General features: G+C 43.9%; 1 pseudogene; it reads left to right on the top strand.

The window, feature by feature from the left end:
• Positions 1-43,150: 43,150 nt before the first annotated feature.
• LOC137635817 (uncharacterized) lies at positions 43,151-55,108 on the top strand (annotated as a pseudogene).
• Positions 55,109-60,948: the final 5,840 nt, after the last annotated feature.

The raw sequence follows: 60,948 nt of genomic DNA on the forward strand, positions 1-60,948 counted from the left end.
CGGGGGCAGGCGCGGGCGCGAGGGCGTGATAGTGCGCAGGTGAGGATACAGGATCGAGGGAGCGATGGCGCGCAGGCGAGGATACAGGAGCGAGGGAGCGAGGGTGCAATGGCGCGCTGGCGATAGAGCGGGCACGTGGGCGCGTGGGCGCACAGCAGCTGGAGCAGGCGCGTGGGCGCGTGAGCGCACAGCAGCTGGAGCAGGCGCGTGGGCGCGTGGTCACGAGAGCGCACAGGCGATGGCGAGGAAGCGTGGCGCGCAGGAGCCGGCACGGGAGGCGACCGAACGCGCGGGCGCGCAGCGACCTGATGCAGCCTCGGAGTGCGCGATATAACATGGGCGCATGAGCGCGTGTCCGGAAGAATCGGGCGAGGGCGTGTGATCACTGGAGCAGGGTCGCGCGCGTTGCCGTGTGATCGCTGGAGCTGGAACGCGCGCGTTGGCGCGAAGGTTCGCGCTGGTTCGATAGGACCAGCATGCTCGCGTATCAGGATGTGGTCGCACCAGGGTGCGTTGCTGCGGCGGCTGCGCAGGGCGCGCGGTTGGATGAGGGCGCTCAGGTGTGCGCTGGATGGTTACCTTGGGCGCCTTGAAGACAGGAACGAGGCGCGTGGCAGGAACAAGGCGTGTAACCGGGGCGTCGTGGGCGGTTGTAGCATATGCAAGCTCGTGCAGTCTCAAGGGAGAGCCCAGAGTCGGCAGTGAGAGCCCGTGCGCTAACTTGGGAGCCTCCTGGGATGTCGTAGCGCGTTGGTGAGCGCGTTGGCGAGCGTGTGAGCACTGGAGCTGGAACCGGGCGTGGGAGCGTATAGCGCGTCTCCCCAGACGGGCGCGACGAGTCCGGAGGAGCCTGTGGGTGGCCGCTGGGGAACCGGAGGGCGCATATGCGCAGGTGAGCGCTGGAGCGCCGTATCAGGAAATGCTGGTGGGCGCGTGAGCGCAGGTGGCCACTGGGGCACCGGTGGGTGCGTATGCACAGGTGAGTGTTGGCGCGCTATATCAGGAACTGCCGGAGGGCGCCGGGGCGCCAAAGGGCGTGGGCGCGCAGGGGGACCCTGGCGCGTAACAGGAACGGTGGTGTGAACGAGTGAGGATGAGCGCCGTGGCGCTAAGTCAGGAACAGCGGCAGGCACAGCAGCGTCAGCCACAGGAGAACGCGCAGGAGGAACCTTGCACTTGAGGGCAAGAGGCGGGGTTTTGCGCTCAAGACCCTTCAGCCCCGAAGGGCCCGGAGACTGCACAGCGGCAGTATCGGGTGGCGCGTCATGGGCATCAGGAAGGTTAGATGTGGATGGTCTGGGAGACTGGTCACTATGTCCCGAAGGACGACTATCATCCGAAGGTGATTGCGAACGATCCCCGGAGAGGTCTAGGTTGGTAGCTGGCAGGACTGGTGAACGGCGAGTCGTGTCCTCCACAGAGGACTGTGGTGACGACTAGCCGAAGAGGCGCCTCTTAACCCCCTTGTAAGGGGAAAGAAGGCCTTTACGGCGAAGGGGAGGACGAGCCTTCCACCTTATACGCCCACGAGGGGCCGTTGGATCAGCAAGCAGACCATTGATGTGCCTCCGAAGAGGAGTCTCTGTAAGTGAACTCCACCGAGGGGGAGAATCACCGGCAGGAGAGACCGTGGGACTTAGATCCTCCCTCGAAGGATGTTCAGAGGGAGAATCTAAGCCTTCAGCTACCTCAGCCACAGGAACGGGGGTTTGGCTAGACCCACGGGATGTCTCTGTCACAACAACATCAACCACAGAGAGAGGATCTATCTCCGCTGTAGTTGGTGATTGTTTGACAGCTGCTCCCAGTTTGATCATGTCAAACAGGGCTTCCTTGGAGGGCGAACCCTGCAGCCCCGAGGAAGCCCAAAGCTGAAACAAATCATTGTTAGACATAAAACCCTCCTCTGGGGGAAGAGGGGCAGCTGCCTCGTTATGGGAGGCAACTACTTCTCCCGCACCCCGGGATCGGTCAACAGCACAGTGGTCTACGCTACCACTCGCCGGCCTCTCTGAAGAGACCGCTCAAGGGGGAACTTCGGAGGAGGAAAGGGCAACGTAAGAAGAACTCCTGGAATTTTCTCTCTTCAGAGAAGCCTCTGAAGGAGAAAGATCCCTTTTGGCCTTCTTCTTACGGCGCCGGGCAAACCTCTCCCACTGGGAGGTAGACCACTCCCTACATTCAATACATATATTGTCGCTATCACACCGCTTGCCCCTACAGTGAGGACACAAGGTGTGGGGATCAGTGTCGACCGCCGACATAAGGGTCCCACAAGGGCGGCCGGGAAGTCCAGGGCAAGTACGCACTATCAATAGAGGCCAACTTCAAACACACTGCGAAAGAGAAAAAGCTAAAAACAGATTGATTATGGCAGTCAAAGCGAGGGAGAGCGCAGCCAGGTCTGTTCTCTTCCCAAGCCAAAAGTAAAGAGGAGCATTCACCGATGTGTGAGGGGGGGGGGGGTTAGCTAGCTACCCCTCCCTACTCCCCGCTAACTAGCGGCGGGGTAGTAAACTCTCATTGAAACTTTTATGGCTCGTCATTCAGATACGCCGAAGTAATTACCCCATTTAAATAACGTGGTTCGTATTTCAGTTACGGAACAAATAGACCTTTAGGCATTCTACTGGACATAGAGATGCTTCTTCCTTCAGAGGGCAGATTCTCCAGGGACCCCACCTCTCGGTGGGCAGCTCATTCTTGGCGAGAAATGCTGGGTCAGGAAATTGGTTCAGTTCTCCGCAGTCTGTGAACGGAATGTGGCTTGCCCGGCTGACGTTCTGGTGAGCATCTATTCTGATGGAACCAGAACTAAAACCAGTCACCGTTAACCTTTAACCTTTAAGTCTCGCTCCTGAGGCTACTGCAAATAAGAATATCACCTTTTGAGTCAAATCTTTTAGAGAGCAATTTTCGTTGTTCAAGGTAGATGCTAGCTGAAGAACCTTACCCAAGGACCAGGAAATGGGCCTCGGAGGGGCTGCGGGCCGATGTTTAGCAAAGGCTTTTGGAATCTTGTTGAAGATTTCATTGGAGAAATCCACCTGGAAGGCATATAGTAAATGTCTAGTCAGGGCAGATTTACACGTAGAGATCGTGTTGGCTGCTAAACCTTGTTCATGGAGATGAATAAAGATGGATAAACAAAAATGTGTTGATATCTCTTTTGGTTCCTTTGCCATGAAAAAGTCAACACACTTCTTCCAGGAAGACTCGTATTGTCTTCTCATTAATTTCGACTTGTATTCTTCTCAAAAGTTAATACTGTCCTTTGAAATCCCGAACCTTTTCTTGACTGCTAACGTGAGAAAATCATGAGATGAAGGTTCTGGGTTTTCTGTGATGAAGCCGAGACAGTCGACTTCTGCACTTGCTGATCCAGAACTGGATCTGGCAACGCAATCAATTTCAGTAGTAGTTCCGTTATCAGGGGGAACCAGATGCTGTTGGGCCACTTGTGAGCCACTATTGCTGGTGTTCCTTGAAAGCATCTCTGTTTGTTGAAGACCTTCAGCAGAAGGTTGGTTGGAGGGAACAGGTAAATACTGGACATTCTGTTCCAGTCTATGAACATCGCATCCATTGCTTCTGCTAGAGGATCCTCGTATGGGGCTACATACCGGGGTAGCTTCTTGTTGTCGTTCGTTGCGAAGAGGTCTATCTGCAGTCCTGGGACTTTGCGTAAGATGAAGGAGAATGATCTTGCGTCTAGGGACCATTCTGACTCTATCGGGGTGAGCCTGGATAGAGCGGCCGTCATCACATTGCGGAACCCATGAAGGTGAACTGCTGATAAGTGCCATCTCTTCTCCGCCAGGCGGAAGATGGCCAAAATCACTTAGTTGATTTGAGGCTATCTCGAGCCTTTTCGATTCAGGCATCTCATTACTACCCCTGTGTCTAGTACCAGTCGGATGTGGGTTGAGCAGCGAAGTTTCAGTTTTTTCAGTGAGAGGAAAACTGCCATGGCTTCCTGAATGTTGATGTGGAAGGTCTTGAAGAGGTAGGACCAGGTTCCTTGTACTTTCCGATGGTGAGAGGGGCCTCCCCACCCTTCCTTTGAAGCATCCGTGTGAACGGTGACTGAAGGTGGAGGCAGTTGTAGGGGTACCTTCTTTTTTAGGTACTTGGCTTCTGACCATGGCTTGAGGAGTGATCACAGACGAGTTGGTATCGGTCTTTTCAGATCTCTTCGAGCGTTTGATGCGTATTTTCTCCAAGCTCCTGATGCATCCTTTAATTTTGCTCTCAACACTCTGTCTGTCATTGAAGCAAACTGGAGAGACCCCAACACTCTCTCTTGTTGCCTTCTTTTTATCCTAACGGATTGAAGGAGTCTCTTGACAGATCCCGCTATCTCTTTCCTCTTCTTTAATGAAATGGAGAGGCATTGTGACTGTAAGTTCCAGTGGACACGCAGCCATTGGAACTTTTGAGCTGGAGATAGTCAAGACTTTACCAAGTTGATCTTGAATCCCAGATGTTCCAGGAACTGGATCACTTCCTTGGAGGCTTACGTGCATTCTTCTTCAGATGCTGCCCATACCAGTCAGTCGTCGAGACAGGCAATCATCTGAACTCCCTTTAGGCATAGTTGACGAATGACTGGATTCACAAGCTTTGTGAATACCCTTGGGGCTATGTTTAGTCCGAAGGGCATGGCTCTGAAGACGTATTGTCTCTCTTGTAGCTTGAATCCTAGATAGGAGGAAACTTGTCGATTGATCGGAACATGCCAATATGCGTCCACCATGTCTATGGAGACTGTGTATGCCTGTTTGTGCAGTAGGGTCCTTATGTGTTGAACAGTCAGCATTCTGAACTTTTGGCTCACTATGAACTTGTTGAGTGGTGACAAGTCCAGAGTGACTCTGAGCTTTTCCGTATCCTTCTTCGGAACACAAAACAGCATTCCTTGGAATTTGATGGACTTTGCCCTCCTTACAACTCTATTGTCTAAGAGTTCTTGGACATATTCTTCCAGAATGGGTGTTGAGTGTTGGAAGAACTGAGGGAAAATTGGTGGAGTTGCATCCCAACTCCACCCCAGTCCGTTCATGATTAGGCTGTGGGCCCAGGGATCGAAGGTCCAGCGATCCCGGAAGAGGACAAGTCTCCCTCCTAACGGAAGAATCTCACTTGGAGTGCTGGTTGGAGGACTTGCCTCCTTGGCCACATCCGCATTTGTTGCCCCTGCCTCTGGAGGGCGTCTAGAGGAACCTCAAAAGGAACCTTGAGACTTTGGCCGAAAGGTTATAGATTGCCTTTCAAAGGCTGGGGTAAAGACAAGTGACTGAGTCGCCACTTGTTGGGGCACCAGCTGGTATGTGGTAGGTGGTTGTGCCACCGTGGCCATGGGAAGCTGTTGTTGTTGTCATGGAAGGCGAGAGGGCACTCTAGGTCATTTGGTCTTCCGTTTGGGTTGGGGACCCTCCTCACTTGAAGACTTCCTCTGGGATGACAAGCCCCACTTGTGGAGGAGATTCCTATTCTCCGTAGCGACTTTGTCGACGACATCTTTGACCACTTCACTTGGGAAGAGGTCTTTTCCCCAGATGTTGGAAGCTATCAGCTTCCTTGGTTCGTGCCTCACCGCAGCAGAGGCGAACACAAACTCTCTGCAAGCCCGTTCTGGCTTTAATGAAGTTGTACAGGTCCTTGGTGACCGTTGCCAAATGAGCTTTGGCAAAGACCATGTACATGTCTAGGGTGTCTGGGACGCTTGCCATCGTCTCTAATCCAGTCTGCAAGGACATAGAGGCGGCAAGTCTCTCCTTCGTCTCCTGCTCCCTGCGCAGGTGGAAGTCTGACAACTTCGGGAGGTCTTCTCCGAACTGACGTCCGGCAATGGCAGCCTCCAGCTTCCCGACTGAGAAGGTGTTATAAACGTCCTTCCAGTCTGCATCGTCAGAAGGTAGGGCAAAGGAAAAGGGTCTACACTCTTTGAGTGTAGGGCAAGGTTTCCCTGCCGTAACTGCTTTTAAGGCTGCCTTGAACCCTTTCTCCATAAAGGGGAAGGCACGGGAAGAAGCAGCAATGAAGGATGGGTGCTTCTTGCTGAGAACCGGTACCTTGGAACTAGAGAAGGCCCTCTCCTTCAAGGTCTTAATGAACAAGGCCTGGGCCTTGGGGAGGTCCAGTATGATGACCTCTTATGGCTCCGTTTCCTCTTTTGAGGGAGGTTCTGTCCTTAAGCGAACATAACAATCTGGATAGGCCCATTTGCTGGGCCAAAACTCGACATCCTCTACTGGGACTGTGTCCAGTTTGTCGGAGAGGAAGATCTTCCCTCCTGACATAGGATGAGTTCAGCATACCTCCAAGGATTGACGTCTGAAAAAGAGGGAAGTTCCTTCACGTTTAGCTTCTTGGGGGCTAAACGGGTAGACACAAGTTGATGCATCTCTGAACGAAGCGAAGCTTCCTTCTCGGATGACTGCTTCTTCATGTCCTGAAACATGGACAGAAGAGAAGTTAGCGTATGGCTAATCGTATCCAATCAGGGTGCGGGAGAGGTCGAGGGGACAGGCACAGCAATCACAGCCGATGAAACCCTAAATAGTTACCGCACAGACCGCACAGTGGTATATCTATTACGGGATAATCAATATCGCAATGATTACTGACCACTCCACGGCCAATACTGTAGTGGCTGCCGGCATACGCCGGCATTTCCTTGTGCTTTTTTTAACCCTGGATAGGTACGGTGGGTCGTTTGCGACCCCGAGCGTCAAAAAAAAACAGGTTTTTCTCACGTGACTCACCCCTGTGACTGAATTTGTGGGTGATCGACCTGCAGGAGGTGTCTCCCCTACACGCTCTAGTAGTGTCCAGATGTGCATTGCTGTAGCTGTACTCCTTCCCCGATTTCTGAGACGTGTCGGGGTCGTTCGCGTCCGAGTTTACCCTTCTGAGGTAGTTTGCATAATTATCAAAGTTATTACGTATTATGAAATTGTCGTAGAATGGTGCAACTTGTATAGGTTATCAGTTGTGGAAAGTCTTGGTGGATTGTTTGGCTACCATGTGCATGTTTTTTTTTTTAGTTAAAATGTCGTTCATCACCACGAGGACCATTTTACCGCGAGTGCCCCTTTTTCATTTTTTTTCATTTTTTTGCCAAGTCATTTTTCCGTAAGATATTGCCAAATAGTGTCGTAAAACTTTTGCTTGTTTAGTGTTGGAAAGTGTGTCTAGATGATCTGGCTACCCATGCATGACTTTGTTTTTGTCTGATACGACGTAGTTATTGGTATATTGGGTATTTAACTGCGGTTACCAATTTCTGTTTTTTTTTCAATATTTGTAAAAATTACTACGTAGTAAGGAATTGCCGTATATTATTCATTTTTTTTTCATGTTTATGTGTTAGAAAGTGTGCCTTGATGGTTGTGCTAACACGTGCATGTCTTTTTTTTTATCTGAGATGTCGTATATTAGAATGTCGGGCCTTTTACCGCGAGTGTCCCTTTTTAATTTTTTTTAATTTTTTTGCCAAGTCATTTTTCCGTAAGATATTGCGAAATAGTGTCGTAAAACTTTTGCTTTTTTAATGTTGGAAAGTGTGTCTATATGATCTGGCTACCCATGCGTGATTTTGTTTTTGTCAGATACGACGTAGTTATTGGTATATTGGGTATTTAACTGCGGTTGCCAATTTCTGTTTTTTTTTCAATATTTGTAAAAATTTACTACGTAGTAAGGAATTGCCGTATATTATTGATTTTTTTTCATGTTTATGTGTTAGAAAGTGTGCCTTGATGGTTGGGCTAACACGTGCATGTCTTTTTTTTTATCTGAGATGCCGTATATTAGAATGTTGGGCATTTTTCCGCGAGTGCCCCTCTTTATTTGTTTTGCATTTTTTTGCTTAGTCATGTTACCGTAAGGAATTGGCAAGAAGTGTCGCAAAACTTATATTTTTATAGTGTTGGAAAGTGTTTCTAGATGATCTGGCTACCCATGCCTATTTTTTTTTTTTAGCCAGATATGGCGTATATATAAGTATGTGTTCGATTTTCCTGTGATTGCCATTTTTTCGTTTTTTCCCATTTCTTTCAAAATTACTACGTACTAAGGAACTATCACAGAGTAATATTTCATTTATATGTTTATTTGTCGGAAAATATGCCTTGATGGTTTGCCTAGCACGTGGCTGAAATTTTTTTTTTCTGAAATGCCGTATATTAGAATGGCCATTTTTCCACGAGTGCCCCTTTTTATTTGTTTTGCATTTTTTTGCTTAGTCATGTTACCGTAAGGAATTGGCAAGTAGTGTCGCAAAACTTATATTTTTATAGTGTTGGAAAGTGTTTCTAGATGATCTGGCTACCCATGCCTATCTTTTTTTTAGCCAGATATGGCGTATATATAGGTATGTGTTCGATTTTCCGGTGATTGCCATTTTTTCGTTTTTTCCCAATTCTTTCAAAATTACTACGTACTAAGGAACTATCACAGAGTAATGATTCCTCTAGATGTTTATTTGTCGGAAAATTTTGTTTACTTTTTTTTTTTGATTGAATATCATCAAATTTTTTTAGCTAAAATATTGTTTTACATTTTTTTTTCGATTTTACTTCCCTTCAAAAAAATTTTTTTGGGTCAGAATTTTAATTTTATAGTCGTAAAATAATCGACAATTATCCAGCAACCCACCATACAATTTTTATGCATATCCAATAATAATTAGATTAGTAAATAACACCTTGGAATTGACATACCCTTCCTACATTTCAAGTGGCAGATTAGGGAGTCTGAGTCAGTGTGGTTGGCGGCCATTTTGTGGACATATCCGAAGCGTAAGCTGCCCTATCTATATATATTCTTGTTCCCTATAGAATTTGTGATATTTTGGTATATTTTTACCTGCATAAATATCATATTATATATTAAATATATGTATTTTTTTACGAAATTTCCAAGTACTCAAAAAATTACCTTTAGATATGGCCCCTGATATAAATGTAATTTACAAAATAATGAAGATTTTTTTACATATTTCTATTTTAGGATAACATATGTTTATTCCCTAAAAAAATTAGCCACTTCCTATTTCATTTGGGTACCCAAAAAAATTCATGAAATTTGGACAATTTTTTTTGGCCAAAAAAAGTTACCCTTTTTTTCTCATTTCAGATCTTCACCTCCATGGGTCTGACTTCATCCAAAATACATCAGGATGTGTCCTAAACATTCAAGAATCAATTCCTAAAAGGATTTGTGTATATATGTATAAACTTTTTTTTTATGAATTTTTATGTCAGGTCTTTTTTTTTTTCTACTTAATTTTTTAAAATATTTATAATAAATAGTTTTTCTGCAGATGAGTAGTATTTATCTTTACAGTTGTTTTAAGCATTCATTGAAGTTTTTTTTGGCAAAAGAAAAAAGGAGGTTACTGCAAAAACTGATTTTTCAAGAATTTTTTTTGGCGTCGGGGTCGTTCGCGTCCGAGTATACCCTTAAAGGGGTGTCCGAGGACCGTACCTATCCAGGGTTAAGGTAAACTGCCTTCAGTAGGGAGTGGGCGGCAGACCGGCGGCTCTAGGTCACCGGCAGCTGGGCCCAAGGTAGATGGTAAAAGAGAGAGAAAGCATGGATGGGAGGGGGAAGCAAAGGCTCAGCCTTGCAGACCGACATCCAGAATGAGGGTACATATGGAAGGGGGAATTATATTCGGGCTTCCATCCAACCATAGCCCCACCAGTACCAGCTGGTGGTGCTATGGAAGGCAGTCCAAGGGAGGACTGAAGAACACTTGATAGGTTAGGGGAATCTCTGCCGGCAGCCAACTCAGTCGACGACCGACAGAGAACCCGAGCCAATCCCACAATCTACCTGTAGGGTTGATTTTAGAATGATGGCCAAGGTGTGTAAAGGCTAGGCTAACACCAAAGGACAGCAGGGGAGGGTAAGGGTCCTGTAGGTGAGGTAGCACCCGGTAGGTCCTACCTAACCTAAAAGTTTCTGATCCAGAGTAAAGACAACCTTTATTGGCCAGGGAATTCAATTCCATAGACTGGGGTAGACTGATAGGATGAGATGGCGGCACCCAGGTCGCTGTCTCAGGTGGATAAGAACAGAATGTAGTGTCGGAGACCTTAAGCAAGGGAAGAATTCAATTCTTCAGCTTTAGGATCTGCCGGCACAGGACTCTGCTAGGCCACAGGAAGGAGGCATTATCATATAAGGCCTTCAGGTGACGCCTAAGGAGGTCTACCCTCCTGCATTGGTAGCCTAACCTGACTTAGGAATTCAATTCTCCATGACAGACAGCCACTGATTACAGACGAATACTCTGATGTTTCATCCTAAACTCAAAACCGACCTCTGCGGTTGATGGAAAGGAACAGAAACACCTTAGTCTAGATTTACCTGGATAAAATTCATGGTACAGCCGACTAGGGTTAGCCTAGGCTAGTCAGAGGAAAGAGGAATTGCTCTTAAATCTCCCAAGGAGATTGGTATCGACTTAAAAAGGAATAGGAGGTGTCAGTCTCCCCTTCAAAGAGGATACAAGGGCAATTGGGGACATGTATGAAAGTATACCAAAGCCCCTGGGCTAGTAGCCTAGGCGCGGTGAGGATTGGTCACCCTAACTCTCTCGTATACTATCTTGGAAGAGGAAATTTATATTCAGTAATATCTTAAATGTATAAAATATTGCCTGAGCTTTAATAAAATCACACCAGAAGGCTATATCATCCATGAAGTGTGTGGGTGCCTTGGCTAGGAAGCCTAGCACTCGTGGGGCTCGATAAATAAATTGCCAAATCCACAAAACAATCGGCATAATATAGAAATTCCTAGCTAGATTGCTAGATAGCTACATTTATTAAAGCGAATATATACCGGGAATGTTGTTCTGGCTAACTAAATGCACATGCATACAGAACGACCGCGTACAAGACGCCATCCGGTTAGGCAACAACTCTTGTTACGTTAATTACGAACTAAATCGAGGATAAAAACTGGCAAGAGCTTACATTTATACAAATTAAGATAATACTCAACTTTCCAGAGGCAGATGAAGCTGGTGAAGGCATCATAGCAATATGTATAATCCAAAATAGCGATAGCAACGAGGAATAACACCTAGCTAGGAACGCTACTTGAGAAAGAATGGCAAGATGGCACCAAACGGCGGCGTGCCGGAGCTCAACAACAGTACGAGTAGGAGCGTTGCCTTAATGATGGCCCTCCCACTATTCTAGCCACTTTCCCCTCTCGAAGCATTAACGCTATCAGGGGTGTAGATATCTATGTGGCATGTCGGGAATACAACCTCTGATCTTATGCGATATCCCTGAAGACAAATGCAGGGGATATTCGTGCCAGGAGTTAGAATTCTGGATACCTTTAGTAAAATTCTGTGGGATATATCACTGTAGTTAAATATAACCTAGGAAGCTACTATGAAGGAACTTCCATCAAGACGACATGGCCTACGCCCCAAAAAACAGTATAACGGCAAAGTCCACAGCCTTCGACTCTCAAAATTTGTACTGATATTGTAATTTTATTAGAAAAAAAAATCTAATTATTAATATTAGATATAATCTTCAAATATTTTTTTTTAACATTCATTCTATGAGATCTTTATAATTATGTTTTAAACAAAACTGCCTCTTATTTTTTAGAATCTTGTAAGAGGTTTGAAAAAACCAAGTGGTTTGTGATGTTTTGTTTTTTTTAAATTGGTCCAGCTGTCCTCTTTCATACTAAAATTCTTATTATTCATAGATTTTGTGTTATAAGAACGGGTAATGGGGATAAAACTCATTTTATGATATAAAATAATGGATTTTGAGCAAAGCGTGAAATCTATTTTTGGGTGATATGGCCATGTCGTCCTGATGGAAGGTTCCTTTAGGCAGCTTTCTAAGGGATATCTGGCTACAGTGATACTCCAAGAGAATTGACCACAGGTCTCTAGAATTCTAACTCCTGGCACGAGTATCCTTAATATAACTCTTAAGGATATCGCATATCAGGGGACATATTTCTTCATACGACACATAGCAATTTTCCCCAAGAATAGAGTTTTCGGTTTGAGCGGAAAGAGTGGTGAAATTGAAGTTGAGCCGTTATCAAGGTTACCCGGTAGATCCCCTCCTAGTACCACCACGGCGAACTATTCCTTGTTGCAATTAAGCATGAATAGCCTCAGATAGAGTAGTATCTGGTGGGGACTTTGTTACATAGATGTACTGTATACCCCTTTTTAGAAAGGAGGGAGGGTCCATCAGGACGACATGGCCATATAACCCAAAAATAGATTTTAGCCTTCATTCAAAATCCATTCTTTGGGCTCAGCCATGTCGTCCTGATAGAAGTGTACCAGAGAATTACTTGAAGGTACTATATCTGTGGGCTTGTATAAGTGCCTTTACCTTGACTTAGATTCTTATATGGTCTCCCAGACCAAATGTATATATGACATTACCGTTATTTGTTATATCCACTAAGTTTAGAACTAACTTAGGGCTTCCTGCCCCCTAAAGGGAATATGTCGTTACTGACTATAAAGCGTCAAGGTTGTATTCGTCGGAACAAGGTGGAACTTTACCTATTACCAGGTTGTTCTTACAGAGCTATATTATCAAGTATTTTTATTTTTAAGAAAATAAAAGACTCTGGAAACTTTATTGGATTTAATGTAGGGCGAATAAGATGCAAATACATTTCATGTATTTATTTGTATAGACAAAAATAAATACAACAACGAATGTATTTTAAATAGAATCTTCTACATAATCAACATCCTTAAGGTATATATATATATATATATATATATATATATATATATATATATATATATATATATATATATATATATATATATATATATATATATATATATACTTGTAACCTGTAAGGGAAGAAATATATATTAGTAAATCACAGGTGCCACCTGGTATTGTGAAATTATTAGATTAATTTCACTTAGATGTTAGATAAGTCTTAACAATGTGTACGAATGTTCACACGGCACTGGTGTTATTGGTTAGATTATACACCTAACTACAACAGTCCAAGAATCACCATAGTGGTTTTCATTAAAATGTATTACACTCAAATATACTAATACCTGTTCACCCTTTACACTGTTAAGTCCCAAAACAGTCCACTGCTCATCGCAGCACTAGACGACACGTTTTATAACATTACCTATCTCCACCACAAAGTGTTTTATTTCATACACTCGCTCTGCGTAATGTTTATAAAAGACTCTAGAGGATTTGCAATCAGTATTTGAGCGGAGTCTGTCAAAGTCCATATGCTGAAAGAAGTTCAGCGAGGAAGCCATTTTTCTAGGATCGTGACCTGTGGGTGTACTGTCAGGATCCGCTCTGCGAATAAAGTAGGTGAGTTTTGCCCTGAGTTGTTTTAGGGATAAGTTTGATCCTGAGGTTTTGCCTATGAAGAGCTGTCCTTCCTTGAAGTCTGAAGTTCTTCGAAGATACAGCTTAAGACTCTACTGGACATAGAGAGACATCTTCCTTCAGGGGGCAGATTCTCCAAGGATCCCACATCTTGGTGAGAAGCTTGTTTTTGGCAAGAAAAGTAGGATCGGAAAAAAGATTTAGTTCTCCCTTTTATGTGAACTGAATATGGCCCTCGTTTCTAGATTGGGCCACTATCTCACTAACTCTAGCCCCTGAGACTATAGCGGACAAGAATATCACTTTCTGTGTTAGATTCTTTTGGGAACAATCTTCGTTGTTCAAGTTTGAAGCGTAGTGCAACACTTTATCCAAAGACCATGATATGGGCTTTGGAGGGGTTACTGGTTTAAGTCTAACGCATACTTTCTGAATCTTATTGAAGATTTCGTTCGACTTATCCACCTGGAAGACGTAGAGAAGAGGTCTAGTCAAAGCTGACTTACGCATAGTTATCGTGGTGGAAGCCAGGCCTTGCTTGTGAAGGTGGATGAAGAAGGACAAGCAGGAGTCTATTGAGATTTCTGTCGGCCTGTTTGCTTTGACAAAGGAGACCCACTTCTTCCAAAACGATTCATATTGTCTTCTGATTAACTTTAACTAGTATTCTTCTATTAAGTCGATGTTGACTTTTGAGATCCCGAACCTTGTCTTGGCTGCTAAGGCGAGAAAATCATGAGATGTAGGTTTTGGGTTCTCAATGATGAAGCGTAGACAGTCGACTTCTGAACCAGTTGGGATAGAACTGGGTTCGGTAGAGGAAACAGCCTCAGCCTCAGTTCTATCATTAGAGGGAACCAATTGCTCTTGGTCCATTTGGGGGCCACTACTGCTGCTGTCCCCTTGAAGGATCTCAGCTTGTTGAGGATCTTCAGCAGGAGATTTGTTGGAGGGAGCAGATAGATATGATTTCATCTGTTCCAATCGAGGGACATGGCGTCCATCGCTTCTGCCCGAGGGTCCTCGTATGGGGCTACTTATCAAGGTAGTTTCTTGTTGTCGCTCGTTGCAAAGAGGTCGATCTGCAATTCTGGGACTTTTTCCAAGATGAAGGAGAATGAGTCTGCGTCTAGGGACCATTCTGACTCTATCGGCTTTTGCCTGGATAGAGCGTCCGCTGACACACTGCCGTTGTATATGAGCTGCTGATAAGTGCCATTTTTCTTTCTTGCCAAGCGAAAGATGGCCAACATCACGTGATTGTTGTAAGGCAATCTCAAGCCTTGTTGGTTCAGACATTTCACTATCACCTCGCTGTCCAAGACCAACTTGACGTGGGCTGATCTGTGAAGGGATAGTTTCTTCAATGTCAGGGAGACTGCCATGGCCTCCAGAATGTTGATGTGAAAGGTCTTGAACTGGTGTGACCAGTCCCCTTGTACTTTCCTTTGATGGGAATGACCTAACCCTCCTTCCGGTGAGTCATCCATGTGGATGACTACTGACGGCTGAGGTGGTTGTAAGGGAATTGTCCGTGCTAAGCTCTTGACCTTCGATCGTAGCCTCAGAAGCGATCGTAGTAAGGTCGGTGTCGATCTCTGTTGATCTCTTCGAGCGTTTGATGCGTATCTTCTACAGACTCCTGACGCATCCTTTAGTTGTGCTCTCAGCACTGGGTCTGTTACTGCTGCGAACTGGAGAGAGTCCAGTACCCTTTTCTGTTGGCGTCTTGAAATCTTGTTGGATTTCTGTAGTCTCTTGACAGAGCCTGCAATCTCTCTCCTATTCTTTGGTGGAATGGTGAGGCAGTGTGACTGCTAGTTCCAATGGATTCCCAACCATTGAAACTCTTGAGCTGGAGAGAGGCGACACTTCTTGTAGTTGATCTTGAACCCCAGATGGTCCAGGAACTAATTCACCTTTGTGGCTGCCTGCAGACAAGCAGTCTTGGATGCTGCCCACACAAGACAGTCGTCCAGGTATGCTGCTACCTGAATGCCTTCTAAGCGTAGCTGTTGTACGACTGTGTCCGCGAGTTTTGTGAATAACCTTGGGGCTATGTTTAGTCCGAAGGGCATGGCTGTGAAGACATACTTTGTCTTCTGTAACTTGAATCCTAGGTAGGAGGAGAGGGGGCGGCTGACTGGATGGTACCAGTAAGCATCTGCTCGATCTATTGAGACTGTGTACGCCCCTTTCGGTAACAGGGTCCTTATGTGTTGTAAAGGTTAACATCCGGAACTTGTTGTTCTCGATGAACTTGTTGAGTGGAGACAAGTCTAGAATGACTGAGTTTGTCCGAATCTTTCTTTGGAACACAAAACAGCCTTCCCTGGAATTTGGTAGACTTTGCTTTCCTTATGACCTTTTTGTTCATGAGTTCTATGGTTTATTCTTCCAATAAGCGGGTAGAGTGTTGGAAGAACTGAGGAAAGGAAGGTGGAGTTCTGTTCCATTTCCACCCTAGTCCATTCTTGATTAGGCTGTGGGCCCAAGGATCGAATGTCCAACTATCCTGAAAGTGGATGAGTCTTCCTCTTACATGGAGCATCTCATTGCTTAGATGATCCGAAGGGTTTGTTACCCTGACCACGTCCTCCTCTACCCCTTGAGGGGTTCCAAGAGGAGCCTCTTCTAGATCCTCTAGCTTTTGGGCGAAAGGTAGTGGTGTGCATTTCAAAGCCTGGGTTAAAGGCTGGTGACTGGGCTACTAACTGCTGAGGCACCATTTGGGAAGTGGTTTGCGGCTGGGCAACCATTTGCAGCGCTGTGGTCATGGAAACAGTGGGATGTTGCGCAGATTTATGAGACACTCGTGGCTTCATCATCTTCTTGTTCTTGGGTTGGGGACCAGCGTCAGAGGATTTCATTTTTGAAGACATCTCTCACTTTTGAAAAAGGTTCCTATTCACCATGACGGCTTTAGCAACTACTTCTTGGACTGCTTCCTTTGGGAAGAGGTCCTTGCCCGAAATACATGAAGTTATCAACTTTCTGGGCTCGTTCTTGACAGTTACATTGGCAAACACGTACTCTCTACAGATCCTCCTAGCCTTCACGAAAGCGTATATGTCCTTTCCTAGTGTAGCCATGTGCATATTGGCTAGGACCGTGTACATATCTGGGGTATTTGAAATGCCTGCACACATCTCCATGCAGTTCTGCAGAGACAGAGAGGTAGCTAGTCTCTCTTTTGTGTCCTGTTCTCTTCGCAGAAGAAAGTCTGACAACTTCGGAAGGTTCTCGTTAAACTGCTACTCTGCGATATCTGGATCTAGTTTCGGGATCGAGAAGGTTAGATGGACCTCGTTCCAGTCCTTTTCGCCCGTAGGCAGGGCTAGAGACGATGGTCTACACTCCTCTAGCGTAGGGCATGGTTAGTTCGCATCAACTGCTCTTAGTACACAGTGGGGAGCTTTATTCCTAAAGGGAAAAGCTCTTAATGAAGGAGTAAGGAAGGTAGGGTGCCTCTTGCTAAAAGCAAAAACCTTTGAGTTCATATATCCTGCTTTCTTCAGGCTACTCGTCAATATAGCCTGTGCCTTGTCATGATCAAAGACCATAACCTTCTCAGGTTCTGTCTCTTCCTTAGACGCAGGTTCGTTGTTCTCCAACCTGACGAAGCAATCCGGGTAAGCCGCAAAGTTCGGCCAAAATTGGGGATCGTCGAGGGGTATGGCCCCCATCCTCTCCGAGACGTAGAGTTTCCAATTCATCATGGGCATGAACTCCGCATACCTCCAGGGGTTGGTTTCGGAGCATTAGGGTAAGTCAGAGACTCTGGGCCACTTTAGGGAGCCGCGAGAAGCGGCTGCGCTGTGTGTTTCCCTGACTCCCTTTCTCATCTCTTGCTGTTCCTTGCACATAGTTTCCATCATCGTCTGAATTTGCGCCATGAACGCTTCGCACTTGAGAAACAGCGGTTCTGGTTGAGGGGTTGGGGCCGAAGAGGTTGACGGCACAGGTTGATATGCCGTCACAGACAGTAGATGGTCTTCTGTCTTTGTCGATCCGGATTCTTCTTCATCCTTGGGAGGCTGGGCAATCTCTTCTTCAGGGTTTTCTTGAAGGAGATCCTTTTCTGTATCCTAGGACATATCTGACATCCTTTCCTGATGGATGTCCAAGCCATCCAAAGCCTTATTAATGTCAGCTTCTATCGTCAGAGCTGTATGCAGGGAGGCTTGACCAGTACCTGAGGCCCAACCACGCCGGATGTTGTCTTAGGGAACAGAAGGCTTCTGATTGTTTCGCTCGGTAGGTAAGGTCCCGGAGAGTCCTTCTGGAACCGTTTTACCCACTTTCGAAGTGTTTCCCTCGCAGTATCCCTTGACACCGCCGTCTTGAGATCACCGAAACCCTCAGACATCAAGGCTGAGCAGACGGTGCAACCCTTTGGGTCCCAATACCTGAGTGTTTCAGTTGCGATGGAGCAGGGGGCATGAGACCTGCACATCATGGGTCTACAAAAGCTCCTACTGTTATGGTTGCAGTACATAACTACACACTTCATATTGGGCTGTAAGGAATGAAAGAGTGAAATGAGTATGGGGTATTTTATCAAACTGATATATATATATATATATATATATATATATATATATATATATATATATATATATATATATATATATATATATATATATATATATATATATAATCACATGCATTAGTACTAATTCTTACTATTATATTCATAGCTTACGATCGTAAGATAGAAAGGAAATAGGAAAGACACATATCTGTGTTTCCTGTCCAGGCAATTGCTATGACCTCCCTCAATATTAATGTTTTTTTAAGATTTCCTTATTAGGGAAATATAGGCTGGAATAGCTCTAGTACATAGAGCTGGAGTCAGTATATACTAACACTAAATCCCCCACAAGTGAAATATTAATACCGTAGGGTAAAGATTTTTATATCCTGATGATCTAGGATACATCAAAATGTTGAAGGAATACTTCACTTCAACATTTGCTTAGCATTCTCAACAATGGACTGTGAAAGGATACACAGAATATGTTGGAAAATCATACTACTGTATGTTATAAACTGTAGTTTTCTAACTGCTGTATTTGCTATACTGCAGGAATACTGGCTACTGTATAATCGTATACAGTAGTTCTACCGGTATACTACTGGGCTAGGCTAGTACCTAGCATCACTAGCCGACAGAGAGAGAGGGAGAATGGAGAGAAGGACTAACGTATTATAGTTTAGTACAATAATTAGGGTTATAGGGACTACTGTCTATACTTCCTTCTTTCCAGTATGAGGATTCAAATGGAAGGGGAGAGAATGTATTAATTCTAGCTTCCATCCAGCCACCATATCTGTTCCCGGCTGCACTGCGGGTTACAGGGTTTGTGGATGGCAGCCCAAGAGAGGACTGAAGAATACTCAAAGTTTTAATGGGTCTCCCACCGGCAGCCATCATGGCCGGCACAACCTTTCCCGGAGCCTTGCTTCCATTAGGGGGAAGGTTGAAGCGACAATCTAACAGGCTTTGTAGGAGCCCGGCCGACAGCTTAGTCAGCCCGGCAATCATGGAAATTATTGAATACCGGCATTAGGGGTTGTGACGGCTAGGCCGTCACTAAAGGACATAAGGGGATGGGAAAGGGTCATATATTTTGCAGAGAAAGGTGGCAGCAGGTATGCCTCCTGCTTTCGGCTGCAACTCAAGAAACATATTGTTATGCATTATTGTAATAATGTACTGTATTGTTTCAAGTGTTACATGTATTGCACAGCATTGCATCATATTGCATGAATAAAACATGTTATGCTTTGTATATAAGTGAAATGATTTATTTTGATATTAGAATTCAAGCATTTATTGATTACCTCAAAGATATGATGTAATTCTTTATAGTTTTGTACTGGAGAAGGATTTAAGTCTTTTGAAAGCGATGCTCTTTTGTTGTTTAGCTATGTTTTGGTTTTGTCAGATTGTTTAGGACGCTCCACACACACTTGAGAGTTGGGTGTCATAGAACAATGTAGCCACAAGATTCATTAAGGTTGTATTTGAAGAATATCAATGTATCATTAAATCCCACCGAAAAAAAATGCCAAGAGATGGGATAAGCTGAGGAATAATTGCTAACAATTCATCATCTAACTACTCTATTATTATTTCCAGGTAAACCTAATGGTTGTTATGTAGACATCCTATCATCATATTAATTGGCTACGCTCAGAAGGACAAACACACGCAGAAGAAACATTGGGGCTGTTGTAGATTGATGGCCATCAGAAGAAAAGGAGCCTTTGTAGATCAGCAGCCAGGACCTAGAGAAAAAGCCCAATGAAGATTTTCCAAACAGCAGAGCGGAGGAATTTCATCAGAAAAAAAAACAAGAAAAAGTATATTTTAAGGTTGATTAGGATACAAAAAAAGGTAGGATACAAAGTGACTTCAGAACAGTAACCTATTGTGGGTAATAAGGTAAGCACACCAAAGGCCTTTTTGGGCTCAAGCCATGGCGTCCTGATGGAAGGATCCTATTTGGTAGCTTCCTTGGGTAATCACTACTAGGATTTTCCCAGAGAATTAAACCACAGGTTATCACAGAATTCTAACTTCTGGAGCGAGTATCCTAAGGGTTTCCCCTTAAGACATCGTTTATCAACAGGGGACACGCATGTATTAACGTGCCACATAGCTATCTACACCCCATATAGAGTTAACGCTTCAATATGGCGGACAGAGAGCGGCTGGGAGCTGAGTCGCAGCCAATCTAGATGTGGCGATATCGGTACTCGCGATGTAAACAGACGGACGCCATTGCTTTTGATGACGTCACGTCCGTCCTCATCCTTTTGCTAGTAGCTCGCTCGATTGGACGTATTTTTCCCTTTGTGCGACTTTATCTGCTTGCATCCTCGCCATGTCTCAACCTTCAGCTTCACCTTCTTCTGGAAAGTTGAGTACAAAGGTTTAAGTATTGTTTAAATAAGCTCTGACCGTAAAGTAAATCTTACTTTTCGAGATATTTGCATAATTGTGGCAGAGCTTTTCCAGACCGGTCAGCGCCATTTTATGACGCTGCTGTTGCTTGCATGCCTTATTTAGTTAGCCGCAACAGCCTTACCGGTATATAAATTACTAATCAGCGCTATTAGTTATTTAGTCTTCATAGCTAGGAACTTTATATCGTGTTTTTGACGCATTAGTTAGGGTCTTCGCTGACCCCATACCAGTAGGCTTTGATTAGCCCCTAGGCCAGTGAGCCTATACCAGTGTTAATGCATGATATTTCAGTGATCCTAGTGTTAGTTATGAAGATTTTGGCATTATTTTACAATACCATTGACAGTGATGCAAGTGTTTTTCGCCTTCAGGGACCATATAGGGGGTAGGTTATCTTGAGTGCCTTGCTAACCTAACCTTATGATAGGACCCCTATATGCTCTCTTCATCCCTAGCCCTAGGGCTTCCCTCTGGTAATCTTGTACCCTATTACATGTGATAGGACAAGACTCCTCAGAGTACTGTATCGCCTCCCCACCTAAGGGAATGACCCCTCCCTTAGTGTTGCGGACCTTAAAGGTAGGATCACCTCCTTTAAGCTGAATCGGTCCTTGACCTTTTCCTTGCGATACGTCTTCTCCCTTCCTTGATTAGGGTCTAACAACCCTAATCCAGGTTAGGTTGGGAGGGCTGGTTTATGTACCTTGCTGAAATATACGCGTGCACCGTTTTTCAGTTGGTCCACCTACTATAGGTTAGGGTGAGCATCTCCCTTCCTAGGTGGCCGCTCTGGTGCATAACCCATCCTTTCTTATAAGAAGACCCTTTCCCCCCCCCAACCTATCTCTTGCCTAGCCTAACCTACCAGTAGGTTAGGCTTCATATGTCCCCTGTCCTACACTCCACCCTAGGCTGGAGTGCTGGACCCCGTGGTGCTCCCAGTGTTGTCCGCTCTGATACATAGACCCTCCATAGTGCTATGGAGTCAGTTATCATTTGGTCGACATGAAGAGTCTCCACCCCTTCTTTGGGTACACCCTGTCCTCTCTTGGACTGCCTTAGCCCCCGGCCTTTGCGGCCCCTGCTTAGGATGATAGATTCACCTCTATCATGGTGGTACCTTTTCCAGAGGTGTCTTGACTAGGCTAGTACAGCCTTGCCATCCCACCTCCATCTTTGGTGCTTGTCCCTTGCCGCCTCTACCCCGGCATTACCGCCGCTACGGGTGACTTCCTTATCCTTGCCGCCTTCCCCCGAGTGCCGGGGGATCGCCGCCGGCCGCCGGCTTACCGCCGTGGCCTCTCCATTCCCTCATAGCCTCGGCACACTGCCGACCCCTCCCGGAGTGCCGGCACTAGCAGCCGGCCCCCGGCCCCGGCTATGCTCCTTTATCCTTACCCCTGTCACCCTCCGACTGCCTCCGGCTGCCGGAACCGCCGCTCCTTGCCGGCGGCCACCGCTACCGGCTGCCGCCACCCTGGCTTCTTTTGACCATAGAATGATCATTCTTGAATGCCAGAAACTCTGCTCGAGCGGCTTCCGGCGTGCCGGGGGTATGCCGGACCCGTCCGGAGGCAGCAAGATGCCTTGCACCCCTTCTCTCAGCTATCTTTACTAGCGATAGCTCCTAAAAACCGCACCTAGACGGCTTGTTAACGCAGACAAACTGGTACGGAATCGTACATTTTGTTCAGTTTTCACTCTGTCTTCTTGCGTGTTTCATCTTTCCAGCACGCTACGTGTAATTGGCACTTCTGGTTGCCGGAACCTTACTAGGATCTCATGATCCCCAGACTTTCTTGATAAGATTTCAAGCCTAGTCTATAATATGGTTATTCTAGATGGAATTCCCATTATCAAGACACCTTCCATGGAGGCCTACGGCCACCTGGGACTGTCCGATGCTACGGCAACCAGCCGGGCGGGTTACACGAGGCATGCGTCTGTCTCCTTTCACCCACCCTTCTGTGCATCACAATTAATTTATGTTAATATTAACTTGTTAATAATTAACTTTATATACGAGCCATATTATGACTACAATACTCATCGTCTCTTTCTTTTACAGGAGGAGTACGTCATGTGTGACCACGACTTCTGCGCGGTCCGTCGGCCACACTTCTATGGACACACGGCGTGTAGGACACACGCCCCTTGTGCTCACAAGAGAGGGGATCTCAAGTACTGGGGCCCCACCACCTGTTCGGTCTGCCAAGAATGCTTACAGAAAGCATTCTATGATTCTCCCTCAGCGGAGATTCGGGACACTGCTCGGGACAACCTACGCAAGTGGGTACGTGGCTTTCAGAAGAACGCCACTGGACCATACCTAGCCACAGAAGAAATGAGGTCTTTGCTGTTCCCAAAGGCCTCACCAGACTCAGTGGTCCCAGTCGTACAGATCCCCGTAGTCCAGATTACAGTGGAACCTGATGTTGTCATGGCTCAGTCCATGAATGATTGTCACCTGGATTCAGAACATGATGAACGCATGTCAGAGATCTCGGAGGACACCGAGAAAACCCTTATGGCCCAGGGTGAAGGGGAGGATGATGAAGAAGAGGACCAGGTAGTGTATACCGAGTCCGATAAGGAGGATGCCCCTCCCTCCATCCCCCCTTCTACTCCTACACCGACGGAAGTGTCTCTCCCGTCTACGTCCTCCACCACGACTCCTCTACCTACGGCACAGGATATGATTCGGCTCATTGAATCCGTGATGGAGCAGAAGCTCCAAGAAACTCACCAGATCATTCGGTCGATGGGAGGTTCCAAGGAATCTCGCAAAATCTCCATCAAGGACCTCCCCGCATGCTCGAGCGACAATCCGTGGCGATTCGCCGAGCATATGGTCATCGCTGACGACAAGATCTTCGTCAGCGATAAGATCGGTTCCATACCCCTGGAAGAAGTGGAGTTCTTCCCCCGCTTTGAGGCGTATCCGTACTGTTACGTCCGTCTACGTTCAGAACCATCCTCAAAGGAAGAGACCGAACCGAAGGAGAAAATAGTGTTCGATCTCTCGAAGGCCCAGGCTATGCTTGCCAAAGCGCTTAAGAGCAGAGGCTTTACCTGCTCTGGACTTCCGGCTCTGAGCAAGAAGTACCCCACCTACGTTGCGCCCGATGAAGTGGTGATACCCTTCACGGAAAAGGCCTTCGCTGCCTGCTTTAAGGCTGTAGAAGAAGGGAAATCCTGCCCTGCATTGGAGGAATGCAGACCTTTCTCCGCAGTCACCCCGCCCGACACCAAACACTGGAAGGATGTGCAACACACCTTCGTGGTGGGCAAACTAGATCCTGACGTTGCTGGACGTCAGTTTAATGAGGACCTCCCCAAGCTAAACGATCACCTCCTTCGTAGGGAACAGGAAACGAAGGAGAGGCTGGCAGCATCTCTCACTCTCCAGGTCCAGATGGACGTAATGGCTGGCGACACCAGAGTCCCTGACCATTACATGGTCCTTGCCAAATCTCATATGGCAACCTTAGTCAAGGATCTGTACCACTTCATGCGAGCTCGTAGAGCCTGCAGAGAATTCGTGTTCTCCAGTGCCACTGTCAGACACGAACCCCGGAAACTGATTTCCTCCAACATCTGGGGCAAGTACCTCTTCCCGTCTGATCTAGTGAAAGAGATCACAGACAAGGCCGCATCTGAGAACAGGAACCTTCTCAACAAATGGGGCATGTCTAGGAAGAGAAAGCCCTCTCAGGATGACGGTCCTCAGCCTAAGAGGAAGCAGTCGAAGCATAGACCCCAGCAACGTCAGCACAGACGTCAGTTTCCGGCACCCGCTACTCCCCAAATGGCCGCTCAGCCGCCACAGACCTTTCAGTTGGTCCCACAGCCGGTTTTGTCCTCATCACCGGCCTTCAACCCCGCCTTCGAGCAGCACTCCACTACCTTTCGTCCCAAAGGTAGAAGCTCAGGCAGGGGTTCCGGCAGAGATTCCTCTCGCCGGCCCTCCAGAGGCAGAGGAGGACAGGGAGCTAGCGGCCGAGGCAGCAAGTCCTCGGGACCCCAGAAGCAATGAAGTGCTTCTGGTGGGAGGAAGACTCCGCCACTTCCAGGATCGTTGGACCTTCGACTCCTGGGCACACAGCATCATCAAGAAAGGTCTGGGCTGGAGCTGGGCGCAACCACCCCCAACCTTCCAGCAATTCTTCCAACGTTCAACCCCCCTCCTGGAAGAATATGTGCTAGACCTCTTGAACAAGAAGGTGATAAGAAGGGTGAAGTCCACAAGGTTCCAAGGGAGACTGTTTTGTGTCCCCAAGAAAGACTCAGACAGACTCAGAGTCATTCTGGACTTATCCCCCCTCAACGTATTCATATCGAACAACAAGTTCAAGATGCTGACTCTTCAACAGATCAGAACCCTCTTGCCTCGAGGGTCTTTCACGGTCTCGATAGACCTGGTGGACGCATACTGGCACATACCAATGAACCATCACGCTTCCTCCTACCTAGGATTCCGACTCCAACGGAAAAGCTATGCCTTCAGGGCCATGCCCTTCGGACTCAACGTGGCCCCTCGGATATTCACAAAGCTAGCGGACGCAGTAGTACAACAGCTCCGCATCCGAAACGTCCAGGAGATGGCCTACCTCGACGACTGGCTAGTGTGGGCGCCCTCGCCCGAGGATTGTATAGAATCCTGCAGAAAAGTTACCCAGTTTCTCGAACACCTGGGATTCCAGATAAACGCGAAAAAGTCTCGCCTATCTCCAGCTCAGAAGTTCCAATGGTTAGGCATCCACTGGAATCTTCAGTCACACCGCCTTTCCATTCCAGCAAAGAAAAGGAAGGAAATAGCAGGGTCTGTCAAGCGACTGTTAAAATCCAAACGGATCTCAAGACGCCAGCAGGAACAAGTTCTAGGCTCTCTACAGTTTGCCTCGATCACAAACCCAGTGCTTCGTGCACAGCTAAAGGATGCAGCGGGAGTCTGGAGACGTTCCGCATCCATCGCTCGAAGAGACCTCAAGAGACGGCTCCCAAGCAGACTTCGACTTCTTCTAAAGCCGTGGTCAGAAGCGAGGGCCCTAAAAAGGTCCCTTCCTCTCCAACACCCACCTCCATCTCTCAACATCCATACGGACGCTTCGTTGGAGGGTTGGGGAGGTCACTCCCACCAAAAACAGGCTCAAGGCACTTGGTCTCCCCTATTCAAGACGTTTCACATCAACATCTTGGAGGCCATGGCGGTTCTTCTGACGCTGAAGAAACTCTCCCCGCCCCCGCCGATACACATTCGCCTGACCCTGGACAGCTCTGTGGTAGTGCGTTGTCTCAATCGCCAGGGCTCAAGATTGCCCAAGATAAATCAGGTGCTCCTGACAATCTTCCGTCTGGCAGAAAGGAAGAAATGGCACCTGTCTGCAGTTCACCTACAAGGATTCCGCAATGTGACAGCGGACGCTCTATCTCGGACAAACCCGATAGAGTCGGAATGGTCTCTAGACGCAAGATCATTCTCCTTCATCTCTCACCGAGTTCCAGAACTCCAGATCGACCTCTTCGCAACGAGCGACAACCATCAACTTCCTCGATATGTAGCCCCGTACGAGGACCCCAAAGCGGAAGCGGTGGACGCCATGACCTTGGATTGGAACAGATGGGCCAAGATTTACCTGTTCCCTCCCACCAATCTTCTGCTGAAAGTCCTCTCCAAATTGAGAACCTTCAAAGGGACAGCAGCTCTAGTGGCTCCCAAGTGGCCCCGCAGCAACTGGTACCCCTTGATCCTGGAGATGCAGCCAACGCTGATCCCCCTCCCGGACCCAGTTCTCTCCCAGCAAATACAGAAGTCGACTGTCTTCGCTTCATCATCGAAAATCAAGGACCTTCATCTCATGATTTTCTCACCCTAGCCGCTAAGAAAAGGTTTGGGATTTCGAAGGAGAGTCTAGACTTCCTCGAGGAATACAAGACCGAATCCACGAGAAGGCAATACGAATCGTCTTGGAGGAAATGGGTCTCCTTCGTCAAGGCAAAGAACCCCTCGAAAATCACCATAGATTTTTGCATGTCCTTCTTCATTCACCTTCATGGACAAGGCTTGGCAGCCAACACGATTTCTACTTGCAAATCGGCCTTGACTAGACCTTTGTCATACGCCTTCCAAATAGATCTGTCTAGCGACATCTTCAACAAACTACCGAAGGCCTGTGCCCGTTTACGACCGGCACCCCCTCCGAAACCAATCACTTGGTCTCTAGACAAAGTTCTCCACTTCGCCTCCAACTTGGACAATGATTCATGCCCTCTTAAGGACCTGACTCAGAAAGTTATATTTCTCTTCGCTCTAGCTTCGGGAGCCCGAGTCAGCGAAATAGTGGCACTATCTAGAGAAGAGGGACATATCGTTTTCAACGATTCAGGAGACCTCTCCCTCTTCCCTGATCCGACGTTTCTCGCAAAGAACGAATTACCTACCAAACGATGGGGCCCGTGGAGGATATGCCCCTTGAAGGAAGATGCCTCTCTATGTCCAGTAGAGAGCCTTAAGGTCTATCTTCATAGAACTTCAAACTTTGGTGGAGGCCAACTCTTCAAAGGAGGAACATCGGGCAGCGACCTGTCACTGAAACAATTGAGAGCTAAAATCACCTACTTTATTCGCAGAGCGGATCCAGACAGTACACCCGCTGGTCATGATCCTAGGAAAGTCGCTTCGTCTCTGAATTTCTTTCAGAGTATGGATTTCGAAAGCCTCAAGAACTATACAGGCTGGAAATCCTCGCGTGTTTTCTTTAAACATTATGCGAAACAAGTGCACGAAGTGAAACATTTTGTGGTAGCCGCAGGTAGTGTTATGAAACCTGCTCTGAACTCTGCTTAGAACAGTGAGTTATTAGGGACTCTAACTCGTCGGGTGCCTATGTTGACCCTCAAGTGATACGTAGTGAAGCAGAAACCACCTTGTGCTTTCTTTAACTGTTCTTACCTCAGGTGAAATGTCATAGTAGATTACCACAGGAGTGCTACATGCCACGTGCATGACGTGTGTTACATAAAGACTAACGTTCCGTAGAACGAGTGCCTACTAATACTTGATTCTTCCCTTTCAGACTCAAGAGCACGCCTTTATGACTATGTACATTTTTATCAATGTAAATGTTTTTTACTATTTATTGCATGACATGTATTGATTTACCTGCAATTATCTAATAAAATGTCTATTTTATTACTTGTGCGTCTCCCTTGCTCCTTTCTTACTATGAAATATACTAATTGTCATAGTTTTATTACCCTTTATTCTTGGTTAAGGAAAATGCCAGGATTTACTCCGGGCATTTATTTATATAGAGCAAGTAAGTTTCCTTAGCGAATACTTACTCAGTTATGAAGATGAGTCAACTCCATGCACGAAGTGTACAACCACCACTTCTTCAAGTTTGTTTCGACGCGAATACCAAATCGCTCTGACTTATCTTCTGGATCTCATTGTTCCTTCAGCCTATATGAATAGCCTTCCCATGACCACTTTGATCTCAGCATAGCCCGTGGGGACTTCCATGCCAGGGGGGCAGGAAGGCAACTGCCTCACGGTAGCTCTAGTATAGACCACTATGCTTTCGGCTCAATGTTTTAGCACTCATTTATAAAGGGGAAAAAGTCTACCACGATACACTAATTCTCTGGTACTCTTCCATCAGGACGCCATGGCTTGAGCCCAAAAAACGGATTTTGAGCGAAGCGAAAAATCTATTTTTGGGTGAGATAGCCATGGCGTCCTGATGGACCCGCCCTGTCTGTTATCAGGTCCCGCCCTGCGCCGCTGTATCATGGTGATGAGCGAGCTCCAGACTTACGGATGAGGACGGACGTGACGTCATCAAAAGCAATGGCGTCCGTCTGTTTACATCGCGAGTACCGATATCGCCACATCTAGATTGGCTGCGGCTCAGCTCCCAGCCGCTCTCTGTCCGCCATATTGAAGCGTTAACTCTATATGGGGTGTAGATAGCTATGTGGCACGTTAATACATGCGTGTCCCCTGTTGATACACGATGTCTTAAGGGGAAACCCTTAGGATACTCGCTCCAGAAGTTAGAATTCTGTGATAACCTGTGGTTAAATTCTCTGGGAAAATCCTAGTAGTGATTACCCAAGGAAGCTACCAAATAGGATCCTTCCATCAGGACGCCATGGCTATCTCACCCAAAAATAGATTTTTCTCTTCGCTCAAAATCTGTTTTTGGGGCTCAGGCCATGTCGTCCTGATGGAAGTTCCTTCTTAGTAGCTTCCTAGGTTATATTTAACTACAGTGATATATCCCAGAGAATTTTACTAAAGGTATCCAGAATTCTAACTCCTGGAGCGAGTATTCCTTGTAATATCTTATAGGTATATCGCATAAGATCAGAGGACGTATTCTTGACACGCCACATAGCTATCTACACCCCTGATAGCATTTACGCTTTGAAAGGGGAAAGTGGCTAGAATTGTAGGAGAGCCGTTACTAAAGGCAACACTCCTACTCGTACTGTGATTTAGCGCCAGCACGCCGCCGTGTGGCGCCATCTAGTCATTCTTTCATGTGTAGCATTCCTGACCAGTGTTCATCCTGTGTTATCTCTCACTATTTTGGATTGTCTTGCTTCGATGATGTCTTCCCCAGCCTCATCTGCTTCTGGAAAGTTAAGTACTATTTTTGAATTGTATAAATGTAAGCTCTTGCCAGTTTTTTCCTCGATATAAATTCGTATTTAACGTAACAAGAGCTCTTTCCAGCCAGATGGCGTCTTGGACACGGTCGTTCTTTGCATGTAGGCCTACATTGAGTTAGACAGAACGACTTTACCGGCATTAATCGCTTTAATAACTTTAGCTAATTAGCAATTTAGCTAGGAATTCTTGTATTATCCCCTTGTTTTTGTGGAGTGCTAGGCTTCCTAGCCTAGGCACCTACACACTTCATGCATGATATAACCTTCCTGGTAAAGTTTTATTGAAGCTCAGGCAATATTTTATACAATTAACCTGTCAAGCGTCACCCACGTGATAAACCGTTCACCACGATCTACTCGGTACCGCCTTCAACTGCATATTCCGTTCATGACTTTAATTGCCTTTTTCAAGCCGTCAGTCTCGTGATATTACGTTTACTAGTATAGTAAATATAGGATCACCACTTGGTAACACTCTCAGCATATGGGGGCTGTAAATAGAAACTTATATGATGTCTGACAACTATTTTTTCTGAAGGTAGCTTGATGTTAGAAAACTGGTTTCCTATAAGTGCGCTTCGGGCGTTCATGCGGAAGTGGTTGTTTGTTGTTCCTTTTGTAATGAACGGTCTAAAGAGGAAGGTTATTTCTTTAGATGAAATAAATGATATTCTTGTTGAGGAATTTATTAATGATAACCTGTTTGATAATGAGAGCACTAGTTCTGAATCCTCCAGTGATGAGTATATTGAAGAAACAAAGTTTTCTTTCGATGCCGAAAGCAAAAATGACTTCTCATTACCGAATGACTGGACAACGAGATTTCACAAAACTATATAGGAAAGGAAATGCCAAGAGAGAGAGAGAGAGAGAGAGAGAGAGAGAGAGAGAGAGAGAGAGAGAGAGAGAGAGAGAGAGAGAGAATAAAGTGGATAAATAATGTACAAATTTATGACGAACATATTTGAAAACTATACAGGAAACGATATGGAGAGAGAGAGAGAGAGAGAGAGAGAGAGAGAGAGAGAGGGGGGGGGGAGGGAGAGACTTATCCCTTTGCTTTTGTTGCTTATCCAGGCATAAGATTTACAATTGAAGATAAAAAGAACCCATTAGAATATTTAGTATTATGTAGCCATTTGAAATGAAATAATAGTAATATTAATTGGTTTTTATTACTCTACCATTTAATTAATATCCCCACTTTTAACTATAAATACGAATTATAAGCATAAAGAAATGATATTACCTTTGGAAAATTATCATTAGTGAAATGACCGCTCACGGCAAAAAAAGCTTGACGGTACGTTAGCGGCAACCTGGTCCAGGGGGGACGCTTAACAGGTTAAGATATTACTGCATAAAAAATTTCCTCTTCCAAGATAGTATACGAAAGAGTTTCGGTGACCGATTCTCACTGCGCCTAGGCTACCAGCCTAGGGGCTTTAGTATACTTTCATACATGTCCCCAATTCCCCTTTTATCATCTTTTAAGTGGAGACTGATATCTCCTATACCTTTTAAGTCAATACCAATCTCCTTGCGAGATTTAGAGCAATTCCTCATCCCTCTAACTAGCCTAGGCTAACCCTAATTAGCTTTGCCTTGAATTGTATTCTGGCAAATCTTTACTGGGGTATTCCCGCTTCTTTTTCTCAACCACTGAGCTGGTTTTGAGTTTAGGACGGAACATCAGAGTAACTTGTCTGTGATCGACAGCCGCCTGTCTTGGTGAACTGATTTCCTAAGCCAGGTTAGGTTGCCAGTCCAGGAGGCAAAACCTCCCTAGGCCATACCTTGGAGGCATTATATGATAATTCCTCCTCTCCATGGCCTAGCAGACAGTCCTGTGCCGGCAGGTCCTAAGCTGAAGAATTGAATTCTTCCCTTGCTTAGGGTCTCCAACACTAGATTTTGTTTCTCAGTTGAGACAGCGACCTTTGTGCCGCCTTCTCGCCTAATTAGACTAACCCAACCTAGGGAATTGAATTCCCTGGCCCCTAAGGTTGCCTTTTCTATGGATCAGAATCTTTTAGGTTGGGTAGTGCCTTTTAGGGACTACCTCACCTAATGGACCCTTGTCCCTCCCCTGCTGTCCTTTAGTGTTGGCATAGCCTTCACACACTCTGGCCATCATTCTACAATCGACCCTATGGGTAGTTGGTGGGGTTGGCTTGGGGTTCCCTGTCTGCCGCCGGCCGAGCCAGCTGCTGGTAGGGATCACACCCCCCCCCCTATCTTTAGAGTGTTCTTCAGTCCTCCCTTGGACTGCCTTCCATAGCCCTACTACCAATTTGGATGGACTATGGTTGGATGGAAGCCTGAATATAATTCCTCCTTCCATATGAACCCTCATTCCTGATGAAGGTCTGCAAAGCTGTGCCTTTGCTTCCCCCCCCCCCCCCCCCATCCATGCTTTCTCCTTATCTTTCCATCAACCCTGGCCCGGCTGCCGGCATCTTACAGCTGCCGGCGGCCAAATCGGACAACTGTCTGCTGTCAGATTGCTCTGCCGCCGCTTGCCATGGGGTACCATTCATGGGCGACCCAACGGCAACCGGCACACACTGGACGACTGCCGGCAACTATGTTGACTGCCGGCAGCCGGTCATCCAAGTCTGTAGACATTCTTTACGCCGTCTGCCAGCGGGTCCACCTTGATAGAGGGAACCCCCGGCGGCCGGCAGCGGAGCAACTGCCGGCGACCTACCGTCCTTTATCTATGAAGGCAGTATATACCTTTAATAGCCCAGGGTAATGCCGGCGTACACCGGCAGGCACTACAGTACTGACTGCGATGGTCGTACTCACTGCCATATTGATTATTCCGCATGACACATACTGCTGTATGGTCTGTGCTGCGGCCCATGCAAAAATTTTTCCAACCTACAAGGAGCTTCATGGGCAGCCTATTGTGAGACCACCACTCCTAGAGAGTGATTCTCCCTGTTAAATTAATTGTCGATACCCATTTATTAAAAATCCCCAATATTGAACCTTGAAAGAAGGTGTTAAAATTACACTTCATATCCAAGGATATTATCTTCCCATCTAATTCGTTAAGAAATTAGTGTTCAATATTGAAGGGAGTCATAGCAATGGGCTGGACAGGAAGCATATGTGGGTGTCTTCCCTTTTTTCCCTAGCTTACACTATCCTAAGCTAATTAAATGACTTTTATTACACTGAATGATGAAATTCAGAGATTTTCACTGAATACTTATATGCTTTTCTTTCTTTACAGGAGGAGGATCCCGAGTGCGGGAACCACTTCTGCAAGGTCCGCAGTAAGAACTTCTGCGGTCATGACATGTGCAGAACCCATGCGCGCTGCGCAATTACGAAGAGATCTCTAAAATGCTGGGACCCACAGGTATGTACCGTTTATGACAAACTGGTAAAAGAGGCTTTTGATGATCAAAAGTCCACAGAGTCAAGGGATGCAGCAAGAGAGATGCTGCGAAAATGGGTCAGAGGTTTCCAGAAGAACACCACTGGCCCATACCTTCCTAATAAGAAGATGAGGGCCTGTCTGTTCCCTGGGGCATCTTAGGATGCAGTTGTTCCCCAAGCTCAACCTTAGATTCCACTCATCCAGATTCCGATAGAGTCTGATGTATCCGATGCCTTGAAGGACATCCAACAAGAAGATAACATGTCAGTTGTCTCCGAGGAGATGGAGCTAAGTTTCCTAGCAGAGGAGCAGGAGCAGGAGACTTTTGTACCTCTGAAGGCAACATTGAGAAATCCGAAACTATTTCGATTTCATCGGCTACGGTGGCCGAGCCTGTCCCATCAACTTCTTCTGCCCCCAGCTAGACATGATCAGTCATACGCTCCATTCGCTTTTGTCCATGTTCCAAGACATGAAAAAGCAGTCGTCCGAGAAGGAGGGTTCTCTACGGACCAAAATGCATCAGCTCGTGTCCTCACGTTTAGCCCCCAAGAATCTAAACGTCAAAAAACTTCCTGCCCTTTCTGACATCAATCCTTGCAGGTGTGCTGTGCATATGCCTATGTCAGGGGGGAAGATATTCCTCTCCGAAAAATTGGGCACTGTCCCAGTAGATGACTTAGAGTTCTAACCAAGTAAGGGGGCCTATCCGGATTATTACGTACGCTTGAGGACAGAACCCCCTTCCAAAGAAGAAACTGAGACGAAAGAGCTCATCATTCTAGACCTCCCCAAGGCAAAGGACTTGTTTACCAAAACCTTGAAGGAGAGGGCCTTCACTAGCTCCAAGGTGCCGGCTCTCAGTAAGAAGCACCCGTCCTTCATTGCTGCTTCTTCCCGTGCCTTCCCCTTTATGGAGAAAGGGTTCAAGGCAGCATTAACCCTGGATAGGTACGGTGGGTCGTTTGCGACCCCGAGCATCAAAAAAAAACAGGTTTTTCTCACGTGACTCACCCCTGTGACTGAATTTGTGGGTGATCGACCTGCAGGAGGTGTCTCCCCTACACGCTCTAGTAGTGTCCAGATGTGCATTGCTGTAGCTGTACTCCTTCCCCGATTTCTGAGACGCGTCGGGGTCGTTCGCGTCCGAGTTTACCCTTCTGAGGTAGTTTGCATAATTATCAAAGTTATTATGTATTATGAAATTGTCGTAGAATGGTGCAACTTGTATAGGTTATCAGTTGTGGAAAGTCTTGGTGGATTGTTTGGCTACCATGTGCATGTTTTTTTTTTTAGTTAAAATGTCGTTCATCACCACGAGGACCATTTTACCGCGAGTGCCCCTTTTTCATTTTTTTTCATTTTTTTGCCAAGTCATTTTTCCGTAAGATATTGCCAAATAGTGTCGTAAAACTTTTGCTTGTTTAGTGTTGGAAAGTGTGTCTAGATGATCTGGCTACCCATGCATGACTTTGTTTTTGTCAGATACGACGTAGTTATTGGTATATTGGGTATTTAACTGCGGTTACCAATTTCTGTTTTTTTTTCAATATTTGTAAAAATTACTACGTAGTAAGGAATTGCCGTATATTATTCATTTTTTTTTCATGTTTATGTGTTAGAAAGTGTGCCTTGATGGTTGGGCTAACACGTGCATGTCTTTTTTTTTATCTGAGATGTCGTATATTAGAATGTCGGGCATTTTACCGCGAGTGTCCCTTTTTAATTTTTTTTAATTTTTTTGCCAAGTCATTTTTCCGTAAGATATTGCGAAATAGTGTCGTAAAACTTTTGCTTTTTTAATGTTGGAAAGTGTGTCTAGATGATCTGGCTACCCATGCGTGATTTTGTTTTTGTCAGATACGACGTAGTTATTGGTATATTGGGTATTTAACTGCGGTTGCCAATTTCTGTTTTTTTTTCAATATTTGTAAAAATTTACTACGTAGTAAGGAATTGCCGTATATTATTGATTTTTTTTTCATGTTTATGTGTTAGAAAGTGTGCCTTGATGGTTGGGCTAACACGTGCATGTCTTTTTTTTTTATCTGAGATGCCGTATATTAGAATGTTGGGCATTTTTCCGCGAGTGCCCCTTTTTATTTGTTTTGCATTTTTTTGCTTAGTCATGTTACCGTAAGGAATTGGCAAGTAGTGTCGCAAAACTTATATTTTTATAGTGTTGGAAAGTGTTTCTAGATGATCTGGCTACCCATGCCTATTTTTTTTTTAGCCAGATATGGCGTATATATAAGTATGTGTTCGATTTTCATGTGATTGCCATTTTTTCGTTTTTTCCCATTTCTTTCAAAATTACTACGTACTAAGGAACTATCACAGAGTAATATTTCATTTATATGTTTATTTGTCGGAAAATATGCCTTGATGGTTTGCCTAGCACGTGGCTGAAATTTTTTTTTTCTGAAATGCCGTATATTAGAATGGCCATTTTTCCACGAGTGCCCCTTTTTATTTGTTTTGCATTTTTTTGCTTAGTCATGTTACCGTAAGGAATTGGCAAGTAGTGTCGCAAAACTTATATTTTTATAGTGTTGGAAAGTGTTTCTAGATGATCTGGCTACCCATGCCTATCTTTTTTTTAGCCAGATATGGCGTCTATATAGGTATGTGTTCGATTTTCCGGTGATTGCCATTTTTTCGTTTTTTCCCAATTCTTTCAAAATTACTACGTACTAAGGAACTATCACAGAGTAATGATTCCTCTAGATGTTTATTTGTCGGAAAATTTTGTTTACTTTTTTTTTGATTGAATATCATCAAATTTTTTTAGCTAAAATATTGTTTTACATTTTTTTTTTCGATTTTATTTCCCTTCAAAAAAAATTTTTTGGGTCAGAATTTTAATTTTATAGTCGTAAAATAATCGACAATTATCCAGCAACCCACCATACAATTTTTATGCATATCCAATAATAATTAGATTAGTAAATAACACCTTGAAATTGACATACCCTTCCTACATTTCAAGTGGCAGATTAGGGAGTCTGAGTCAGTGTGGTTGGCGGCCATTTTGTGGACATATCCGAAGCGTAAGCTGCCCTATCTATATATATTCCTGTTCCCTATAGAATTTCTGATATTTTGGTATATTTTTACCTGCATAAATATCATATTATATATTAAATATATGTATTTTTTTACGAAATTTCCAAGTACTCAAAAAATTACCTTTAGATATGGCCCCTGATATAAATGTAATTTACAAAATAATGAAGATTTTTTTACATATTTCTATTTTAGGATAACATATGTTTATTCCCTAAAAAAATTAGCCACTTCCTATTTCATTTGGGTACCCAAAAAAATTCATGAAATTTGGACAATTTTTTTTGGCCAAAAAAAGTTACCCTTTTTTTCTCATTTCAGATCTTCACCTCCATGGGTCTGACTTCATCCAAAATACATCAAGATGTGTCCTAAACATTCAAGAATCAATTCCTAAAAGGATTTGTGTATATATGTATAAACTTTTTTTTTATGAATTTTTATGTCAGGTCTTTTTTTTTTTCTACTTAATTTTTTAAAATATTTATAATAAATAGTTTTTCTGCAGATGAGTAGTATTTATCTTTACAGTTGTTTTAAGCATTCATTGAAGTTTTTTTTGGCAAAAGAAAAAAGGAGGTTACTGCAAAAACTGATTTTTCAAGAATTTTTTTTGGCGTCGGGGTCGTTCGCGTCCGAGTATACCCTTAAAGGGGTGTCCGAGGACCGTACCTATCCAGGGTTAAAGGCAGTCGAGGCAGGGAAACCTTGCCCTACACTCGAAGAGTGTAGACCCTTTTTTCTCGCCCTACCATCCGATGATGCGGACTGGAAGGACGTTTACATCACCTTCTCAGTTGAGAAGCTGGAGGCGGACATTGCCGGACGTCAGTTCGGAGAAGAACTCCCAAAGTTGCAGACTTTCACCTGTGCAGGGAGCAGGAAACGAAAGAGCGACTAGCCTCTATGTCTCTACAGACCGGACTAGGGATGATGGCAAGTGTCCCAGATACCCCGGATATGTACTTGGTCTTTGCCAAAGCTCATTTGGCAATGGTCACCAAGGACCTGTACATCTTCATTGCAGAGAGTTCGTTTTCGCCTTGGCTGCAGTGAGACTGGTTCCGAGGAAGCTGATAGCCTCCAACATCTGGGGAAAAGACCTCTTCCCGATTGAAGTGGTCAAAGAGGTTGTAGACAAAGCCGCAACGGAGAACAGGAATCTCCACTCCAAATGGGGCTTGTCCTCCATGAGAAAGTCTTCCGTTAAAGAGGGTCCCCAGCCGAAAAGGAAGACAAAACGACCCAGAGTGCCCTCTCGCCCTCCAAGACAACAACAGCTTCCCGTGGCCACGGTGCCACAGACAGTGGCACAATCACCCACCACTTTTCAGCTGGTGCCCCAACAAGTGACAACTCAGTCGCCCGTTTTCACCCCAGCCTTTGAAAGGCTATCGACGACCTTCCATCTGAAGTCTCGAGGTTCCTTTCGAGGTTCCTCTAGACGCCCCTCTAGAGGTAGGGGCAACAGAGGTGGGTGTGGCCAAGGAGGCAAGTCCTCCACCCAGCACTCCAAGTGAGATGCTACCAGTAGGAGGAAAACTTCTCCTCTTCCGGAATCGCTGGACCTTCGATCCCTGGGCCCACAGCCTAATCAAGAACGGACTGGGGTGGAGTTGGAATGCAACTCCACCGATTTTCCCTCAATTCTTCCAACACTCAATCCCCATATTGGAAGAATATGTTCAGGAACTCTTAGACAAAAGAGTTGTAAGGAGGGCAAAGTCCATCAAATTCCAAGGAAGGCTATTCTGTGTTCCGAAGAAAGACTCGGAAAAGCTCAGAGTCATTCTGGACTTATCACCACTCAACAAGTTCATAGTGAACAACAAGTTCAGAATGCTGACGCTCCAACACATAAGGACCCAACTGCCTAAACAGGCAAAGACTGTCTTCATAGACATAGCGGGTGCGTACTGGCATGTTCCGATCAACCGCCAAGTTTCCCCCTACCTGGTATTCAAGCTGCAAAAAATACAGTACGTCTTCAGAGCCATGCCCTTCGGACTAAACATAGCCCCAAGAGTATTCACAAAGCTCGCGAATGCAGTCATTCGTCAACTTTGCCTAAAGGGAGTTCAGGTGATGGCCTACCTGGACAACTGGCTGGTGTGGGCAGCATCCAAAGAAGAATGCTAGCAAGCCTCTAAGGAAGTGATCCAGCTCCTAGAACAGCTTGGATTCAAGATCAACTTGGAAAAGTCTTGACTATCTCCATCTCAGACATTCCAGTGGCTGGGTGTCCACTGGAACTTACAGTCACACTGCCTCTACATTCCATCAAAAGAGAAGAAGAGAGAGATAGCGGGATCTATCAAGACACTCCTTCAATCTGCCAGGATATACAGAAGGCAACAGGAGAGAGTGTTGGGGTCCTTCCAGTTCGCTTCAGTGACAGACCCAGTATTGATAGCTCAATTAAAAGATGCATCAGGAGTTTGGAGAAAATACGCATCAAACGCTTGAAGAGATCTGAAAACACCGATACCAACTCGTCTGCAATCCCTCCTCAAGCCATGGTTGGAGGCCAAGTACCTAAAGAAGAAGGTACCCTTACAACTGCCTCCACGGTCAGTCACCGTTCACATGGATGCCTCAGAAGAAGGGTGGGGAGGCCACTCTCACCATCGGAAAGTCCAAGGAACCTGGTCCTCCCTCTTCAAGACCTTCCACATCAACATTCTGGAAGCCATGGCAGTTTTTCTCTCACTGAAAAAACTGAAACTTTGCTGCTCAATCCACATCTGACTGGTACTAGAAAGGGAGGCTGTAATGAGATGCCCAAATCAACAAGACTCGAGATCGTCTCAAATCAATCAAGTTATATTGGCCATCCTCCGGCTAGCGGAGAAGAAGAGATGGCACTTGTCAGCAGTTCACCTTCAAGGGTTCCGCAATGTGACGGCGGACGCTCTATCCGGGCTCAACCCGATAGAGTCAGAATGGTCCCTAGACGCAAGATCATTCTCCTTTATCTTACACAAAGACCCAGGACTGCAGATAGACCTCTTTGCAATGAGCGACAACAAGAAGCTACCCCGGTATGTACCCCCTTACGAGGATCCTCTAGCGGAAGCAACGGACGCGATGTCTCTAGACTGGAACAAATGGTCCAAAATCTACCTGTTTTCTCCAACCAACCTTCTGCTGAAAGTCCTCAACAAACTGAGATCCTTTCACGGAACAGCAGCAATAGTAGCCCACAAATGGCCCAACAGCGTATGGTTCCCCCTGATAACGGAACTTCGCCTGAAGCTGATCCCGTTGCCGGATCCAGTTCTGACTCAACAAGTGCAGAAGTCGACTGTCTCAGCTGCATCACAGAAAACCCAGAACCTTCATCTCATGATTTTCTCACCTTAGCAGTCAAGAAAAGGTTTGGGATTTCAAGGGAAAGTATTAACTTTCTAGAAGAATACAAGTCAAAATCAACGAGAAGACAGTACGAGTCTTCCTGGAAGAAATGGGTCACCTTTGTCAAGGCAAAGAAACCAAAGGAGATGTCAACGGATTTCTGTTTATCCTTCTTCATCCATCTCCATGAACAAGGTTTAGCAGCCAACATGATTGCCACATGCAAATCTGCCCTGACCAGACCCTTGCTGTACTCCTTCCAGGTGGACTTCTCCAATGATATCTTCAACAAGATTCCAAAAACCTGCGGTAACCTTAGGCCCGCAGCTCCACCGAGGCCCATTGCATGGTCCTTGGATAAGGTTCTTCACTTGGCATCAACCTTGGACAACGAAGACTGCTCTCTAAAAGACTTAACTAAAAAAGTGATATTCTTATTTGCACTAGCCTCAGGAGCCAGAGTTAGCAAAATAGTGGCCCTCTCGAGGGATGATGGCCACATTCAGTTCACAGACTGCGGAGAACTGAACCTTTTTCCGGACCCAGCGTTTCTCGCCAAGAACGAGCTGCCCACTAAAATGTGGGGTCCCTGGAGAATCTGCCCTCTGAAGGAAGAAGCATCCCTAAGCCCAGTGGAATGGCTAAAGGTCTATCTTCGTAGAACTTCAGACTTTAACCCTGGATAGGTACGCTCCTCGGACACCCCTTTAAGGGTATACTCGGTCGCGAACGACCCCGACTCCAAAAAAATTCAGGAAAAATTTAGTTATGCATCAATCTGTATTGTTTGACTTGCTAAAAATACTTCAAAGAATGCTAAAATCTAATGAAAATATAAATGATACCCATCTACAAAATAACTATTTATTGGAAATATATTAAAAATTTAAGTATACATAAAAAAGACTTGACGTAAATATTCACAAAAAATAGAAATATACATATACACATAAATCCCTTTAGGGACACCTTCTTAGATGGCAAAGCAACAGCGTGTAATTGCTGGAAATGAGTTGGACCCATAGAAGTCAAGATCTGAAATGAGAAAAAAGGGTAACTTTCTTTGGCCAAAACAATTTGTCCAAATTTCATGAATTTTTTTGGGTACCCAAATGAAATAGGAAGAGGCCAATTTTTTTATAGAATAAACTCATATTATCCTAGAACAGAAATACATAATAAAATGTGCACTAAGATGTAATTTACTGTTATATCAGGGGCGAAATCTAAAGGTAATTTTTTGATGGCCTAGTTTCACAATGTAAATTTCTTATGAAAATCATTGTATCTCCTATAAAATATGATATTTATGCATTAGAATATACCAAAATATCACAAATTCTATACAGAACAAGAATGTATAGAAATATGCCAACTTACCTTTCGGGTATGTCAACAAAATGGCCGCAGACCGCAACAACTCTTACAGCCCAATCTACCACTTGAAATGAAGAATGGGGTTGCAAACTCCATATTATCATCAACATCTCTTTTTAACTCCATTAGAAGTGTGTTGATGACATCCATGCCAAGGGAATACTGCCTGCTGGCCATTATTGAAGATAAATTCAAAATAGATAGAAAAAAAATCAAATTTGCTAAAAATAAAAGAAATTCAGAAATTAGTATTTGAGGGAAAATGGACCTCATGGCAATATATGGCATCTAAGCCAAAACCAATGTCATGCAAGTGGTAGACACACCATTCACCCACACTTTCCAACTATAAAGAACCAAACAAGTATCAACACTGTTCGACAATTTATAATTATGTAATAACTTTTCTGTTTGATCACTTACCCCTATAAAGGTATGTCAGAGTCGAGGTCGACCCCTGGGGGGGGGGGTAAAAAAACGGGGAAGGAGGGAAGTTAGACGAAAATCAGTCCTAAAGCAGACAATGGCATGTAGACTAGTCACCCCTTGCAGGTCGATCACTTCCATATTCGAGACAGCTGATGATTTATGGGGAAAAAAACAGGTTTTGAAAATGCTGTAGGGGTCGCATACGACCCATCATACCTTTCCAGGGTATTAAGGGAGGTCAGCTTTTCAGGGGAGAAACATTAGGTTCAACATTAACCCTAATAAAGCCTTAGAACACGAACTAGTTACAACTCAAAAAGCTTTGGAAAGACTAGTGATAGGAATAAGACTAAGAGCCACTAAAAGAGCAACATGGATACTATGAGAACAAACTAAAGTAGAGGGTATTCAAACAACAAGATGAAGAAATGGACATGGAAAGGACATATAATGAGAATGATAAACAATAGATGGACATTAGGAATAACAGAAGGGTCCCTAGAGATAGCAAAAGAAGCAGGGGAAGGAAGAGAAGACGAACTAAGAGAATCTATTAGCACACGCTAGACCTACTACTTTTTTACTCCAGTTAATCTATTTGTGAAGGATGATATGATTTTAAGTGAGTAAGGAACAAGGTTTAAACTTTTAAGGTAATTACCTTAGTTTAAGGTAATTTTCATGGTTTCAAGGTAATCTCGGTTTTACTAGCCTAAAATTTAAGGAAATAGGAAAAAGTTTTGGGGTAATCTAAGTGAAAAAGCAGCAGCATTCAAGGTAATAGCCATATCACATATGCATAAGTTTCAGCCCTGGTAAGATAGCACATAAATCATTCTGGTACGTGTTACCTAAGGTGTGCTAAAGGAGGATCACATCATCACATATTCACAGTGAATACGTGAGTGTAGATTGCCTTACCTTGTGTAAGACACAGGCTCTTGTGTAGACAGTCAGTAAAAATTGATCAGTGAAATGTTGCAACTATATGTATAATCAGGAGCAGATATTAATCTGTACTCCGTAAAAAGTGTATATGTAAATTTACGTTATTGCTTGTTATTCAGGAAAGTGAAGTACTGATTACAAAGATATATTTAAATAGTGAAGAATGAATCAAGAATACATTTTATTTAGAATTCCTTCTTAAATATGATTATAAAAGCATGAAATAGGTTGAATTTTAGATATATTTTTATTTTAATGTTTTGAAAACCTTAATAAATATAGAAAATGAAATAAATATTGCATTAACATCTACAACACAATACATATATCTTGAGGATACTCTCGGGCACAGCATTTTATCTTATTACTTTTATTTAAAGTTTTATAGTTTATATATGAAAGATCTATTTTAAGGTTGCTACTGTTCTCACAATATGTTATCTTAATTGTTTATTTCTTCTTCTCTCAATAATGGTAGATTGAGATCCTCTATCAGTTGCAGAAAGGATACGACCAGAACTTCTCTCGGTAATGGGAGACGAAGGGATCCTCTAACAGTTTTGATATAAAAATATTATTAAATCTAATATAATTAACATTATAACTACTGATTTCCCTTAAACTTTTTGCTTAAAGTACAAAGTAGTGAGATATTAAAGGCTATAATAGAATAAATGCATATATTGATATCTATATGTTGAATGCTTTAACCAATAGGTTACACATGGAAAGTTAACTGTCCTTTTTAATGTGTTGAAAGCAGCCAAACAAGATGAATTAGCAGTAATAGAGACAATGCATGATAATATGTCTCATCATTATGCCAGATGCAGTTTCCTCTTTTAGAGGGTTTCTTTTTTAAAGGGTTTCTGGGAGGGACTAATTTGTCTCATGTTGGTCAAGTCATCCAACTGAAGCCGATCTTTTCATAATCTAGATTATTCCATTCAATGATTAAGATAAATTCTGGAAAAGAGTAGTGTTTTCAGTAAAGCCCACAAGGTGTACTGTAAGCGTTATTTTACTTTATTTTAGATTTAGAACTAATTCCGCTTGTTGCGTCAGTGTTATAGTTCCCTTCACTACGCAGCTAAAGTTATTCAAAATAAGATTCCTAAATCTCCACAGAAGAAAATAAGAGGTGTTCCTGGTGTGAATGGAATGCTCTTAGTTATGGTATTTTACTGAAACTATATTCTTTAACTTGTAAAGACGTTTGAAACACAAGTAATTCCATATGAAAAACCTCATTTCATAAGGAAATAAAGCACAAGAACAACTCCCAGAATGCCTAAATTAAATAACCCCTTCTAACATACCTGGAATAGTAATACAGTAGTTAAGAATATTCCTATCCCAGCATCTTCGCCAACTTGTCTTCTGGTTGGATGGTATAAAATCAGAGACTTCTTATTGAAATACGTTTAATGTTTGAAGCTTAGATTACAGCTCTACTCTGTGACTTGTCTAAGAACTTGTGACTCTCGAGTGAAAGTATGTAAACAAAACTCGCACACATGCATACAAAAAACAAAAATGACCATCACTCTCAAAACTCGGGATCCTCCTGCAATGCAAAAGTAAGAAGAATCACATCCTAACTTTAGGACAACTAATTAATGATTAAATCCTTTACCTTCTGTTGTTAGGCAAAACCAAAGCGATTAATCATTATCGGTAATTACCATCCGGATGTGGGAACAACCGACCTCTCTCTGTGAGAGAGAGAGAGAGAGAGAGAGAGAGAGAGAGAGAGAGAGAGAGAGAGAGAGAGAGTGAGTGTGTGTATGTCTCTGTGTGAGAGAGAGAGAGAGAGAGAGAGAGAGAGAGAGAGAGAGAGAGAGAGAGAGAGAGAGAGAGAGAGAGAGAGAGAGTGTGTCTGTGTGTGTATGAGAGAGAGAGAGAGAGAGAGAGAGAGAGAGAGAGAGAGAGAGAGAGAGAGAGAGTGTGTGTGTGTGTGTGTCTATGAGAGAGAGAGAGAGTCTGTGTGTGTGTATAGAGAGAGAGAGAGTGTGTGTGTGTGTGTGTCTATGAGAGAGATATAGAGTCTGTGTGTGTATGAGAGAGAGAGAGAGAGAGAGAGAGAGAGAGAGAGAGAGAGAGATGAGAGAGAGAGGAGAGAGAGAGAGAGAGCGTGTATGTTTGTGTATTTCCAAAGATCTACTAGTCCAGACCACCCATACTACATACTAGGTTGGTAAATAAAAAAGCTCCATCATCTGTCCAGAGACTTATAAAACTCCACACATAAATAATCAATTTTGTCAATACAAAAGTCATCTCACTCTCGAGAACTATTTCAGCGATCCCAGTGAAATACTGAACGGGAATTACGTTAATCTAGACAATTTTGCTGAAGGCGATTGATGGGAGCAGGAATGTATTATAAGGAAGTTATGATATAAATTTTCACTTTCAAAGCAAAAGATAAAAGCTTTATGCTGTAAATTAATTAACTCTCTTCATTCTCTCGAGTATAACTGTCCCGTACCAAGGGAATTATGTTACCAACACATAATCCCTCAAATAAAAGGTTTAAATTTTAGAGAAATGAATATATAAGTTCTCAGATGTCCGTTTATCAAAGTAACCCAAATAAGACGAAATGTGAAAATGGACGACTTGACCAATCAGAGCTTTTCTTTTATCATATCTCGAGGACTAAGAGTTAAGGAAGAGGAAAATAAAGGTGATCAAGATTACGGACCTCCTCGTGAAAAGATTAAGATAAATCGAGATTGAAGATTGAACAGGTGATATAGTATATAGTTTAAATAGTATATTATAAATATGATAATTCTGGAAGTCCTATTGCCTTGTTAATTGCTCTACAATTCTGAAGTTTTCCAACTATTTTTGTATGACAAGAAAGAAAGAATGAACAGTTTAGAAAAAAAAATCAAATTATATTAATTTTCCCAAAACAAAATTTTTTTTTATACTAAATAAAATTGAAAAATGAAAATTATGTTTTAATAAATTTAGAATAGAATTGAATTAATACTTTATTCACATAAATGTTTAGAAACAATACATAAAAGTTTCAAACTTTTATGAGTTGAATCCGTTTCTGTTCGCGCCGACAAGAGCTCTCCAGCCTTCTAAGTTCAGCAGCACCGGACTTGGCAACACCTGGATGGGTGGACTTTTATCCACTCTGTCACTAGGACCTCTCAACTTTGGTTGAAGAGGCCGCATATAAGAAAGAATCCAGTTATTTACTTTGGCTTTTGTGCTAAATAAATAACTGTTGTTGACCTTAGTGACTAGCCCAATTCCATCCAGTATGGCTGATGATGGGCACGACAGTCTCCGCACTTACAGAAGGAGTTTGTACCCCACCTGGATAAATCCCTGCAAGAATGGGGCTCAGCAGTGCAAGTGCAATCGCTGCCTGAGGTACCAGAACTACAGGCAGCAGCTAGCAGACCACATAGGGTTCAAAATAAGGGACCCAACGGTGCTCTCTCACAGGAAAACATGCAATTGTTTTCAGTGCTATACCCTGGTGCTTGAGAGCATCTACCACCTCCTGCAAAGGAAGCACAGGCCAGGATATATGGATATACCATCCTACCCTCCACAGCCTCCTTATCCAGACATTTTCCAGAGGAAATACCGAGTGCAAGCACGGTATAAAGAGACAGTGTCTGCACCCAGTTGCAGCAACTCTCTCCCCTTTGAACGGGACTGTGACTGCCAGTCATGTGTGTATGCTATTTGGAGCAACACTGTAGGCCACAGCTCCCCCACTCGTGCCAAACCAGCCAAGGACTCTGAAGACTCACCTATCCCGGAGCCACCCACTCCATCTCTAGCACCAGCTGTCCAGAAGACACCTGAAAAGATGGAAGCAGAGGACGCTCCACTCACCGCAACTCCGGAACCTGAGACCAACGTTTCAACCATGGATCTAGACCTGACTGCACCGCAACTAGCAGAACTGCACCCTGAGGATTGCAACTGCACTCCATGCCTCTCACAGCTCCTAATGGAGGCTCAGGCAATCACCGAAAATGACCCAAGCTTGGACCTAAACTTGGCCGCTGCTGAGGGACCACAACCACCTGTCAGCCAACCCAAACAGCTTGTCAAATTCAAGATGGCAGCTGTAGAAGGTTCACCGTCATATGCAGCAGTTGCTGCTATTGCCACCGCCAACGCTGGCATCAAGATCACAGCCAGGGCCAACCTGAAAGGGGATTTAATTATATCCCCGAAGGACCTTGCCAGCGTCAACATCCTCCAACAGGAAACCTCCCTGACCCTCCTGGACCCCGAGAAGAGACTCAGACAGGCAGTGATCTATCGGTTTCCTGTCAACATGCCACTGTCATTCGTCACCGACTGCAGCAATGTTGCAAAAGCCGAGAGGAAGCTGGACCACCGCAAACTTCCCACCAAGGAAGTATCAGTCACCTTTATAGGGCAAGTCCCTAAAGCACTGGATTTGGGCCTCTGGGGGAAGTTTCCCATCAGAAGTCCACAGCGAGAACCACTACGCTGTTACAACTGCCAGCGCTATGGACACCAGAAAGAAGAGTGCAGGAACCCTACAATATGCGGAGTCTGCAGCCACCGCCATCCCACACAGGACTGCATTGACGCACACCGGAATGGGACAAAAACCCAGGCAAAATGTCCCAATTGTGCGGGACGTCACCATGCATGGAACAAGAAGTGCCCTGAATTCTTGAAGAGGCTACCAACCCCACTGGCAGCCCCACCGACCAAACCTGAGGCTGCACCAAGGCAGACACTTAACAAACCTGAGGCTGCACCAAGGCAGGCACCGAAACCCCAGAGGATTCAGCGAACCAGGCCTCCCAGACGACAATCCGAGACTCCTCCTCCAGGAGCCCCTACTGCAGCCACGGACCAAGAACCCAGCACTGTTGTTAGCCCAGTTGAAGAGCCAACCTCCAGCGCTGTGAAATCTCCTCCCCAACCCCCAGCAATATCTGCCATCTTATCCCTGGCAGAGGCCCTGCCAGTGGACACCTTGATCCCCCTAGTACTGCAACTACTAGTTAAAGTCTGCTCCCTTGCTAAGACTCCCTCCTCTGTAATTCATTCCCTCCTCAGTCCCTTAGTTTCACCCTCCCCGGTGCAGAGATAGGCATCTATGCTTAAATCTGCCACTTTTTCCTACTACTCGAATTCTTCTCTCCTCTCCCAGTCTCTCCTACTTACTGGGACTTACTACTATCAGCACTTTTACCTACTACTAAAACCTTTCATTTCGGTTCCAAATGGTCCTGATTTTTTGGTCCGCAAGGTCATGCTCTTGGTGCTGAGCGACCACACTGGCAACCACGCTCAAGGGGCTGAGCAGTTGCAAGACCTATCCTTGCCAACCTAGCGACTATGCTCAAGGGGCTGAGCGGTCGCACCTGCAGCTACGCTCAAGGAGCTGAGCGGCTGCAAATCCAGACTTGAGAGACTGGTACTGCTGTGACACTATTGCCTACTTAGGGCAATAAATACTACGGGCTGCTACACAAAAGCCCGTGTCCAGCAGTAAGGCTGGGCAATTTTAACTTACTACCTATTTTTTGTGTTTGATCACCTACGGGCCGAACAATACAAAGGCCCGTGCCAACAAGATATGTTGGCTTTAATACACCAACAACAACAACAACAGGTGGATTAATAATGATTCTTAATCCATAAAAGTGTAATTTTGAAAGGGGTGAGTGACAACACAGCCCTTGAGAATAGTGTTGAACTTTCTAAGGTTCAACTGCGTTGAAATTTGAAATCAGCATTGAACCGGGAAGGCTGAGAAAGATACTAACCACTAACAGCTGAGCTAACTCTTATCCTATGCCATTTATGAGTGTGGTGTGTGGGTTCATCATGGGAAAACCTTACTCTTAAAATACTCTAATAGTTTGACAAGATAAAGCATGATCCTAGAATTTTTCACAAACGATATAGCCTGAGTATAAAAATACACAAAATGTGTAATGATGGGGGAATATGTCTTGGAGCATATTAACAATAAATAAAACTAATTTTGTAATCACTAGAACTTTGCATCTCCTACGAAAAAGGTTGAGCTTACACACACACACACACACACATATATATATATATATATATATATATATATATATATATATATATATATATATATATATATATATATATATATTCTTCCTTTATAGTGAGCATTAATACAGAAGCATATGATAGGATAATTTTACTCGGGAAAATTCATATTTCGATGAATCTGAGAAGGAACCAGTTTTTCTTTCGGAAATGTCTCCCTAAAACATACAGCAAAGAATTAGCTGAGGGGGATAGGAGCTCTATATAATCACTGAAGGGCACAACACTGGCAATAACTTTGGTGATGAAGTTAATGAACATTCACTAGGAAAAAGCTTAATCATCTGTCGATATATCTCAGATACTCCATATTTGACTATACACTTTTTATGCCTAATTAAGTTTTCTTTACTAAAGCCATCTCACTCTGGGGCTCTATTTCGGATCTGAAATGTTGGACAAGAGTTTACGTTAATGTAGACAATTTTGCTGAAGGCGATGGATGGGAAGAGTGATGTATTATAGGAAGGTGAAAAAATGAAGGATCTCCAACTTCGAAACACAGGAACAAACCTTACACTTGCTAATATCCTTAACATAGGTTACTCCCTTCAATATCTCGAGTTTAACTATCCCGTACTAGATGCTTATAATACAAACATATCAATCAAAAGAGAGAGGTTTTAATTTTAGAGAATTAAATCTATAAGTTTTTGGATGTTCGTTTATCAAAGTAACCAAAGATAAAAATGGATGTCTTGGCCAACCCAGGCACAGTTTTCCATTATCAGGAGGACAAAGGGACAAGGAAAAAGAGTTAACTCGTAAATAAGAATTAGGTAAAGTAAAATGGAAGATTAAATCCGTATCATATTATATATTTAAGTTGGTAAAGTAAGATTAAAGTAGGATAGGTATTGAAGGTCAGAGGTGTCTGGTTTCAGTTAGAGTTTCCTCAGAATAGATACTCACCAGAACATCAGCCGGGCAGGCCAAACCCACCACTGTGGTGACCAACCACAGCAGTGGCCTCAGAATAAACAGCTTAAACTTACTGTCCCGGGTGGGGATTGATATGCCTACATGCCAATGCAAGGCAAACACGTTATAACTGTACAAGCCAGCAGGCAATGTAAGCCTGGAAGTCTCATTGCTTTGTAAATTGAATATCCCTTATGACATTCTTCATAGCATTTATGCTTTTCTGAAACGTGTTATAATTCTGAAGTGTTCAAAACAATTTCTTGATGACAAAATAAGAGGGAAAACTGAAATCTAATAATATGAACATCGTAAATAAATATTGGTGGTTTCAAGGTAAAATGTACAGAAAAAATGTTTTCTCATCCTAACACTTATAAACAGTTTTTCATATATTTTTTTCATTAGCATAAATGATTGGAAGCAACAGAAATAATGTTTATGATTTTGATCATTCCCTTACCATAATGTAAACAAAGCGCCCTATATGGCATAACAAAACTAAATGGTGTTATTCTGTCATCTGTGCCTTGTAACCTTAGCTGGACATTAAAACACAACGAGTTTGATGGTGTTTTGTTGATCCGTCTTAGGAAGGTAGATAAAAAGTATTATAAAAACTCTGTAATTAAGGAAGGAGAAATATCACATTTAATCCAAAAGGAAACCTTAACAGGTTATAGGCCAGACCATCAAAAGAGAAATTAGTTTCGTCAAAGATGGGAAATTTTTAGAACAACATTGTTACTACACTGATGACTGACTACAAGAGTACTATGACGCAGCAAGGTACACAAAATTTTTGTGATAGTGTAACTTACTTGTCCTTTCATTCATAAACCCGCTCATGCCACGTGGTGCAATACATCCCAACTGGCTGCTCACTCCCTTATCCTTTAGTATCTCCGCTATGTCTACCGATGTCAGTTACTCACTCTGCTCCTCTTGTATAACTAGGCTCTCCCCTAAGTCTACTACTCATATAATTCTCACTGTATCACTGAGATTGCTCGTTTTTGTCTTTTGTCTTTGCAGATCCTCACGCTGATCATTTTCCAATACCTGTTACACTTCATTCACTACTGTTTCATGAACATCATATTGTATTGTCGGTCAAGGCAGATCCACAGACCAATCCAAACCATCATCTTGCTAGGTACTACATATGCACAATTCCGTGACCTTATGTCTAGTACATGCAGTGGTATTCCATCCACCTCTGCTGACAGTAGGTGACAGAACACCAGTGATTCTCCCTTTTCCAAACTGTGTCACGGCGTCACTTGACGGTTTTACCCACACAGCATCACTCACTTTATATGCTCTTATGGCAACTGGTTGCTCTCATAGCGTCTCATATTCTCCATGCAGCCTCATGATATATCCATACCGTATGTTAGCAGTAGCAGTCTCTTCCTCACAATCCTCTTGTGGTGTGATATTATAGAAATACACAGCCTCGCCTATTGAATGCTGTTTCCTTGTAGCTTTCACGGTCACTGTCTTGTGACATCTCTGCCACACCAATACCTGATGCTAGATAAGCATATCTGAACCTCACATTTACATCTCACTTATCAGTGAACTCTACAAATTTAGTGCTTTTCAAGGTTGTGTTATTATCTCTCAGAATCTTTTCTGGGCCTCCACGTTCAAAGAAAATATTTTCTAGCTGCTCTATCATACACGCGCTAGCTTATATATGCAACCGACGCCATATAGCAAAATGCGATAGACCAAATTCTATAACTGTCAGGTAATTTTGCCCACGATAGTGCGTTATGTCCATCTCTATCTGCTGCCATACTTCTATTACTTCACTTCACAGTTGCCTGGTCAATGGACTAAAACACTTCGCAACCTTTTACCACATCATTAACTAGTCGACAGTAAACTATAGCAACTGGTCTTTGTGTAAAATAAAGAGTTCGCCAAACCCCAGTGTGTCTTATCTTATGGTACACCCGTCTTACCAGATTATACACTATCTCCCAAAGCAGCACATAGCGATGGCATTGCATATGTCTCTCTTAATCATTTCATTGGTATGCGAGTCAACAATTCAGCCTTGTTCTTATGAGAATGAACCAGTGATATGAATGCTGTTAACTTGCTCTCCTCTACTAATGCTTTTACTATTGCAACCCTATGCCAAATTAATATTTCATTAGCTGCTTTTGATTTTAATTGACTCTTTCCTGTCAATCCTTTTTGTATCCACTGATGCAGAGTTGCAGAGTCGGTCTTTTTTTTTCCTGAGCCATCACTTCTCCTACTAACACAAGTTTCATTCCTTTTATTAATGTATCTAACACTGCCATATTAATATGCCCAGCTTCATCCTTTCTCAGCCAGCATGCATCCTCTACCACATATTTTCCGATCTCTACCACAGCACCCAAGGCCAATGAACCTGCATCAACCCAGAGTGTCGCTGACCTTTCACGAAAATTTCCCCATGGTTTGACTCGCTTTGCGCTTAATGAATGCCGCACTTACTCGTAGCCATCCAAACACAGGGTGATGACTAACTAGTTTCCCACAAACAGAAAACACTTCGCGACGTGTCATTTGCTCTGGTACATCTGACACATTACCATTCCTACGCCACTGAGTCTTGCCATTCTTTCACTACACCTGCAGTCCAAACGCTCGTGTATATTCCTGCTTAGATGACAACCCATATTTCTCCAAATTAATAATTACATATTTTACTACTACCGTACCCTCACGAACTAGTACACCATCTACATATGCCGACGTAGTACCATCACACACTACTGAGTTCTGCTCCAACACTTTATTAATCACCGTTTTCATCACCAGTGGGGCAACATTTAAGCCAAATCCAAACTTGTAAGGCCATACCTCTTACCTCCTAACATAACTTTTTGGTATGACCATAATCTCTCCTCCACTCATATTTGCAAATAAACCTTGGCAAGATTAATCAATGTTACATTGACCGCCATATTTCGCCATTCACATAGCTTGCCTGCGCATACACCCTCATATCCTGTATGGGCATCAATGTGAGTATTGACCTCACGAAAGTCCATCACCAGCCTCACCTTATCCTAACTAGGCTGGATAATTGTCTTCAACGGAATTCAGCCTTTAGCAGAGACATTCTTACCCTTGTCATACGGCTGCCGCCAGCCCCGCTGGATACGCTCCTGCAACTCTTCCTCATATCTCTGTTGTGCCTCAGGTGGGACTGTGTATTCACATCTCGTATTCTTCAGCACTACTGGATCTTGATCGTCTCTTCATTTCCTGGCCTTCGGCCAACAATTAGCAAAAGGTTCAAAAGTAACTCAGTAAGCCATAAACACTGTTCCATACAAGAAAAGTTTGTATTTCTTCTGTTATCTTAAATATTGATAATTATTACATTTTAATGTAAAATAAATTGTGTATAATTGCATATGTATAATTTCCAGGAGTCGCAGATGATGTATTAAACCCTTCCCAATTCAGTCCTACTAAAAACCTGAGAGAGAGTACATTCCTGATTTTGATCTCTGATATTCACTTATTTTTATATTCATTTTTCTCGTATTAGGCAAGAATTTTACCATTTCAAAAAGGAAAAGACAATTTCAACATCTTGCTAACATAAGGAAGAAGAAAATTTGCTCTATTAAGAGTTGAAAAGAGGGTAATATTTATAGTGCAGAGAGAGAGAGAGAGTTGTGTGGATCGAAAAGGGACGGCCTTGCCATTCATTTTCATTCATTCATGTAAATTGCCATGCATATAGCATGACACGGGCTCTTGTTGTAGGACAGCCCGTAAACGATTGGTTCTGTAAAGGGAGATAACTCCAGAGGAGTAAAAAATTGTATTATGAAAAGGAATGTTAGGTCAGGAACAGGAAAAAGGATGAAGGATGAGGGGTAAGGATGATGAATGAGGGATGGGAATGGGAATGGAATTGATAAGACATGAAAAGGGGTAGAAAGTAACCCGGAAAAGGGGGCTCCTTTTTAGGTCCACGAAAGAAAGTTTTTAGTCAGAGAAAAAAGTATTGATAGTAGCAAGTCCCAGTAAGTAAAAGAGACTGGGAGAGGAGAGAGGGATTTTTAGTAGGATAGAATAGGAGTAGGTTTAAATCGAAGGCTTTTTAGACATTTTTCTAAATGATGGAAGAAATGGAGGCTAACGATCCGGTGAGGAGCATTTCTTCAGATGAAACTGAATCCAGACACCCTTAACTTCATCAGTACAATAACCTTAACAAGAAAATAAGTGGTGTTCCAGGTGTACTTAGCCCAGTCTTATTCTGCATCTATACTATTGGTCTATCAAGATTGCTACAAAGGCATGGTGTGAAGTTCAAATTATTACTTCTCCATTAAACGGATTTTGAGCGAAGCGAAAAATCTATTTATGGGTAATATCGCCATGTCGTCCTGATGGATGGTTCCTTTAGGTAGCTTTCTAAGGGATATTTGGTTAAATTGATACTCCCAGAGAATTGACCACAGGTCTCCAGAATTCTGATCAGCTTGTCGAATTTGGTGTCAGAGGAAACCTTCTGAAGTGGATAAAAGGTTCTCTCAGTAACCGAAAATCGCGTGTTTTCTTTAAGGGTGCATGTAGCTCCTATGAAAATTTTGAGCTTGGCACACCTCAGGACGGTGTATTGAGACCACTTCTTTTCAATATACTTATGCACCGTGTACTGTCTCTCCTCCCTGCTATCCCTGGAACCACTGTAACCTGCTATGCTGATGATGTCTGCATCCACTCCACTACCCCTCGAGACCTTCAGCGTGTCCTTCAAGACTTCGAAAGGTCCTGTACCTCCTGTGGCCTCATACTCTCCCCAGAAAAAAGCAGAATCTTCTCTGCGCGGAACCTCCGAGACCTGCCAGTGTTCACTATGGGTGGGAATATTATACCTCACTGCACACAGTATACATATCTAGGTGCACCAGTCAGGATCACCCTTGCTATACCCGCATGACAATGAATCCACACCATGGTGAAAAACCTTCTTGATCAACTGGAGCCTCGCTTCACTCCCATCAAGTGGCTTGCGACCAGGGCCACAGGTATATTTATCCCCGTGGCTAAAACCCTATATATATCCTCTTCTTAAGGTCAGTTGTTGACTATTTATCTCCTGCTTTAATTCAATTACCAAGACAGACATTACAACCTCTAGAACTGTTCCAAAATAGAGTAATGAGGTTTATCCTAGGATGCCCTCCTTCCACTCGGATAGTCAACATGCAGACCGAACTCATGTTACCTCCATTAATAGAGAGAATTTATGCCAATGTAACTTTGTTTTCTGTTAAATGTCTACACTCTCCACAATTTACTTCAAACTTCTCTGCTGTTCTCAGAGCAGCACTTGACGAAGATGGACCAAGACCTCAACTCCGGCCAGGGGGCCATAACCTAGTTAGGGCAGTATGTGAAAATCTTCGACACCTTGATATCGGTGTACCTGAGCAAGCAGTCATCCAAGATTTGCCACCATGGTGGGTTCCTAATCCTGTTGTCACTTTCACACCAACCTCTAAAGATGCCCATACCAGTCTACAGAAATAGCTGGTTTTGGAAACAATATCCAAAGTGTCAATTTCAGTTCCTGCAGGACACCACGTCTACGTTGACGGCTCAATACAGGCAGATGGAAGTGCAGCATGTGCTATGTTCTCCCCAACTTTAGAACCTCCTGAGGGTGGGTGGCATGGTCGCAGGTTGCCAAACTCATCCAGTTCCACTTATTGCGAACTTCAAGGTATATGGGATGCAGTAACTCTACTTGTTAGAAGAAATGTGAAAGGATTGGTGATCTGTGACTCCAAATCTGCACTCCAGGCACTGACATTTTCTAGGCCTAGCTGTGGCCGTGTTGTGCGAGACATACTGTGTCAACTCGCTGCTGCTTACAATGCCTCGCTTGACGTGTCCTTCATGTGGATACCCTCCCATATTGGGCTCGCTGGGAATGATATGGTGGACAGTCTTGCTAAAGCTGCCTGCACGCTGGACCTTGATGACAGAAATGATGAGCCCTCACTTCGCTGCCTTAAACATAGAATATATTCAGCAGCTTTTGCCTGTACAGTACAGCGTAGGGATGCAGAGAGGGGCACTAGTGTTTCCATACAACATCATGATAACTTTCTGCATAGCCGTCACAAGTACCGGCGTCGTGGACTCATGGTGCGTAGGCATAATGTCGTAAGTGCCAGGATAAGGTTGGGATATCGTCCTGTGTGGCAGGTTGGACAGACACTAGATATACCACACTACACCTCATGTAAACTGTGTAACCTTGCTAATGCCAATAATCTTGAACACTACTGCCCTCATTGCCCCACTGTCAGGAATCTGTTACCTCAAGGACAAAATTTACTTCAAACCTGTCAATATTCACTCAAAGATGACCACCTAGATGTAATTTTGACTCGTCATCCACACTTTGGTGGCTGCTAAACTGTCTTTTGCAGTTGTTGTGATAGTGGAATACGAACTCATATATGTTATTTTTGTAAATGATATACCGATGATTCAATGCTGTAATTTTTTTTTCTTTTTCCTGTTAATTTCTGATGTACTGTACGTAACTTTGTTTGACATCGTTGGTCGTAATAAATTTATTAAATAATCGTAAGTGACAGGATAAGGCTGGGATATCGTCCTGTGTGGCAGGTTGGACAGACACTAGATATACCACACTACACCTCATGTAAACTGTGTAACCTTGATAATGCCAGTAACCTTAAACACTATTGCCTTCATTACCCTACTGTCAGGAATCTGTTACCTCAAGGACAAAAAATTTACTTCAAACCTGTCAATATTCACTCAAAGATGACCACGTAGACGTAATTTTGACTCGTCATCCACACTTTGGTGGCTGCTAAACTGTCTTTTGCAGTTGTTGTGATAATGGAATACGATCTCATATATGTTATTTTTATAACTGATACACTGATGATTCAATGCTGTAATTTTTCTTTTTATGTTGATTTCTGATGTACTGTATGTAATTGTCAATATGTAACTTTGTTTGACGTCTTTGGGCGTAATAAATTTATTAAATAATAATCTCTCTCTCTCTCTCTCTCTCTCTCTCTCTCTCTCTCTCTCTCTCTCTCTCTCTCTCTCTCTCTCTCTCTCTCTTTAAATTGATGTCTCAGAATTGTGTAAAAATAATTTATAATATTGTCGGGAGTTTCGAACTGATCACCATTTAACTCCACAAACGCTACGTTAAATTCAGCTAAGATTGGAAGATCTCGCAGGCTTTGCTGCCAATGACTGTGGTCCAATACGTGACAGTATTGGGGCATAAAATTTAACCACCTGTTGGGGAAGGAGCGGGTGTCAGAGAAACTAAGTGTTTGTTATTTACGAATCAAAGAATTCGTCTCGTATTATTGCACCACGATAAAAATATCGATGTATATGTTTAGAACCAAGGACTCTCTAGTTTTGTGGATTATAGCAAATTATGGCCTTCAGCCGAAGCATTAAGCTCATCCTTCGATCTAAAGTAAGACTTTAACAGTTTCTCAGTCTTGTGGTCGATAAAGAAGCTTTATCAGACCCCTTATAAATAAATAACATAAGAATTCCCTCCCCTCTCCCAGGGACACTTTAGTTAGCGCGGGAGACCGAAGTTTTCTTCGGAACTGCCCAGAGCTACGGTTGTCCTCTCTGCCTATCTCCCCAGAACAAGTAAGTCCATTTTATTGGTACTCTCCCTCTGCTCCAAACTGCGTGAAACCAGATCGGTTCTCCCTAGTCTTTTTCTGAGTGCCAAGTGTTTTTTTATATATGTCTGTATCTTTGTGATCCCAGTGATTGGGGATTAGATTTTTTTACTTAGATATGTCAGAGAACCTTGGTAGGTGTTCTTCCAAGGTATTATATTGAAATTTAGTGTATTTAGTTCTTTTTTTTAGTCCGACGTGGACTTAGTGCCCCACGGGCACATGTTACAGACCCCCAAGGGAGATAGTCTCATTTATCAATTAGTTCAAACGTATTAGTGTGTAATTTCCTTGTTAAATAGTTATTTTTGTAATAAATCTGTAAAGTGTATTCATATTTTATTTAATCTTGGACAGTTTTAGGAGGCTAACCTCTTCAAGGTCTTGTTATCGGCCCACACCCTCGGGCCTAGAGTCATACTTGTAATAAGTTGGAGAAAATTCACGACATTTGGTCCTTTGAACCGGATAACAAGTGCCTCCCAGAGCTAGAAGGGAAATCAGTAAAGTATGACCTTTATGGTAGCCCTGATAGGACATAGCCAGCTCCTCCCGAATCTGCCGCAATGTTCAGGTAACGAGGTAGAAATTTAACGAAGGCCAGGGGGTCTGGTCAATCAATTCCTAAATGACGATTTGCAATATTGGCGGAAGAGGTATGATCTGATTGTCTTGTACCTGGGAGGGAACGACCTGGCCACCGACCACCCCAAAACCGTGTGGGATAACTTAAGGGTCCTGGTTGAACGGTTCAGGAACATTACAGAAATTATAGCTATTTGTGACGCTGAGGTTAGGGAGTACCTACCTGACAATAGGTTCGCTGTCAATCCGACCGAGTATATAAGCAAGGTAAAGAACTTTAACGTGAGTCTCCAAGTATTGTTTAAAGAGGCATCGGTACGGTGTGAGACACCTGCTGATGGATTCAAGAGCCTACCGCGAGGGCAGGGTAGGGGACGGAGTCCACTTCGATCAAACGGTTCGCAATGCTTTCCTCAACCGTTTGATGAGGCTGATCAGGAGAGAGAGGGAGAGACGTAACAATTAAAGTCCTCAGCGTCCCGAAGTGCGATCGACCGCGTGTGCCTCTGGTTTTTTGTGCCCCCACCTTTTTAACATAAATATAATTCTCTTTCTTCCTAGTTTGCAAAACCCCCCTAAAATAGAGTAAAGTTAGTCAAAATGGCGGTGGCCACGATCGTACACATCGAGGCGTCAATGGGCCTCATAGTCGAGTTACTGAGTGAAACACAACGTGCATTAGTAGAAACCTACTCTGAATCAGTGTACCAGAATCTGGTCACGGAATTACAAGAGGAGGTAAGACAGCTAAGAGAGCTGTATAAGAATCCATATGTTAAACTAGAACCTAGTTTAGAAGCCCGAATCAGGCACACGTTGGAAGAAGCTACGCGAGCTTCTACCCTTCTATATAACCACTCCAACGGGGAATGTTTCCCTCCCCCGATTGAAGCCGCTGCCTCTCCCCATGTTTGAAGGGGAAGTGCAAGAATATGCTTCATTTCGAGAGCTCTTTACGATACATGTAGATCGATGAGCAGATTTAGATGATGTATCTAAATTCACATATATATCTGTTGGTGACCTTAGGCAGAGAGCCGCTTAGGATAGTGAAATCTCTAAGTGTAACCGCCGCAAACTATAAAATAGCGTTGGATCTTTTAGATAAACAGTATGGTAATGTCCATCTGACACTCGTAATTTTGCACAGAAAGTTGGCTAATATCTTTGTACCCTCTTTAGATCCTGTAGAGCTGAAAAGGTTCCGTTTCAAATTAACGATTATAATTGAGCAAATCAAGAGGCTAAGTAGTAATGATATAGGCCATGGTATGGTCATGAGCCTCATTAATCAAAAGCTGTCTGAAGGGAAGCTCTACAGGAAAGTGGTCGAGCATCTAAGAAAGTGTGACTATACGTTAGATAAGTTCTTTGACGCGATAGATTTCATTATCAGAATGCTCGAGGACGATGCCTTGCAACGAGGAGATAAACTTGAACCTGGCAAGAAAGTAGACATCAGTGTAAGAGCGAAGACAAAACCTGTCTACACTAATTCTTGTCCCTTTTGTAACGAACTGCACCTGTCTCACGGATGCCGACAAGTAATTGACGTGATTGCTAGATGTCGCATTTTGCTAAAAAGGGGCCTCTGTTTCAATTGTCCAAAGTCTGGTCATCGAAGTGATAAGTGTCCCGTCCCAAACTCTTGTAAAAATTGTAATGCTAACCACCACACAGCCATTTGTGACAATTATAATGCGGGAAGACGACCACAATCAGGTCCAAGTAATAGTAGTAGTCCGTCTACAACGTCCCGCCCCTTAGTAAATGCGACACCTCGACAGCACGAAACTGCCCCCCCGCCCATCTAAAGATAAAGTGGAATCCAAACAGTGCAAAAGTGCAAAGATCGCACATACTTCCGACGTGGACCTCCCATGTACCATCTTGCCAACGGCTATGCCCGAAGTCAATCATAAACAAGGTAGCAAGCGAGTCCGCTTATTCCTCGATTCAGGAAGCCAAAAGAGCTTCATATCTGCGAAAACCGCGAAACAATTAGGCCTACCAGTAGTAGGAAGGGTAGCATTGAACATAGCTCCGTTTGGCTCCGCAGAAATAAGCGGAAAATATGATGTCGTAAGCTGTAGGGTAGAGATGGGAAAAAGAACAATACGAATGAAGCTGGTGGCACACGAAAACGTTGATGTCCCAATACATAACGCTGGTTATGTACAAGGCAGACAGCTTCTGTTGAGTAAGGGTGTCACATTAGCCGATCCAGAGAACAAGTCCGATGTGCTGAAAAATGTCCACATTTTAGTAGGGGCTGATTATTTTAGCTACTTCATCATAGGCATCGAGAAGGTTGATGGGATAAATTTTTTCCTGACCCATAATGGTATGTCGCCATATGGGAAGGTGCCGCAGTGGCTATTGGAAGTTAAAAGGATCGAACAGGTGAAAACGCTGAGAGTATGTAAAATATCGAGTGAGCCATAGCAGTTTGACGTAAATGAGTGGTGGCGTCTGGACCGTGTTGGCATCGCCCCATCAGAGCAATATACTGTTCGCGAGGCGGTAGCCATGCAAAAGGTGTCACAAAGTGTTGTAAAGAAACCTGGGGGATATCAGGTTAGCCTACCATTCGGGTTGGATGTTAGGCCAGATACGAACTATCGAAACGCTGTAGCGCAGTTAGAGTCGTTGCAAACTAAGTTCAGGAAGGACAGGGAATATTTTGATAAATATCAGGGAGTGATAAATAAATATCTTGAAGCAGGTTTTATATCAGAAGTGAAGGAACCCAAAGTTGAAGGGTATTATATGCCGCATTTTGGAATTAAGAAAGATAGCCGCACAACCCCCATCAGAATCGTGTTCAATGCCTCGGTGAAATCCAAGGGTCATAAATCATTGAAGGAATGCCTCTTACATGGCCCCAATCTGGTAGAATTAGCATATCATTTGCTCATAAGGTTCAGGTTGAACAAATATGCCATGCTAGCCGACATCAGCAAGGCTTTCCACCGTGTCTTGTTAGATCCTCAGGATGCCAAATACACACAATTTCTGTGGCGCGAGATATCAGGTCGAGTGCTCACCTTCGCCTTTAGAGTCGTGGTGTTCGGCATCACGGCGAGTCCGTTTTTGTTGCAACAAGTTTTAAATTGTCATTTCAAAAGGGAAGGTAGGCCAGATTTGGTGAAGTCCTTTTACGTAGATAATTATCTTAGTACTTTCGAGGATCTAGAGAGCATGAGGCAGGAGCATGAGTCTGTCAATAAGTTCTTAAGAGGGGCTGGTATGCCTTTAGAAGGGTGGGCGTCCAATCACTTAGCCTTCGATAGCGAGAAGCAGTGGAGTGAGCCGGTGAATGTGAAGGTGCTTGGGCTGCGATGGGCCCGGGACGTCGACAGATTGTGTGTTAAAGAAAGTAAGAGAATCAGTGAATTGGTGGAGTGATGGGTACCTACGAAGCGTAGGGTACTTTCCATGTTGGTCTTCATTTATGATCCTCTAGGTTTTGTAAGCTCAATATTTGTAAGAGGAAAACTTTTCCTCCAACAACTAAGGGAGGATAATATGGGTTGGGATGATGTGTTAAAGAGAGAGAAAGCTAGAGAAGCGAATGAGTTATTGAGTGAATTGAAAGCGGTGAGCGACATCACATTTCCAAGAGCAGTAGTTAAAAAAGGTTTAGAGCTCCATGTATTCACCGATGCCAGCAGTAAGGCATACGGCGCAGTAGCATATACTAGGGAAAATTGCAATCAGGTAAGCCTACTCACTAGTAAAATGAGGATCACTCCAAGGGGGATGAACTAGTTGACAATTCCCAAGCTGGAACTATTAACATTGTTGTTAGGCTGCAGATTAGCTAGGACACTCAAAGAGCTGATAGAGCCACGAGAGATAGTCATGTGGACCGACAGCAAGGTCACGTTGGCATGGGTAGCATCTCCCGATGCAAAGGACCACAAGAACATATTTATATCTAACCGAGTGGTGGAGATTGTTTTTCTTCAT

Source organism: Palaemon carinicauda, unplaced genomic scaffold, assembly GCF_036898095.1.
Source record: "Palaemon carinicauda isolate YSFRI2023 unplaced genomic scaffold, ASM3689809v2 scaffold18, whole genome shotgun sequence".
In the NCBI taxonomy this organism is placed as follows: domain Eukaryota; kingdom Metazoa; phylum Arthropoda; class Malacostraca; order Decapoda; family Palaemonidae; genus Palaemon; species Palaemon carinicauda.